At 31.9% G+C, this 70,583-nt stretch overlaps 1 protein-coding gene and 2 long non-coding RNA genes across 6 annotated transcripts; 1 reads left to right on the top strand and 2 right to left on the bottom strand.

The window, feature by feature from the left end:
• The first annotated feature begins 10,557 nt into the window (after nucleotides 1-10,557).
• LOC127706519 (tetraspanin-18-like) lies at nucleotides 10,558-43,020 on the top strand. Of its 4 annotated transcripts, XM_052211187.1 has the most exons (11): nucleotides 13,291-13,420; nucleotides 18,184-18,297; nucleotides 19,866-19,916; nucleotides 23,421-23,497; nucleotides 24,828-25,046; nucleotides 27,452-27,526; nucleotides 34,810-34,899; nucleotides 35,503-35,571; nucleotides 37,754-37,855; nucleotides 40,615-40,698; nucleotides 41,404-43,020. In XM_052211187.1, the coding sequence occupies exons 4-11, from the start codon at nucleotides 23,432-23,434 to the stop codon at nucleotides 41,467-41,469; spliced, it is 771 nt and encodes a 256-aa protein (XP_052067147.1). In that variant the 5' UTR covers nucleotides 13,291-13,420; nucleotides 18,184-18,297; nucleotides 19,866-19,916; nucleotides 23,421-23,431; the 3' UTR covers nucleotides 41,470-43,020. The 4 variants fall into 4 exon arrangements, with proteins under 4 accessions (XP_052067146.1, XP_052067145.1, XP_052067147.1 ...); XM_052211186.1 differs by lacking the exons at nucleotides 13,291-13,420; nucleotides 18,184-18,297 and adding an exon at nucleotides 10,558-10,734; XM_052211185.1 differs by lacking the exon at nucleotides 18,184-18,297 and having other exon boundaries at nucleotides 13,215-13,420.
• Nucleotides 33,228-34,272, bottom strand: LOC127706534 (uncharacterized). The gene is made up of 2 exons (XR_007984528.1): nucleotides 34,080-34,272; nucleotides 33,228-33,369 (listed from the first exon to the last, which is right to left on the bottom strand). It is a non-coding gene; the product is annotated as an uncharacterized LOC127706534 (long non-coding RNA).
• Nucleotides 43,021-58,242: 15,222 nt separating the features above from the next.
• On the bottom strand, nucleotides 58,243-61,749 carry LOC127706541 (uncharacterized). Its single transcript, XR_007984534.1, has 3 exons — nucleotides 61,653-61,749; nucleotides 59,604-59,783; nucleotides 58,243-58,381 (listed from the first exon to the last, which is right to left on the bottom strand). It is a non-coding gene; the product is annotated as an uncharacterized LOC127706541 (long non-coding RNA).
• Nucleotides 61,750-70,583: the final 8,834 nt, after the last annotated feature.

Raw genomic sequence — 70,583 nt, 5'->3', positions numbered from 1 at the left:
AATTAAATCACATAAATATTGTGGAGCAAGACCATTGTACATCTTATTAAATAATTGGAGTTTTCTTCTGTGCCTCCTACTGTGAAGGGGTTCCCAGCCAGTCTCTAAATATAAATATTCGGTTTTAGTAAAGATTGGCAGTCCTGTTACAATCCTCGTAGCTTGCAGTTGAAGTTTTTCTAATTTGTTTGAATAGCAAATACCACAATTGTCCCACACTTCGCAAGCATATTCATATACCAGATAAATTTTTTTCTAAGTTCTGTCTTTTCATCTTAAATTTTAATTTTCTTAAGACTCCTAAATGCTTTGTAATATTTTTGGAAATATTTTCTACGTGCTCATTCCACTTTGCGTCCTGGGAGAGGTTACACCTAAGTGTTTATGACTTGATGTGTTAGATATTGATCTTCCATTGAAAGAAAAACTTAAATTACTTGGAATCTGAGTATTTGAGCAAATCATAAGTGACTGTTAGTCCACAAGCAGTGGAAATAAGACCAGCGTACGACACCGATTTTAGTCCGATTGACAAGTGTTTCAGTAAACACGGTTTTGATATAAAACATCAACATCAAAGATGACTAGATGTACTATTTGCACAATTTGAACAAATAATTCTCATCAGTGGTGTTGAAACCTTTCATTTGAAATCCAATAATAAAACTTGAATCCAAAATAATACCAATACAGCCTATACAAGATAATCTAAGGAACACCTATGTTTATAAGAGGTTTATCATTTGGTTATCTTACAAACTGTAAACAAATTATCTTGCAGAAGATCTTGTCTAGGGGAGGCAATGAATAAGTAGTTTTCTGGTATCGATTGCTACAGGACTATAGTTATGAGACCATAACACCATTCCTACAATAGAAAAGATAAAACACAGCTAACGTGATTTTGTTTTGATTTGTAACAATCATGGTAGACATTTGTCTATGAACTATATAATATCTGATCCTTATAAGAATGAGAAAAATATTATCGACGGAAGCCATCGTTACAGATGCTAAAACTTCTGCAATGTTCGAAGAAATAGTGTGTTCATTCAAGTAGATAAACCGAATACAGATAAGAAATAGTGTGTTCATTCAAGTAGATAAACCGAATACAGATAAGAAATAGTGTGTTCATTCAAGTAGATAAACTGAATACAGATAAGAAATAGTGTGTTCATTCAAGTAGATAAACTGAATACAGATAAGAAATAGTGTGTTCATTCAAGTAGATAAACCGAATACAGATAAGAAATAGTGTGTTCATTCAAGTAGATAAACCGAATACAGATAAGAAATAGTGTGTTCATTCAAGTAGATAAACTGAATACAGATAAGAAATAGTGTGTTCATTCAAGTAGATAAACTGAATACAGATAAGAAATAGTGTGTTCATTCAAGTAGATAAACTGAATACAGATAAGAAATAGTGTGTTCATTCAGGTAGATAAACTGAATACAGATAGAAAGTTAAAATGATTGTAAACTACAGAAGAATGAAATAAAATCAAATCAAATAAACACCTGCAAATCTTTATTTCGTCATGAAACAGATGCAGAAGGAAATAAGAAAAAAAGTAGAGGGTGTAAACGTAAAATGCAGCAGATAGACGATTGACATATATTTCGAAATGTCAGAATTGCCGCAAAACTGAATTAATTCATCAGTTCCAAATTGCATTGTAAGTAAGTTTAATGTTGGAAGTCTTGAACCTATTTTAATTCGTTAGAGACAGTAGCTCGCATGAAACATTTCACAATAGAATGTATCTGTTTTGAAATATTGCCATAGAAATTGAATGAAGTAACGTCAAGCTACTTTAATAGAATAGTCAAGACCAGAGGATGAATGTCAATGTAAAACAGAGCAAGCAATCAAATTAAAAAAAATATCATTGGAATTTAAAATTGAAGGACCACCTTACTTCGATGTACAATTTGAACAGAATGTTGTAGTTCAAAATGATGGAAACTTGCATTTTCAGTCCTTTCCACCTACAATAACTCGACGTAGAACTTCTAAATGGATTTACGAGACTTGAACATCAGTACACTACTGTTGACTCTTATTTAGGTCATATTAGAGTTATTTAATCTGAACACCTTTAAATTCTATAAGAAAATAATAAAGCGTAAATAAAGATGACAAAAAAACGGAGTGAAATAGGTCACTCGGGGAGAGTGCATCGTTTCTTGTCTTAATATTGCTCATATTTAACAAGTCGCATTCGATGATTTGCCATAAATCAGAGGGGAAAGCGAAATTATGGCTTCGACCAATATAACATTTCCATGGTAATTGCATAAAACATATAATCCGTAACGATCAAATAATTCATGATGACACCATATCATTAAAATTCTGACAGGAAACACAAGATTTAAAATTAGATATATGCAGGTGCTTCTCTAGTATTGCTAATAAAAAATAGAAGTTTACTCTCGGACAAATTCAAGTGATCTATTTTGTTGTACATTTAACTCAACCGACCCTTAATGACTAATTAAGCAGACCGGAGTCACAAAAATATTGACTACTACGATTACATAAGAAGTATTATATATGCACATTGTAAGATTTCCAATAATTGCACCAGCTTATGTTTTATTCTTCTTCTAACATATGGCTAACAAAGTTTGTCTTCATAATACGAATGCCACTAAAAATGTTTTTATAAATTTTCTTGGTACCATTTGGAACATATTTGCTCAGCTTGTCGAATTCCTTTTTGATAGGTCAATTGTTTGGTTTGGCCGATTCCGTGAGTGAGTGTAGTATCTTTCTTCACGACATATTTCTCAACCTTCAGAAGTCTGGGGCACAGATCATTTTCACTAACGGAAGTTAAAACCACTATTAGCACGAAAATAGCACAGAGACAGACTAATTTATCTTCAAAAGCAGAAAATAAGAACAAAATCGAATCAGAACTTTTGGGGTCACACAGATTGGTAACCAAATAGCTTGAAAAAGGTGAAGATTATCTATTTTCGTAGTTACTTACAGCAGAGGACAATTCAGATGTAATAGTAGAAATCAATTATTGAATCACTGGGTTGGCGCCATTTAACTAGTTTAACCCCGCCACATTCTGTATGTGCCTGTCCCAAGTCAGGAGCCTGTAATTCAGTGGTTGTTGTTTGTTGCTGCGTATAATATTCGTTTTTAGTTCATTATTTTGTACAAAAATCAGGCCGTTAGTTTTCTCGTTTGAATTGTTCTACATTTGTCATAATGGAGCCTTTTATAGCTGACTATGCGGTATGGGTTTTACTCATTGTCGAAGGCCGTACGATGACCTATAGTTGTTAATGTCTGTGTCATTTGGGTTCTTGTGGAGAGTTGTCTCATTTGCAATCATACCACATCTTCTTATTTTTATATTTTTAGCTAAGCAATACAAATGTTTTCAGAAGAGTACATTATATGCTCCGAAGTCATCACATTTTGGATATGTTGTCAAAACATGATGATTGTATGCAATGTTTGCACCTATAAACTTCAAGAAAAAAAAAAAGGCCGCCACATAGGATGTGCTGTTTCCGAAAGGTGCCAATATTTATAACGATTCCATAGACACAATAATTTTCTTGATGTTGGGTTGCTGCCAAAGTTGTCTGTTCGAAAAACTGTTAAATTTTATAAATATTTTTACCAAAAACTGACGTTACAACACGAATAATGCATAATTTAGGGGGTAATAACTGTTAATTTATAATTTGCTCTGCCAAAAACACAAATAATGCATAATTAAGGGGTCATAACTGAGGAATTGGGGAAATTCAATGATGAAACATACAGATGCTAAATGTATTCATTGCATTTTCATTACCATTGTCATAATTTTTCATTGATGTTCTAATATGTTGATACTTTTATCTTGCATTAAGTTCATATTTCAAAGATTCGATCAAAACGAAACAAATTTGCAGAACCACATTAGTCAGGGTAATTTTCAAATGTTTTACCTCAGAGTTTTCCTTCATTGTTATCGTCTTGTGGCTTCCTCGGGTATCTCTATTATTATTATTTCAATGGTGTCCACATTTGCCCATCAGCCAACACAACAGAAATTTAAATTCAAGAATGGGATATGCGCCTGCTAGCATCCACCAGAATCCACCCCTGCACAAGCCATTATCAACATTCGCCCATCAGACAACACAAGTTTGTATCCACTCTTGTTATGAACAACACAATAAGTATTTAGCCTCAATAACTATCTAAAAGAATATATATATATATTTTATTTGTTTTGAACAGAGAATTATGTACGAGGCTACTACTGGATAAGCTACTGCTTATCTTTCCGGAAAACTTGAGTTCACCCCAAGTTTGTATGTGATTCGTGTTGGGACATGTACAATGCTGATAAAAAAACAGCAAAGCAGAATACATATAGTCGACAAGTGCATAATATATTAATTCGTTTTTTAGAGTTTGGATAACAAACAATATCACCAGTTGATATTATATGAATAAATATATATACAAGTCTAAATTGAAAACAACGTTCAAACCTATGATTGCGTTGGATAAAAACCGCAATTTTTATACGTGTGCATGCAAAACAAATTTCTTGGTAGAGGGGTCTAAATACAGCACACACAACATTTTCCAAAAGGTCAAAAAAGTGAAAAAGTATATTTTAACAAAACGCATTTGACTAGCAGGTCGAACAACGGATGTTCTTAAACCCTGCTGACTGCCATGGCGATTGCCAAATAAATGGATCACCAGATGTAACAAAATGGATCTTAATTATAAATTTAATACCAAACAGAAAACAATAAACTTGCGGAAAAGATGGTATACCGCAAACATGAGGTGCAAAAATTTGTACACCATATCCGGATTTCGACACTTAATGTCTCTTCAGTGATGTTAGGAATCGAAACGGTATTTGGAAGGCCATATATTTTACCTCAATTCAGGATTGACTCTTGAATTTTGAAGAGTCGAAATAGGATGAACGGATTATATAAACCCGAAGGCAAATATAATACAAGCCCAAACGAAAAAATATAAACAAGTCTAAATTGAAAACAACGTTCAAACCTATGATTGCGTTGGATAAAAACCGCAATTTTTATACGTGATCATGCAAAACAGATTTCTTGGCAGAGGGGTCAAAATACAACACAAGCAACATTTTCCAAAAGACCAAAAAACTTAAACAGTATGTTTTAACAGAACGCATTTGATTAGCAGGTCGAACAACGGATGTTCTTAAACCCTGCTGACTGCCATGGCGATTGCCAAATAATCGGATCACCAGATGTAACAAAATGGATCTTAATTATAAATTTAATACCAAACAAAAAACAATAAACTTGCGGAAAAGATAGTTTACCGCAAACATGAGGTGCAAAAATTTGTACACCATTTCAACAATTAATGTCTCTTCAGTGATGTTAGGAATCGAAACGGAATTTGGAAGCCCATATAATATATATATATCTTGAAAGGGTGTATGGATGGAAGTTATTCGCCATTTTTTTTTTGGAAATTCATTTTCTTTAAATTTTGATTAAAAAAAAAACAAAATGAAGTTTAAGAACTGAAGTACTTTTGGGAAAATGTGAGTTTTTATATTGAAAAAAGGTGAATTGTGATAACAGGTCTAGTTTACTAATTATCTTTATCGGATTTATTTCTTCTATGATCGATTTGAGTATAAGGATACCCCTTGTATTCATTGTTTGTTTCATCTATAAAAAATGCAATCCCAACTTAAAATCATATAACGCCAACAAACTCTTCTAATAAGACATTTCTGTAATCCACTAGCATCATGGATTTGAAATATATATTAAAAAACGTACATTTTATATCATTTTGATTTTATTTACATGCAAAAGACATTAACCCTTTCCCTTTCACACCGGTACAGCTTACCGGTGAAGCAAATTTTAAGATATTTTTTGGGCATTTAGTCTTGTTCCATCGTCATTTGCTGACGTACAGATATGGTTAAGGGCTCAAATCAATCCTCAGGATACCAGCAATATGATTGAATGTGCATCAAACTTCTATCATTATCAGTTCATAGTCAATTCGCCTCTTACTGACATGTATTTATTCTGTAAAAACCTTTTTTTTACTTCGAATTTTAAAGAATATTTTCAAAAAGAATAGCATAGAAAACTATCCTTTTTGGGGGAATTATGACTTTTTTCAATAACTGTGCAGTGAGTTTTTGAAGAATGGTATTAAAATAATAGTTCTAACTTGTACACTAGTTAAAAATGTAATTTTTAGTGTACCAGCGCAAACACAAACTTGAAATGCGCTAAAAATCCGTAGTCATTTCTTAAAGATTTTATCGTAAAAGAGATAAAAATCACTGAAATGTCCTGAATTTTTTTAGCAAAGTTGAAATAGATGTAACAAAACATGGTTTCGTAAGTGTTTGGGTATGATAAAGTTGAAAACACTTTTGTTTAAATGAAGGAAAATGTATATGTCAATGGAAACAAGACAGATTAAGAACTGGATTCCTGCTATATTTGCGCAAAAAACCATGCATTTGGCCATTTGGCATCAAAAATATATTATCTGAACACATAATTTCTAATAGAAAACAAGCTGGGTGAGGATCTTCATATGTTTTTTTTTCACGTCTTGAGTAGTAGACTTAAGTACTTAAATTTCAATATATTCCTAACGATGCCAGTGGTGCAGGGGTATGCTGAACAAACCCAAGGCGGAAAGATCGCGTGTTCGATTCTCACTGCCGGAGGTTGAAAAATTATTTCCTATATTAAATGTAACTTAACTTAACTTTACTTTCAATTTCAAAAAGAAAAACCAATGAAATACTTATGTTTGTTTTTAAAAGAATGTGTGTGCCAAATTGCCCCCCCCCCCCCCTTTTGCCCCCATTTACTTCCTCGGGTTCGGTCCAGGGTACGCCACATCAAGTTATCATTAGTAATTAAATGAATTTTCCCTTAAAAAACAAAATTTAGGTTACTGCTTGACTGAAATCGATTTAGACAAAAAACTAGTGTCCGAGTTTGAAATTGGACGAAAAGAGCGTCTGAAATCAGTTATTTTGAATGTTACGGACATCGAGATTTCAAGGCATATAGCACGCATTTCCTCTTTTAATACCAATATGATAACTTGTATGTCTTTAACAGACTTGGGGCATTGTGTTTCCACCAAAACCTTACCCTATTAGCGCAACAATATGTCTCTACACGACTTTTGTCCCAAGGATTTCGTATTTTTTCACATTTTCTCCAAAAGTCACGTGACATTTCGAAACATCCCACGTGACCAAAAAAGGACGAATTATCATTAAACGTAATTTGCTGAAATATTTGATCAATTATCTTTCATATGAGCCCAACATGGCATGTGCATGACCATTGGTGCGAATGCAGTATTCAATTGAACTTTGATAGTGTCTTTTCGATAAGTAAAGGTCTAAAATGCCTGAAAGGGAAAGGGTTAAGACCCAGAGTTAACAAAAGAAGCATAACAGCTGCCTCCATTCTTGTAGAGAGTTTGTTCTGGGCAAAATTCGTAATCAATTTTAAATCAAAATTATGCAGAATCAATCGTTTATATTCGTTCATCCTTGAAATTATTGGGAACACCATTACACTTAACAGAAATACCAATCAAACGATTTACACTTAGATTTTAAAATCAAGGATTCAGTTATATATCTACATGAGAAAATTATTCCTACCTCCGTAGTTTTACACACAAATACGCGCCGATAAGTGCAATAAAACAAACAAAATTTGCATTGCTATTATGCGTTTACATTCATATACTCATGTTAAATGGAGCTTAAATAACATAATCAACATATTTCAGGGAAACCTTCTGATACTTTCTGATATTAAACATTGTTTATTAATTGTTCCTCCATTCCACCATTCTTTGTAATTTGAAATAACAAAAAAATCGTCGTCTGGTAAACTGAATGCTGATTGATCTTTTGACTTTACCATAATGTCTTCCTCTTGTTTACGTTTTTCGACGCGACTAACACAACATCTGAAATACAAATATCGTTCCATATAAGAAAAAAAATAGACATATATTTCGTTATTTGTGTTAGTACTAATCGTATGAGTCAAACACTTTTCAATTTCTTCAAAAGTTTTGCTCTTACACCACTGTTCAAGTTAAGCAGGAGTGTTGAGCACTCAAAATAATGATTAACCCCGCCATATTATGTATGTGTCTGTCTAACACCAGGAACCACATACTTCAACCAGGTCGTTTGCTTCTCTTTTCAGTTGTTTCACATTTTGTTATCCTAGAGCCTAATAGCTTACTATAATGTATTGGTTTTACTGATTATGGAAATATGTCTGTCGGCCTTTGGTGGATATAAAGTTGTTGATTTTTAATCACACCACATCTCCTTATTTTTTTTTTCGCCTATATTCTGTGCATTTAATTAGATTTATTTTAATATTTAGGCTTAAGTTACAGTAACTGCAATGTTTTAATCTCAATGTTCTTTTCAGGCACTTTTAAAAATGTAAAGCTTTATATTTCAAAAGTTTTATAAGAAATAATCAGTTAAAAAAAAACTCAGTGATGTGCACTTCAACTGCGCCATTATTTGTACTGATATTGCTTAAACCCCTTACTGATTAGACAACTTTTGATTTAATGTGTTATTGAGTAAACTTCTCAAAGATCCTTGTCACAATTGCCTTTTTTAATCATTAACTAACACACTAACTAATTGTATATCCAAGAAGGATATTTGAACAAGTATACGACAAAACGAATAACAAAGGGGAATATGGACAGTTGCTATGTCCGTTAATATGACTGAAATTAATTGGTGTGATGTTGGTTGGCTAGCAGGGTCGTAAAAACAGCCGTTCAGAATTATGTCAATTGAGATGTGGATGCGGAAGATGTCCGCCATGTACTAATGATAAACAACTATAATTTGACACATGTTCAAAAGGCTATTTCGGAAAACTTCATCTACTTACCTAATTACGTTAAGTGGCCGATTGAAGTAGATAAGTAGGAAAACAGGAAGTGATTTTGAAAATTTAGGATTTTGGTAATGCATGTTATGGCGATTCATCATGGTATACAATAACGCCAATTTTTTTCAGTTCAACGTAAGACTTTCAGACCCATACAACAACATTAGGAATGCAGAGTATGTCTTACGTTAGACGGTAAACTGAATTGTTTCATTATTGTTGTACTATCGGAAGTGATTCTTCAGCTTGATGGACGGGGAACCGTGTCCTTCTGACAAATAAAAACAAATAGATATAAACAAAAGCTAAAAGCTAAAGATTCGTCAGTCCTATTTATACCCTGGCTCATACCAAAAATGTTTCTCTACTTTACACAAAGAAGAGTACGTGTCATAAGAGGAAAACTCCGGTCTGTATTGATTTAAACTGACTGGAAATGGTAATTATGTTTAAATTAGTAGTATCAAATTCGCTAAAATGGCAATATTGTAACACGTCAGAGGAGTATTTGTGTTTAGATTGTTAACACGTCTCAATTTAATATAAAATAGTTCTCCGCACATGCTCTAGCTCCTGCTTTTCGTTCTGTTGTTAACAAAACAAAAATAAGGAGCAAATGCGGAAAGCTAATCTTATTTTGATTTTACTTTTTTAGCGTTAAAGCTATCTTATATCGGGTTTTGATCAAACTGCGTATTGTCACATATAGCCACGTTGACAAAACTTTCAGAATTTCAACATGATATCGACAGTGAGGTTGCTCTATATCTATATTTTAGCTGCTCCTGCTAGAAATATGAAACTATCTTGAATTTGTTGATGTGGATTTGAATTGAGAAATTATAATTTAAATGTCTAGACATGGACATATTTACAATTTAAACTTTTGTTTAAATGTCAGTTTTGAATAAACGGAGATAAGGATATATCGGTAATAAATTATTTGTTTGCTTAAAAAAAATTGAAGAAATCAAATACATGATTTTATTATGGACAAAAAGAGGGAAAAACTTTAGAGGTATATTTTATCCATGCTTATCTAAGCAGTTCTATGGTCATTATTTAGGTTTATTTGTTTATACATTAAAACCTTTTATTCAACAGGGACTGGATTGCAATAAAACATGCACACAATTTTAGGAGCTTACGGCATTGTGTACCTCCTATTTTATTTTCCGGTTTTCCATTAACAAAGCATAGATATTTGTACTGATATTGTTTTTTTCTACAAAACTTGGAATCGAAAATATTACAATTTATATTTTGAATTTGTAAGTATGTTGATTTCGAGTTAAATAAAAAAAAAAAACCAAACCAAACAAACAAACATTTATACTTAATTATTTTAGAAATTATTCATACAATCAAAACAGGAAGATAACATAATTATTGTAGGAAACAGTCAATTGTATAATCATAGATGTATTTCTATAAAGTCTCATTTTGTATTGCCACGTGTTTTTCTTTTTAAATTCGGCTAAATTTCCAGCATCGCGCGAGGGTTTAAAAATCATAGTTGTAATATGCATTACTGGTGATATGTGTAATTCGTTAAGATGTTTAATTTATTGAAATTGCCATAAGAGGTGACGGCCCTCAGGTGACATACTTATCTCATTACCTGGACATTTTTATCGTCGTACATCATCAGTGACATACAACTAATTAAGATCTTGTAAGATATGTCCAGGTCTAACAAAGGTCCTTAGAGTACAGCATGTAGGATATAAGGGTGTTAGCTTGTTTAGTATAAAGGTAAGCAAATAAATAAATAAAATAGACAAATAAGTAAGGAAATTCAGAAAGAAAGAAATATTTGAGACTCTGGGGAGCGTCATAATGATCATGTAAACAGATATTTTTTCTATATGAGAAAACAAATTCATTAATCTTACGGAAGTATATTAACGAAAAGAACGAAGTACAATAACTTTCCATGGAAAGAATAACTTTAACATTAGATTAATGTTGTGTTCCCTTTGGTTGTAAAGCAGAACTTTAGTGTTTTGCTATTGCAAACACGAGTATGAAATAATCTATGTACATGTATCCATATATGAGAGAAATAACAAAATTGAAAGTCGATGAGAGACCGACAAAATCATGGCAAAAAACGAAAAACTACAAAAAAACACCAGTCTACAAAAAACTACATAAAAAAAAGACCGCGCGAAACGAATCTCAACAAAAACCGGGAGAGATATCAAATGACAGCTGCTAATGATGATGTGCTGAAGTAAGCCAAATATATGAAAACAATATTGCCTCAATTTGACGGAATTTCCTATTTAAAAGAAATACAATAATCCTGGCTAGCATTTATTCCTAAATTGTTGGACATTGTTGAAGTCGTATTGAGTAGTAATAATACTTTACTTTTACTATTTAAACACATAAAGCGAATGTTTTACCATCATTTCTAAGTAATAGTAATATTTATCCTTACTGTTAGGGGTTATGAGGCGATCCAATCACCCTCTTATTATGAAAAATATCAAATAACATTAATACAAGGACATCAAAAAATATATATTTTATACTTATATATATAATGAAATCGGGTCCCTTTAAAAAAAAAAAACTATAACTAGGTCCGCCACAACTTTATGTTACGGGTACCAAAAGAGAAATATATCACATTGTGACAACATGTCAAAATGATTCAGATTAAAATGTTGGAAAACCTACTAAATTGGCGTTTTATGGCATATTTTAACCATATACTCAAATTTGGAATCTTTGTAAACACCGTAGAGGATTGGAACAAACTGCATCCATATATCGCCACAGCAAAGTTTCTTGAGATATTCAAGTCTCAAGTGATCAACACCTCTAACTAAACAATTCAACAATTTGATTTTAACCATTTTTTAATCATGCGCAACTTGCCAGAATATTGATCATGTTGAATGTGGCCAGTATTTGAAAGAAGAAGAAGTTATACGTGTTTGTTTGTTTTAATATAAGCATTCTAAGACATCCGTACACAAATTGTTTGGTCTTTATAAGAAAAACATGTTAAAACATGTTTGGATTGGAAATATTAATTTTTTTCGAGAAAGACTTTAGAAATGGAAAGAAAAGTCCCACATTTTTTCTAAAATTTGCCAATACCTTGAATATAATAACACATCAAACCATGTGTAAAGATGAAAAAAATGGGAAGGCCCTATTAGTACTATCAACGTAAAGTGGTTGTCTACGTTTTCCTGTGGGTTTAATGTGCGTCCGCGTAATTTAAGGATGACACATTACACTATCCTTAATTCTGACCGCGGTTGAAGATGGTGATTATCGAATAAGAAATTACAACTAATTGAAAAAAAAACTTAACTTAACGAAAAACAATATTTGTTTCTAAATTGGTTTCAACTATAAGACTGCGAACTGTATCAGCTATAATTATATAATTCCCTGTGATTATAAGGCATCCCTAGGATATCATATGAATTATCTCCGAATTACAACTTTAGTGCTTTACAGATTAGACTTTATATAATGTAATAATCATATCTACACCGCTCTTATATATACATATTTATTCAGAACGCCTTTATTCACGCTTAGGTCTGATGTGATGTTTTCTGTCTTATTAAATTTATACCAAATGCATGTATACTTGAACATGCAGATTTAGAAAATGTTCTGTATTTGAATTGTTTAGTTTCGCATTGAAAACTGTGTCTATTAAGCTAAATATACTCTATGTTGTATACAACTGTATCATAACTGCCTCTTATGATTGGATAGACTATCTTTGAAGTGCTATTGATAAGCAATCTCAAGAATCCGATAGTAAGTGGGTAATCTATTGCATAACACAATTAAACCAGCTCTAATTCATTTCCTTCCTCCAATAATTAACTTTCCAATACATTCCACGTTTTATTTGTAAACATTCTCACTTCTTTCTTCTTAGAGAACGAAGAAAATCCTTAATGGTCCTCATGACATTTATAGGAGGATAAAATATCACCAATGAGTAATATTAAGAATATTTTTCGTGAGGCAACTTGAGGGCATTGACATTACTTTATAATTACAAACATCATTATAAGAACCATTAAATGATTAAATTTGCATCAGTCTACATCTTGCATGTGTTCGATATTTCGGCATTGCTCCATTTTTGAAAGATCGACTTTTTCAAATGCAACTGTTTTGAATATAAAATTTTTTGAACTTGTTTATTGTCTTTTTCACAAATAAGCTGTATTATTTGAAGAAAATATACATGTTACAGCTTTCCCCCTAAATTTCAAATTATCAGACGATCCAACTGATAACCCTCCTCAGCATGGCACCTCACCGCACTGATATGTATCATTTCTATCTATGTATTGTACATATAACAGTTGGCAGTGATCGTGTTCTACAGAGTTCTTCTTAACTGGAATATACTTCCTACATTATGTAGACAAACCATTTCCTAGGCTCTTAGGTAAGTTATAAAATTGCAATATATATCTTAATACTTGATTTTGCCTGGAATTAAATCTATAGATTATAACTTATCATAACGGATTAGTTATTGCAAACTGTTAAATGATGCATGTGTAGTATCTACAGCTATTAAACAGTACATAGAGTATCTTTGTGGGAAAAAAACCAAACTGTCTGTTTTGTGGAGTGATCTACAAAAAGTATGTCTTAACAAAGTGTGAAAAGTTACGTAACTTTTGATATGAAAGTAAACACTTGTATATATTTTTGACATGAAACAGATGACAAAATTCTAGATTCTACAAAAACTACGTGTTTGAACTGAAGGCTGTTTTATGTGTTATATCTCACATTAATCTCCGATATTTTTTCTTGGACATGGTATGGTCAGCTCCTGGACACAGTATTATTTGATTACTATATAGATAAATAAGTAAATATTAAGAAATGTATTATGTAACTCGCAACACAGTGCAATTATTAATGAAAATATTTGATAAACGTTGATTGCTTTTAATGTTTGCAATCAAGCAATAAATGCATTTGGTGGAGGTATTTTTGCTCAGACTATTAGTTTTTATTGTTGTAAGTGCCCTTGTAATTTTCCGCTTTTGATAATACACCTCTTATTGTCAGAGTAAATGCATTTTACAGTAAGAAAGTTTTTGTTTGGTAAATATCAAACGGAAAGCAATCTATTTCAGTAATTCTGGCAACTATCAAAAATTCGCAACAAATCTATTTGGAACATTTCTATTCCATCTCTTGTATATTTTGAATAGAAATGGAATAAAAGCATATCGACTGTTTGGTATACGCATTCCTCATCATATAGTGCTATCATACATTGAGCGTAGGAGAGCAACGTTACGATACTAGACAAGGCAGATGTTTACAGTTTGTTTGGATGACATTAATGATTTTAAAGAACTTAACCCCTAACAAAGCATACTTATGAAAAGGATTTATTAGTGATATAGGTTTTATACAGACTGACTTTGGACATAAAGAAACATTCTTATTGATAAAAAAAATCTTAAGGGTTAATTTTTTCCTTCAAACCCATTCAATATCAGTTATGCTAGAGATTATGTACAATAGTGACTTGGGCTGTTAAGTTTGTAAGGACCGTATCATAATTAATTCCATTAATATATCGACAAAAATGTCAAGGTCCATGATACTATATTAAGTATAAATGTCTAATTAATACAAATGTGTATTGTTTATTACATTGTCATATACAATATAGATACATAGAAATATTAGAGTCATGTCATTTGATGATATATGCTTGTCTTTACCATGCACCTCCTACCAACAAACAAGGTTATCCCAGTTCATAACAACTTACACCCCATGTTTATTGTTCATGGTACAAGATTAAGGCATATAAACATGTTTGAGACAAAAAGTCCCCTGAAAAAAAGGCGTCAAGATAGAGAAAAAATATACTTTTACTAACTTCTACGTCATTTGGTCCCTGGTGGAAATTTGTCTCATTTGCAATCATACCACATTTTCTTTTTCATATTCATGAAACTCCCGACCCATGCATGAAAACTCAAGCACCGCCAGAAGGAGTACCGACTGCACAGAATTAAATCGACTTTGTGTATTCGAAGATTTTATATAGCCAGAAAAAGTATGCATATGGGAAACAGCTTGTTTTATTTTTAGTATCAATTCAAATAGCTCGAAAAGAATTGCCTCGCATTATATTCTATTTTAAGCAGTTTAGTACATGAGAAAGTCTTAAACTATGATATAGCTAATATGCAATAATCTCGTTTTACGTTATAACCACCATTTTTCTGTTCGTATACACAGAAAGTACTTACCCCGTTTCTTTTATATCAACTATTAAACGTGAATCGTGATAATAAATACAATAAAGATATTTAAGCACTTTTAAGGAGTACTGCATACCATGTTCATATGTGAATGTGTATGTAATTTAAAAATATAGCAGTGTCTTCATCGTTTCTTATCAACTGTGTTAATTCCTATAAGCAAGGTATGAATGCTTAGTAAAATATAAAGTGTGATCCCTAAACAAGGTTTGAACGCTTAGTAAAATATAAAGTGTGATCCCTAAACAAGGTTTGGATGTTAGTAAAATATTAAGTGTGATCCCTAAACAAGGTTTGGATGCTTAGTAAAATATAAAGTGTGATCCCTAAACAAGGTTTGGATGCTTAGTAAAATATAAAGTGTGATCCCTAAACAAGGTTTGGATGCTTATTAAAATATAAAGTGTTATCCCTAAACAAGGTTTGGATGCTTAGTAAAATATAAAGTGTTATCCCTAAACAAGGTTTGGATGCTTAGTAAAATATAAAGTGTGATCCCTAAACAAGGTTTGAACGCTTAGTAAAATATAAGGTGTGATCCCTAAACAAGGTTTGAACGCTTAGTAGAATATAAGGTGTGATCCCTAAACAAGGTTTGGATGCTTAATAAAATATAAGGTGTGATCCCTAAACAAGGTTTGGATGCTTAGTAAAATATAAAGTGTGACCCCTAAACAAGGTTTGGATGCTTATTAAAATATAAAGTGTTATCCCTAAACAAGGTTTGGATGCTTAGTAAAATATAAAGTGTTATCCCTAAACAAGGTTTGGATGCTTAGTAAAATATAAAGTGTGATCCCTAAACAAGGTTTGAACGCTTAGTAAAATATAAGGTGTGATCCCTAAACAAGGTTTGAACGCTTAGTAAAATATAAGGTGTGATCCCTAAACAAGGTTTGGATGCTTAATAAAATATAAGGTGTGATCCCTAAACAAGGTTTGGATGCTTAGTAAAATATAAAGTGTGACCCCTAAACAAGGTTTGAATGCTGAGTAAAATATAAAGTTTGATCCCTAAACAAGGTTTGGATGCATAGTAAAATATAAAGTGTGATCCCTAAACAAGGTATGAACGATTAGTAAAATATCAAGTGTGATCCCTAAACAAGGTTTGAATTCTTAGTAAAATTTTAAATGTGATCCCTAAATAAGGTTTGAATGCATAGTAAAATATAAAGTGTGATCCATAAACAAGGTTTGAATGCTTAGTAAAATATAAAGTGTGATCCATAAACAAGGTTTGAATGCTTAATAAAATATAAAGTTTGATCCCTAAACAAGGTTTTGATGCATAGTAAAATATAAAGTGTGACCCCTAAACAAGGTTTGGATGCTTATTAAAATATAAAGTGTTATCCCTAAACAAGGTTTGGATGCTTAGTAAAATATAAAGTGTGATCCCTAAACAAGGTTTGAACGCTTAGTAAAATATAAAGTGTGATCCCTAAACAAGGTTTGGATGCTTAATAGAATATAAGGTGTGATCCCTAAACAAGGTTTGGATGCTTAGTAAAATATAAAGTGTGACCCCTAAACAAGGTTTGAATGCTTAGTAAAATATAAAGTTTGATCCCTAAACAAGGTTTGGATGCATAGTAAAATATAAAGTGTGATCCCTAAACAAGGTATGAACGATTAGTAAAATATTAAGTGTGATCCTTAAACAAGGTTTGAATGCTTAGTAAAATTTTAAGTGTGATCCCTAAATAAGGTTTGAATGCATAGTAAAATATAAAGTGTGATCCATAAACAAGGTTTGATTGATTGATTGTTGGTTGCTTAACGTCCAGTGGCAAATATTTCATGCATATTCAGGACGAGAACAAGTTCACAATAAATACAATAGGTAGGTTCTGTAATAGATTAAGGGATTAAGGTCGGAGAAATTTAGACTGCCACGGGAAATGAGGGTATATTGGATAGGGACAGAAATTTAGCCTTGCAACAGGTCACCTACGGACCCCTCAAAGAGTTGTTGCAAGGGTTCTTAACGTGCAAAGAACGTGGCACTTTCTTTACACGAGGCATCGGATTTAACGTCCCCATTCTGACCGGACGTGGCTGCAAATTTGTACATCCCGCACAGCCAAACGGACGCCCCACTTTAGCACGGGTTTTACTGCCGGTCGGAGGAAGACCAATGGTGACCATACTTCTATTCCCCAGTCACCCTTGGGGGCAACAAGGTTTGAATGCTTAGTAGAATATAAAGTGTGATCCATAAACAAGGTTTGGATGCTTAATAAAATATAAAGTTTGATCCCTAAACAAGGTTTTGATGCTGAGTAAAATGCAAAGTGTATGAAGACGCATTTTGGAGAAGATTTTATGGTAAAGATGTTTTTTTTCATTCCATATGGTCAGAATTACTTATTACGTACGTATGACTAAAAAGAGCAATCGAGTTACTGTCAATGATATAGCAATCCAAATTTAAACGACCTGCAAAACGTTTAATTATATAAAACACGATGCTTTCTTCAATATTTATTAACATTGTCAAATGAAATTAAGTAAATCAGCTCTGCATTAAAAGCACCAAAGCATCACTATTTATCTGTATTGGTCATTGTTGGTGTTAGCTTATTTAAAAAATAGGAATAAGATACCAATGGGACATTTAAACAAAACAAAGCTTTGAATTCTCTCTCATGATGTTCTAGTGTTCAACTTGTTAAAACCTTGTTGAGAACCACCTGCAATAAACGTTTGAAATGTTTGTTTGGTAAGACATTAAATTTGTTATCCTGTAATACTGTACTGCCTCAGGAATAACTTATTTTTAGACCTGTTTTTAGACTCTCTAATAATCTTGACCTTACAAAATAAAGGCGTTTTTTTTGTGTTTTGTATTTGCATGATAAATTTTTCATGCCATGTTTATGATAGACATTAAATTTGATTTTAGACCAATACTGACCTCTCGTGAACCTTCTCCTTTGTTTGTTGTGTACCTTACGTAATTTGGTAATTCTGAGAGTTAATGCTGTACGGGGATATACCTCTAAATGTTCTTTGTCTGGTAATTTAATTATTATATACATTATAAAACTTGCGGTTTTTATCCAACGCAATCATAGGTTTGAACGTTGTTTTCAATTTAGACTTGTGTATTATAAATATTGTATAGAAACCGGTGCTGTCTATCGTTGAATACTGCATATTGACCTCTAGATGTCTTTGGTTTTTATTGTGTTGTTGGGTTGCTCTCTCATTGGCTTACACCTCACCATTTAGATCATTTCTATTTATAACACATTTCGTCATTTTCATCTTGTACATTTAATATAGATCATAATAGACTTTCGATCAGTTTTAAATTTGCGAAAGCGTAAAATACCGTCTTTAATTGGTGGGTTATTATTTGTTTCACTTTAGACCGGGATGTGCAAATGTATCAACCATAAAGGACAAGGCGGTTGTAACAGAATGATAGAAAACACCTTAGCCATGTACAAGTAGTCAAAAGCAATCTATTCAGTCTTGTTCTAATCAAGATGATTGATAATTGACCGCGTGATTATATTGTAGGTGTGCATTGTTTTCATTATATTAATTAGATACACAATAATAAATTAATGTATACACACTTAGACATTGATAGATAAACATCTTGTCCTTATGTCCTTAAGCTTGATTGTTCTTCTTAAAAGATATATATAAAACTACGAGATGCAAAATTCTGTAGACTCAAATCATAATACCGGTAGAAGGCCTAGAACACTGGCAAGATTACCTTCATTTGAGGGGGGTCTTTTAAATTAACTTGTTCGGACTGGCTTTCGGTATGGCAGATGCAATAGCTACATGTAAAACAGATCAACATTTGCAGTACAATCGATTCAATTCGATATTTTATTTACGTCTCACCTTATGCATACAATTACACAATACGCATATAAAAGCTGCACTTTTTATAAATAAGCCAAATCTGTACAGATTTATGAGCGACGATAACAACTAAAACAACATGTATTATACATTAATAAATATTAAACATGAATGGTAAAAATATATACGATGGCAAAATCCATTGTAATTCAATGGCTTTTGGAAACGCATTAAAAAATCTGCCGTAAACGGTATTTAGCAAAAACAATTGTCTTTAAGGGCAATCAGGAAAATATATCTTATTGTATCTGTCGTAGTGATAGTCGTTCATATAGGGTGGCCGGGACACTCGAACCTTTGAAATATCCATACGAATATTACAATATTACTGTCAAGTCTGTAATGAAAAGTCTGCAACTTAATTCAGAATCATTTAGATGTCCAAAATTTCTCTTATACACGCAAGGAGGAACGTCCTTGTTTAACTAAACTGCTACGATTTTTTTTCATGACGTTGAAAGGTGTGAAAATTTACAGTTTTTCAAAAGACAATGACATTTTCTTATAAACAAAACGGGAAGTTTATATAGTAATTCATGTTGCTAATGTGTAGAATAAGAAAACTAGTTATCACTTAAGAAACTTAAAATACCCTGGCGTGACTGTTGTTTTGTTTGTCATGTACAATTATAAATCGAGGACAGCTGATAAAATAATATAAAACTATCATATTTGTAATTTTTGTTTTTTTTCCAACAGATATAAGTACATTTATGGAATCTTTAAATCTTCAATAGGAAAAAAGTGCATGTAAGTACAATCTTTACTAACATTATAGTAACTTCCAAATATTAATAGATATTTATATTAATATAAATACCAGGGACGCCGGATCCAAGAAAATAAGGAGGGGGGGGGGGGGGGGGGGGGGGGGGGGTAATTCCATAAAAGTGAAGATAAACCGGATCCGCCACCAAAATACCGATATCTTAACTAAACCGGTAATATTTTGTGGAAAAAAAGAACACCTGAAAAATGTAATTGGCGTGTTTTTCGATTTATTTTTTATTCTATAAGGAATGACTTCAACAAATGAACAATTATCTGGTAATTTGCCGATCTTTTTTTTCAAGCAATAAGAGTTATGACATTAATAATGGTATGATGATAATACCGTACCATTGCTGACGTCATGACAATTGCATATATGGGATCTTATAAATCTGGTTGGCTACTTATAATGCCAACTGTATTTATTTAGCGAAAAATGCAGTTCTTACATTTGTGAGTTGTATTCAAGAAGAATCAAACGTATATAATTATAGCAAAGGAAATAGTATGTTTATATGAAGTATGATAGATGAAATTAAGGTATGCAATTAAGCATTTTGTCTGTCATTTAGCATTATTAATTTGCTGGCTGGAGTGTAATTATTTCTTTTGATCACCACTGCGTGCGATTGTTTTCATCAGTCGTGTACCATGTATACACCTTACATATATGATACAAGTGGTAGATCAGACAGATAATCGGTAGGCAAACATACTTAAACGTTAAGTACCCAAACAATAATGTTAGAACTGTTGCATGTTCAGAATGTTCATAGACATGACTTTTTTCCCAACATCACCATTTTAATGGGAATACTACGTATATTTGTATCAAAAGGGAACAGTAATATTTACTTCTGTATATTATTTTCAAGTTGACATGCATGAACAGAGGTTTTACAAGTTGGAGAATGCCATCAGCTGTACTTTAGTATATATCCTGATTTTTTTTTTTTGTGTAAAATCTGTGATCACTATACATGACTTAAAGCCACAACAATTCTGATTTATAAAGAAACCGACTATTTTGCGAAAGAAAACGGTCATCATGTATTTTTTTCAGCTGTGAACCTGAATATTTCAACAAATCATAGTACTTCTGATGTCTTTAGTTCTATATAGGTCTTGTGATCTTGTTACATTATTTTGTATAACAAGATTTTTAGGCTAAGTAATCCCTTTCATTAAATCATCGGTTGGGGTTTCTGAATCAAGATTAATATCTGAATCATTGTGAAATTCTAACCATTTCTTCTAATGATCGATCAGGATAAATATTTAGGTCCGGATTGTGTAGTAGGGCTTTTTATATTCTATGACCTCGTTTACTGAAATGGAACCCTCTTACCATGCATTCATGGAAAATACCAATTTTACCTATGAAATGTATTTTTATCCAATCAGACCACCGTTGTTTATGTTGAATTTTAGATGAGAACGAAAACAATAAATTCTGGTGACGAACTCCCGCGAAAATCATTTTTTTGAATGGAGACAGTATCACACATTATAAAAAAGAAGTGAAAAAATGTAATAACACAAATACCGAACTCCAAGGTAAATTCGAAAAGGTGAAAAAATTAAACGCTCGATTAAATCAACCAATGGAACAACTGGAAAACAAATGTCTCATTGCTGACTTGGTGAAGACATTTTCCGGAAAATGATAAGAGGACAAAAATACGTCGGGTAATTAACTGGCAAAGGACCACGACAGCAAAGTGAATAAAATATAATAATGATGGACATGTGGAACGGATTTTGATTATCCTTTACCATTAATTCATATTTTACATTAAATCCCGACCTAAAATAACACCTGAGCCCAACTTAACTGAAGTTCTAAACCTATACTAGATCTCGCATTAACGTCTAGTTACTCACTCCTGCTCATATTAATTAGATTCTAAACTCCGACAAGCTTTTTGGAAAGATTGTAGTTGTTACATTACAATGAACCAAATATCAGCCCAATATTTACCTTTCTTATCAATTTGTTCTTTTTTCCACATCTGCAATTATGAAACTGTGAAATGTTTACAAATAACTGTCAGTATTCTGATTACCCTTGGTGTTGATTTCCGTTCCTCGGCAGCGATGAGAACAATGACAGTCACATGTAATAGCATGTTTGAGTAACCATGAGGTCTGCTACAACGAGCATTTTCTGAAATTATAAAATTTTAATGGCCTCGAGCTCGATTTTATCTAAAGTCTGGCACAACACTTATATGTTACATTACTTTATTCGAGAAATAAGCTTAACATTTAAAGGATTAGCTTTAAAAAATATTATTTCGTGGAGTTTATCGCTTTTTACTGCTCCAGTTCATCGGAAGCTGCTTAATTTTTAAGCATTTTAAGCTGCATAACCTTTAGATATTAAAAGTATTATTTCTAAATTTTAGCACGTTCTTATTTTTATATCTTAAACAAATTTTTAAGGCAGAAACAAGTCTAAAATGACTTTGAACGATGTTTGAATCATGCAATCATGAAGAATAAATAAAGATATACATTTGAATTTCATAGTTAGTATACATTGTACTTTCAAGAGAATGTAAAAGTTATTACTAATGATATCTGTTTACTTTTTACTGATTTTTTTCGCCTGAATACCAGGAACCAATAACAGGGTAATCGGACTATCGATCGCTATCACCCGAGTAAATAGCTAAATAGCAGATGCTAAACTCCGATTGAACTCAATGGAAAAAAAAATCATCTTTCTTATTTTGCCTTTCGTGCCGAAAAAAATATCATCTTATTACTCATAGTTGCATAGGTATATTACTGGTAGGAGAAAAAAAAATTTCCAGTGTTTCAACTAATAGTTTAAGAAAAAATGTATTTTATTGAAATTTCGTAATTACTACATATCGCAACTGTTGTTAAGTTTCGTAATTAAAAGTAATTGCAATACATCAATATTAGATGACGGTTATGATCAGGCCTTACACTCCTTTATATACTAGACAGAAGAGGTTTCTGGTTTTCTCATTTCATATACTCTTCGTAGCCATCTTGCTACAAAATACGTTATTGCGAAGATAAATAACCATCTTTTAATGAGTATTACATTAGCTTCCTGCAGACAAATGCATATAGTTATTTTTATTATAATTTCCATGATATTACCACCTACAGCTCCTGATAAATATAGACACTGCTATATTGCATGACAAAATAACACGTGGATCACATGTTTATATACAAGTATATATAGTTTAGTACGTTCATTCAATTTAAAATGTATGTTGTCTGAAATTAAATATGTAGAAGATTTCTCTCTTTTACAAATCAATAGTATTTTCTTTTTCCAGCTTCGTATATGTTGGACTTCACATCTGTACAATAAATCATTAAGAAATCATCACACAATTCGCATACATATAGGTATGAAATAGACTATTACTTAAAATCATTTTAAGTAAGTGAAACGCAATATTATGTTTCAACGTTTTTTTTTAATTAAAATTTCAGATACACATAACATGGCAGAGGGAAATTGTGCGAAATGTTCCAGATTACTCCTAATTGTTTTTAATTTCTTATTTTGGGTAAGTTAAATCAGAATACATCTATTACAACAACAAACAAAACACCAACATTTACGGTAAGAAATATGAAAAAGTCTTGAAGATGAGGTTGATTCTTAAGGTGGTACCTAACACTACAGGGAGATAACTCTGTAAAAATCAACTAAACGTTTTAATCACGTTGTATTGTTAAGGAAATATTAAGCTTCTCAATGATCAAATTAGTGTTTGTCAAACTGCTATATAGCCAGTGAAAATTTTCTGATAAAGTGGTTGGTTCAAATTATTTGAAATTTTTATATTTTTGTCAAAGGGTCAAAGTAAACATTTTGTCAAAATTTTATGAAAATTAAACGAGCCAAATTAATATTAGTCAAGGTGTTGGGTACCACCTTAATATTTGATTACTCCTCCAGTAGTTTTACTTTGAAATCATATGATTCGTTCCATTTTCGTCTCCATTTCGCAATTTTGAAATCCTCGGAGATATAAAAGTAGCTAAATTTATATGCAAAAATAGATATGCGAATTATGCCTTTGTTATGTAGAGTTCATAGAACAAATCTGACAAAGTGAAACATATAATTGTAAAACCTTTATTGCATTTCAATTTACCTTGTGACAACTGCAATATTTATTGTCTTAAGTTTGTTTTATATATATAATTCGACCTCACCACTCAATAAGCTATACAGAACCACTTTTTACGCCTATAATGCACGAACAAACAACAATCTTGCATCTAAATCTCATGAAATGTAACAATCAATCATAAAACCGTAAATTTGCGATATTTATTGATACCCGAAGGAAGTTCGAAAAAAGGGGTATATAAGGAATCACTCTGTCTGCTCGTTTGTTTATGCAAGTCATGTCATGTCCAGTTTAGAACTTTTTGTCCACAGAAGATCTCTTATATTGTTTATCTCGTTTCGATAGTTGTATATTTTTTCTAGTTGGCCAATTGTTTTGAATCTTTATAGTCAACTGAGAGGTTTAAAACAAATTGTTACACAAAAAAACATTGAATCTTTGTTACACTCTTGTCAATTGATTTGAACTTATCAATGCATCACGAAAATCCATTTCAAAACTGATTCCATTTATGGTCGATTGCATTTTTTCGGGGTCTTAGCTGGCAAGTTTGTCGAACCTTTAAATGTTGGTATGATAACCAGGACAATGTTTTACAATCAATTTATGCTTAGAGCAGACGTAGTCGCAAAAATGGTGGCCAGAAAAAAATGTCATTTGAATATCTAATTTTATCAATCAGAATGAAATTCTTTAATATTTTAAGTAAACACATTGATGTAAATATGAAGTAAAAGGAATACTTTATTACTTTTAGGTATGTGGTGGAGGACTGTTAGGAATAGGATTGTGGTTACGTTTTGACAATGACATATATAGTAAACTAGAAGATACAGTACAGTTAGAGCTAGATTTACCATCTGACGTTATTTTTCCTGCTGCGTATGTGTTAATAGCAGCTGGTGGATTTATATTTCTAACGGGTTTCTGTGGATGCTGTGGTGCCATAAGAGAGAGCTTTTGTATGCTTGGAGTGGTGCGTAGAATTTAATCATCATCATCATCATCATCATCATCGTCATCGTCATCGTCATCGTCGTCGTCGTCGTCGTCGTCTTTTTCGTCTGTCGTCGTCGTGGATAAACTAGATATGACGGACATATATTTTCTTGTTATTAATTTTTTGTCAACTATTCATTCATCAGTGACATGCTTTTTTAATTTTTCAAACCTTTGGTTTCCACTGTACCTAGTATCGATTATTTCTGAATTATTTCTCGACAACAGTAATACACATAAAACCAAACATTACAACCTGTATTGACCCCTTTTAAATGGACAATTATTATGACAACGAGGTGTATTAGAGGATTCTAAAGGCTCTTTGCGTTACAGAAATCTCCTCTTGAAAACATTTATATGTAGATGGAATAAACGAGAATCTATTGTGATGTACTCAGCTTCATATTTACCAGTTGTTTATTCAGATTTATTTTAAACATTTGTAGATAAATTAAAACTTCAACTTAAAAGTACATTTAATTTTACTGTAAACACTTAATCGACATTGATCTTATTTCTCCAGTCAATGTTATTTAGAATATACTGTCTATCTCATTAGATAAAAAGGTGTCTGATCGCCAACTGATTCAGTTAGTTACCACTAATGACGTCATAACCTGAAGGGTGTCAGCTGTTAACATATTTTTATATAAGTTTTTACGTGTTTGTGGGAAAGAATTTGTTTAAATTATTTTTTTCATTTTTTATGTGTGAAAAATATTATATCTTTCACTAATACATTATTTAAAATAAAAGCTTTCAGGACATACTGTCACATACAAAACACACTCTCGTGTGCACACGTTTTACCAAAAAAGACATTAAATCACGCCAATAAAGCAAAAAGGCATTTGAGAAATTCTGATATATTGGCTCTCAATAATGACAACTTCAGTATGTATACTAAAGAAATTTATCCTGTTGAACTTACATTAAATAAAGCTAATACTAACAATGACCATTGTCCTTTCCTCGATCTTGATATCTATATCATTAACGGGAAGCTTAATACAAAAATTTATGATAAAAGAGATGATTTTTCATTTCCTATCGTTAATTATCCATTTTTAGATGGTGACGTTCCCTTGTCACCTTCTTATGGTGTTTATATATCTCAACTTGTACGATTCGCTCGTGTATGTAACAACGTATTAGATTTTAGCGAGAGAAATTTATATATTACTGAAAAATTATTACACCAGGGTTTTCGATATCATAAACTAGTCAAAACATTTACTAAATTTTATCATCGGTATAAGGACATCATTCATAAATATAACTCAACATGCAGACATCTTATACGTTCGGTTATTTCACATCCAATCTTTTATGGTAATATTCTTTACAAAGCACAAAAATGCCAGTATTCACCTCAAAAGCTAACAAAACCTTTAAACAGACTTATTAAGAAGGGATATAGTTACGATACTGTTGTCAGGTCATTAAAGATTGCATATTTTGGCTTTAATATTGATTCACTTATAGGGTCTTTGCATCGGAATTAAACATATTTATTCTAAAACCAGTTGTTGGCATGACACGGGTTGTGTTCTTCTCATATATTTTATGACGGTATAATACTAAACCCCTAACAGGAGGGATTGTGCCTGATATTCATATGATGAAGACATAATCTTTCAATCAGTTTAATTGAGGTCTGGAGCTGGCATGTCAGTAACTGCTAGTAGTCTGTTGTTATTTATGTACTATTGTCATTTTGTTTATTTTCTTTTGTTTCCTATTCTGACATCGGACTCGGACTTCTCTTAAACTGAGTTTTACTGTGCGTACTGTTGTACGTTTGTTTTTACTACATTGGCTAGAGGTATAGGGGGAGGGTTGAGATCTCAAAAACATGTTTAACCCCGCCGCATTTTTGCGCCTGTCCCAAGTCAGGAGCCTCTGGCCTTTGTTAGTCTTGTATCATTTTTAATTTTAGTTTCTTGTGTATAATTTGGAGTTTAGTATGACGTCCATTATCACTGAACTAGTATACATATTTGTTTAGGGGCCAGCTGAAGGACGCCTCCGGGTGCGGGAGTTTCTCGCTGCATTGAAGACCCATTGGTGGCCTTCGGCTGTTGTCTGCTCTATGGTCGGGTTGTTGTCTCTTTGACACATTCCCCATTTCCATTCTCAATTTTATTATTTGTTTTAATATTTTTTCAATTATTGTAGAAGTCCCTTAGGAAAAGGAAATATATCAGAGAAAAATCTAAATTTATGTTTACGTTGTTTGTATTTTGTGTCAGTTGGTATCATTCCTGTATTGGAATATACACCAGTAAAATTATTTGATTTTAACTTTTTTCAGTTCTTCCGCTGATTACCATTCTAAGTCTGCATAACAGAAATAAACTCGTTTTTTTTCTGTTTCAGTATATTGCATGTTTGATTATTGTGATATTAGCAGAATTAGCAGCAGGGATTTATTTAGCTATTCAAAGAGCAGATGTAAGTAACTATATGATTTTTTTCCAATATACATTTGTTTTGTTTTGTTTATAAATGTTTTAGATAGACTAACGATTCAGTAAAACGTACAATAGAGTAAGGCACCAACATAACGAAATTCATATAAAAGAGGATCAATTTAGTCAAGATCAAGACATGTATTTCATTGATGCAAAACTCTTTTGTTTTATTTTCATAACCGTTACGGTCTGAACAGTTACTGTAATTTGTCCCACTTGCCATTTATGTTCACGTTATGGAAACATAAAAGTACATTATTGGACAGGAAACTTACTTTCCGGAACAAAGGAAGTGCGTTTTTGATAAGGATAACCTGATCGTGATTGATCCTTGCATATGAGTTAAAGAACATGAGAATACCTCAATAAGACAGCAACCCAAACCAACACAATAAACAAAACACTTAAAAATAGTACGAACTCAGCTTAAGACAAGTTTCTATAACTTTTACGTCATTTTGTCTCTGGTGGAGAGTTGTTTCATTGGCAATCATACTTTACAAAGCACAAAAATGTCGGCATTCACCTCAAAAGCTATCCAAACCTTTAAACAGACTTATTCGGAAAGGATATAGTTACGATACTGTTGTCAAGTCATTAAGGATTGCATATTTTGGTATTAATATTGATTCACTCATAGGGTCTTTGCATCGGGAATAAACACATTTATTCTAAAACCAGTTGTTGGCATGATACGGGTTATGTTGTTCTCATATATTTTATGGTGGTATGATACTAAACCCCTAACAGGAGGGATTGTACTTGATTTTCATATGATGAAGACATAATCTTTCAATCAGTTTAATTGAGGTCTGGAGCTGGCATGTCAGTAACTGCTAGTAGTCCTTTGTTCATTTATGTTTCATTGTCATTTTACTTGGTTTCTTTTGTTACCTATTCTGACATCGGACTCGGACTTCTTTTAAACTGAGTTTTACTGTGCGTATTACTATGTGTTTCTTTATTCAACATTGCTAAGAGGTATAGGGGGAGGGTTGAGATCTCACAAAACATGTTTAACCCCGCCGCATTTTTGCGCCTGTCCCAAGTCAGGAGCCTCAGGCCTTTGTTAGTCTTGTATGTTTTTTAATTTTAGTTCATTTATATGTTTTGGAGTTTGGTGTGACGTCCATTGTCACTGAACTAGTACACAATTTTATTTAGGGACCAGCTGAGGACCACCTCCGGGTGCGGGATTTTCTCGCTGCGTTGAAGACCCATTGGTGGCCTTCGGCTGTTGTCTGCTCTTTGGTCGGGTTGTTGTCTCTTTGTCATATTCCCCATTTTCATTCTCAATTTTATACTACATTTATTTTCTTATTTTTATAAATTATGTCAAGTTGTATATTGTTTTCCTAAACAATTTTGGAGTAGATTTACCATTCACATAAAAAGTACAAGACGCAACGACAACTAGCGAGGTTCACATCAGTATTGACAGACATATGACTGGGTTAAAGTCTTTAGTTTTCTATGTTGTGTTTTATTTTTTGTGTACTGTTGTTTGTCTGTTTGTCTCTTTCTTTTTTTAGCCATGGCGTTGTCAGTTTATTTTCTACTTATGAGTTTGAATGACCCTTTGGTATAGTTCGACTCTCTCTTTAAACTAAATTGCTTGAGCACCACCGCACCTCATTTGATCTCAATCAGAGTACTACTAAAAGGCATATATAAAATGGAACACTAAAAATCTATTAAGAAAATATCCTGAACTCTACAATATTTTTGTCACGACATTCAAGTCTATGGATATAATTTTTCTGTTAGATATAATGTTGGTTGAGTAAAGGTTCTGAGCACCTCTGTTCATTTGCTGTTTGCTCTTCTTTTACTAATTAATAATGCAGCTTAATACTACATAATCGTAAAGAGCCTTTTTATTGCCTGCAATCATAAGGTAAGACATCGCAATAAAGTTTGAGTAATTATCAGATTAGATCTTAGGGAAATATCGTTTCTCCTCTTCGACAAGCAATTTGAACCATAGTGACGTGTAATCTCAAGTCACTGACGTAATAAGTATATATCTTAAAACGAAAGAGCAACTTCTTTGGTTTATTTAATGTTATGGTTACATTTGATTGGTTAGCAGAACAAAGAGGTGTTTTTTTCACAACGGAAATGTACAGTTAAACACGTGTTGATCACTGACACTACCTAGGTGAAGGTAAACTTAAGCAAACTTTTGACCTTTAGCGAATAATTAAAAATCCGCATCACACACAATTGATTGAATATACGCTTTGCTATTTTAATGATATTTGAAATTGCAATACAATAGTCTCCTCCATTAGCCAGTATTAACACTTTTTTGGGATACAGGCTTCTTACATTAGCTGGCTTCCTGCAGTAGCGAACTCATTGACCCTGCTTTCCAAATTCTGCGCCGGTTTTATTTCTTTGTTCATGTTAGTTGGTAGCTGCGCTGTGCAAGGTTTTTTGTGTGTTTTATTTTTATTTTTACGACATGCGTACGGTCTAGGTAAGTAAAGGGAGAGGAGATCCGTTTGTTTGGCCAATATTTTTCAGTCCCAAAAAATAGGGACCCGTTGCATTTTAGAGGAAATGTTTAGTTAGCTCCATTACCTCATAATTCTTTTCAAATAATACTTCTTTGTTCTCCTAAGTTTAGGACAAATACAAATATATCATGTTGCTTTTGACCTATGGGAGAGTCAACGAAAAATTATTGTCAGTTGTACACAATGACCATTAGTACTAACTAGTCTTAGTTTTAAAGTTACATAAAATGACTGCGTCCATAATATTTATTTGTTAATTGTAATTTGAAACCTCTTCCATAGTAGTCATAGATTTAAGTGGTCTGTAAGGTAGATATTGAATAATACCATTTTGACATTGAGCATATGAACATGCTTTGTGTAAACCGGTTCATTGTACTACAACGAATGCAACTATATGTAATTTGTTCATAACAATTAAGCGATTATAAATATATAGTTGGCATTTGGCAATAAGGTACCCCTACGTATGACAGAACTGAAACTATGTCCAGTATTAAGCAGGAACATATATATTGACCGATAGTTTTTCAGTCGGACGCTACCAAAATCCACAAATCTCGAGAAGTCTCGTGAAGTCCGAGATTTTATCAATTTTATACTGAAAAGCCTATCAGATTCATTTCCCGTTAGATATACCGTTCCCAGTATTAAGTAAATAGCTTACTAAAAAGCAAAGTCGACGATGCAACACGAAAACGGAAAAAAGCACATTGAATAGAATGATTACTATATAGCTAGTGTTTCAAATCCGTCATTAAAAGACTGACATACAACTGAGACTACTATAACACAGAAATTGGTCACTATAGATTTATCGGATTATCTGAGTCTCCGGTAGTTAGCTACGTTATTTTAACGTAGTTTCGTATTCGACCGTAGCAGACGACATATATCACCTATCACTGAGAATACTATAACAGTATCGGATATTATTATTTTTCTTTTAAAAATAATTTAAAAACAAAATTGAATTAATCAAAAAAAAAAAGAATATAGTTTTTATCTTTCAAATGCAGTTATCTCTATTCATATTTAAATTTTTGTTTTAATCAATAATAATTTGTTAATAGTTTGTTATTATGCGGCCACTCTTGAAAATGTGAATGTGATTAATCTTATCAATCTTAATACAAATCCTTGATCTTACAGCTACATTGTTTTGCTACACGTCCGTTAATTGTATCTAATATACAAATATTTTACCTGTAAAGACAGGTAGTCTCAAAAGCATGGGAGATGAATTTTGTTTCACAGCTGGGTGCCCAAGGTACACGAGGCTCCGTTTATTGCAGTAAACTTTTATTCTATACTTGTAAGGTATTTCACTGCTGAGTGCCCAATATACATGTTTATTGTAGTAAACCTTGTCAAATATCGTCGGTGCACTTGTGGTAGGATTCAGGAGGGTGTGGATGGGGTTTTATAGAATGGAGAAATAGGGGCAAAAAGGTATAGAATGGAGAAAAATGGACCGACAAATAAAGAATAGAGAAGAGAAAATAATAAGTTATTAAGATTTAAAGAAAAGAGAAAAATGGCATAGAAATTATAGGAAATAAAGAACCCCCATCCAGACCCTCATTCAGATTATCCAACGTAATTTTTTTTTTCAAACAAGTTTCAACCCCCCCACCCACTTTTTTAAATTTTCGTCTGATAATTAGGTCAAGTTTTTGCAAACAATGTAATAAGCGGCGATCACAGAAGAGAGAAAAAATTTCATTAAAGGTAAATGAGTAATTTCCTTACGTAACAGATCAGCAAAGAGGTTATAACAATGCAATGGATACATAAAGCAAACATAAGCCCTACAAATTATATATATGTTCCCAAAATATCGCTGGCATTTTCATTTTTCAATTCACAATGTCCAGTAACATTGATTTTTTATCTTGGGATGATAGTGATCTCAATCTTGATCTTTTACGTGGTGAATATACTGCATCAGATTTTGAATCTGAGGATGACTATACGTCCCTGCTGCAAAGACTGCAAAAACTACAAAAACTCCAAAAGAAGCATCAACCGCAAGTACATGTAAATCAGAACGAAGAAGCTTCAAAATTATGTGACTGAATAATCAAATTATCTCTATGTTAACATAAATAGAAACACATTAGGGTAATTTACGATGACATTTTTTCAACACCAGAAATATGTGCCCTCTTTCAAAATCCCAGACAAGAAATTTTGTGCTTCAATACAGAGCCGTAAAGTTTTTGAAAATTTGAATATTGTCTATTGTTAAAGTGTCGTATGTTTTAGTTATATCGCTATGCTTTTTGTAACCCTAATAATTGAGCAACTCAGATGAAAAGAGTTGTGATTTGCTTTAGTTTTTTTAGCCACAGCAAATATAAATGTGCTTGTTCAATGTTTGGTGACATACCATGTTAATTGTTGTCTGCATGATGCTTTGTAAAAAGGTTTCCTATAACATTTTTTTGTTGGGTAACTGCTGACAGTTTACCATGTGAAAATTCTGAGAAGCCAAAAATAATGATATCACCTTTCTGTAAATTCAACTTCGATTCACAACTGCTTGTCAGTGGCAAATATTTCATGTACAGTCAGCCTGATTAAACCGAAATGAACTATTTTCAAATTATGTTTAAAGTTTGTTTTTATGTTATGTCGTTACACCAATGTCCCATGCTAGTGGTGGTGATGAGCGCCTAAAAATATTTAACATTGTCATTCTTTATGTGCCCGTCTCAAGTCAGGAGCCTGTAATTCAGTGGTTGCTGTTGGTTCATGTCCGTCATATTTGAATTTTCGTTAATTGCTTTGTTATTGTAGACACTTCGTTTTCTCTAGTGAATTGTTATATATTTTCCATGTCGGGGACTTTTGAAGCTGACTGCACGTTATAGGTTTTCTCATTGTTGAAGGTAATTACGGTGCATTCCAATAACTTACATCCACTTCATTGAACTTCATTTGGACTAAAGGAGTTGTCTGATGATCATTAGCAAAAATATATAAAAATCTCCTTAAAGTTTGCTTCAAGTGGCTATTCCTTTAATATATAAAGATGTGCGGTTACTTGTTTTTTTTCTTTCATTGAACTGTTATCCAAACTGAGCGTGTTACACAATGTAGTGAATTTCTGCATTCCTGTCTTAGTTTTAATGTATATAATAATAAACATGTATATTCAAAGACTTAAATATTTATTTCTCCATGTAAGACAAGCATGACAAATTCAATGAAATTAAAAAAAATACTAAAAAAAGTCATTTTCTCCTGTAGTACTTCTCCCTTCTTCTAATGCGTGATTTCTTTCTGGGGGGTATTCCTACAATAAAGAATATATTATAAATAAAAAGAAATAATGTTTGTCAAGTTTATAGCATAGGCAATTCATTAATTTTTAAGACAGTAATCTGAGACTTGAGACTCAGCAGTAATTGACCAATCATGTCAATATGGATCAACTGATAAAGGATGCAGACCAAAGGTGCATGTACTTTTTACATCATGTTTGGGTCAATTATTTAAAAAAAATACGTCTATTTAGGAACTCATGGTGTACTGGTATTTCACATGGTGACACATTTTCATTGCATAATATTATCATACTAGCATGTATAGACTGCATATATATTATCAAGGGAACCAAATATAAATCTAAATTTCTTTCACTAACAATACAAATTCACCTATCATACCTCATGTTGTGTGTGTGCAACTTGTCTCGTGTGTTTCTCAGTTCTGCAGCGGGAACTTACTGATACAGAAAAATTGGAATTTCATATAATTACAAATTTTACATCATTACATCGGTTAATTACTAAGGCTTGCACATACATTATCCGGAAAACAGATTGTTCATCTGAATGTAAGTTATGGGTGAGTTGCTCATTGACCCTGTCCCACGGACTGGTAATAACTCGAGGTTACTTTCCGGTTTGGTCGGTAAATTCAAGTCTATAACTGCACTAATTTTATTTAAAGTGCTTATAAACCAACATTTATGAACATGTCAAATCTTATATTCACACTTACCGGAACATAACACTCTTTATAAATCCACATTTGTTAATTATTATTTTCTCTTTCGCTGTCAAAAATGGCGGTCGAATCCTTCTTGTCAATCATTGCGAGTCACGTGCCAAGTCACGTGATCGAAGACTTACAATTAATTACTATTTGACTGGTCAGTACGGGAAGTGACCAATCTCTGTGTTATAGTAGTCTCAGCATACAAGTACAATATAAATGTGCTAAAGACGAATTTCAAATTGGTGTGTTTTCCTGTATATTTTCCCATGTTATTGCGTCACAGAAAGAACCGATTGTTCAACTACGTCATTCACACCGATTGAACTCGAGTCAACCGGTGTAACTGATTCATAAAAACCCTCGAGATTGTTTGATACGACAACCCTAAATATATCCAAAGGAACACAGGATCCTCGAAAGCGACATTCTGAATCTCACATTTACCAATTATCTTAAGAAAAGTAAGACAAAAGAATGTGAAAATACAAATAACATAGCGTACTTTGATGAAAGGCAGTTGATGATAACAATTAATTATACTTACATTTCTGTGTTAGTGTTTATTTATTGGTTGTTACTTTTCTGATAAAGATCTAATAAAACTAAACGTTATATCAATTATATATTATGATATATCCTATTTATTGCTTTATTTAATAACACGGAAATAACAAAATGATAAAGCAAGTTTATATATTAAAAAGAAATTATATAAAGATTTTTATTATTTCAGCTTGAAGATATGTTCCATACCCACTTACTGTCAGAAGTGAGAAATTATACAAAAGAAAATAATTCTTCTATGGATTACATTCAGAAACAGGTACTTTTGAATAAAAATCATATGCAATATGCCATGTACACCTGTACCATTAAAACAACCCTGTTTAAATTTGCTGCGTCCGAATCGCTTTCCTGGATTAACCTTCGTTAGGAACGCACAAACTGTAAAATAGGAAGACAAAGGGTGTATAAGTAAGTACTATATTCCCCAGTAGGAAGACAAAGGGTGTATAAGTAAGTACTATATTCCCCAAAAAGACCCAAAAGGAATATCAAAATCCAGCTAAATTTAACTTCAACATAAGATGAATAGAACGTTATTTCAGATTTTAAAAAAAGATCGTATTGATGCATGTTCCAAACATTTGTCTTTTTGAAAATCTTTTCCTGTCTTTTGTATATGATTGACACATGTATTACAATTGGTAAAACAGAATTCATGAACACGACTGCAATTAATGTAATTCTTTATCAATTTTAAAATAACATTTTATCTAACACATATACATAAACTAAATACACTTTTCCATTCAAGACGTTTTAGAGTTTATGCATCAAAATCGAGGAAGTTATTTCTTTTTTTTATTTTCTGCAAACACATCCATCCAGCTGCGCAAAATATTAAAAAAAAATTGTATTGCAGTTCCAGTGTTGTGGATCAAAGAATTATTCAGAATATGAGGAAAGTATTCAGTTCAGGATTGGACAAGAGGTAACTTTATTTACATCATTATTAAGTAAATGTGAATATTTAAATGTCAACCAGCGGAAGTTAACAACGTTAATATGACAGTATCAATGACATAGTCAAAATAATATTGACGTCTTGAGAGGAAGGAGGCGTCAAAGTAAAACATTAAAATAGTCTTTTAAGACGTCATAATTATTTGGACTTATCAATAACAATGGACTTGATTAACATTATTATCTGTTAATTGCAGAGCTGTTGTTTGCATAGCAAAACAAACACTGTTATCTCTTCGACTTTAACATTATTTAAGGTGGTACCAAACACTCTGACTAAAATTAATTTGGCTCGTTTAATTTTCATAAAATTTTGCCAAAATATTTACTTTGACCCTTTGACTAAAATATAAAAATTTCTAAAAACTTGAACCACATACTTTATCGGAAAAAAATCATTGGATATATAGCAGTTTGACAAACACTAATTTTGATCATTGAGAAGCTTAATATTTCCTTAACGATAGAACGTGATTAAAACGTCCAGCTGATTTTTACAGAGTTATCTCCCTGTAGTGTTATGTACCACATAAATTAAATAAGTCACACCAACAATTTCTGTATAATATTTGAATAAAAATGTGTACTATTCTGAAAGAAACATGAAATTACTTTTGAAATTGCTCTAATTACAATATGCAGTACTGAAGAAACCGAGGCCTGCCAAATAATGTAAAATTCTGATTTTGGAACATTATTATGTTTTTTCGTTGTATGATTTGACATTAAGGGTTCTCCATTAGTTTTTCAAGTGTATTAGCTTATCAGTTAACACACAGGAGTCAGTTTCACAAAAATAACTTGCGACTACGATTGATCGTAAGTCATGAACAATTCAGTATACTTACGATCAATTTTAGTCGTATGTTTTTTTTTGTGAATCTGACTCTTGGTTCTCTAGAAAAACGTAAGGAATAAGTTTTTTTTCTATATATTTATTATTTATCATTCTGCTGCATGATGGCATAATGATTCCTTTCGGGATATGCAATTTATAAGAATCTACCGTAAAACAGAGTTTTAAAGAGTCATGGACATACAAATTTCGTCTTTGTTGTAAAAACAATTCGTCCCATATTGTGATACAAAATAAAAGTGAAAACTGTACTATCGGCATTGATGATATGGCATATATGAATTGGAGGCAATATCAGTTTAGCGATGTTCATATGAGATGGAATTTTATAAAGAGAAAAAGCAATTGTGTAGAAATATTTTTTTTTAACAGTGAAACTATGATTTTCAAAATAAGAGAAAGAAATTGATACTTTTGAAATGTACAATCATGTAATAAATGTTTACAAATACATAGTATGGCAACAATAGGCTGAATAGTGATAATCAAGAAACCCTGAAAAATATCAAAATTGTTCTGTACTGAAAATCTATTAGTGGTATGTACAGGCATGACTCATTGTTGTAGAATGATCCTCGTCAATTGTGTTGCTTCAAAAATCATTATAATATAACACACAAAGAAAACTTGAACTAAGATGAAGAAAGCAAACGCAGTTGTCTTAATGAATATTTAATTACACGGAAAATGTGTATCTCTTCAATAATGTACTAGTTAAAACCTTTTACTATAGACAACACAATTGGTAAAAAGAAAAAAGTAAAATAACAAAAATACCGAACTCCAAGGAAAATTCAAAACGGAAAGTCCTTTATCAAATGGCAAAATCAAAAGCTCAAACACATCAAACGAATGGAAAACAACTGTCATATTCCTGACTTGGTACAGGCATTTCCTTATGTAGAAAATGGTGGATTAAACCTGGTTTTATAGCTAACTAAACCTCACACTTGTATGACAGTCGCATAGAATTCCGTTATGTTGACAACATTGTGTGAGCAAAACAAACAGACATAATAGGTAAATATGTCAAAAATTGGGGTATATCAGTCAACATTGTGTTATAATCTTAATCACTATAAAAGCAAATAACTATTTCAACAAAGAAAAACAAAATGGCATATAGACACTTTATAGACAAAAAAAGTCGACAAAACACTACACAGAAAACAAAAGATTGTGCAACACGACTCCTCTAAAAAATCGAGAATGAACTCAGGTCCTCCGGAAAGGTGAACAGTATTTTATTTAAATATCTTTGGATTCAATATTGTCACATTTTGTGTTTTTGTAGAGTTCGTGGGTAGTTCCAGAGAGCTGTTGTAAGTCCAATATCGCAAAATGTCAAAAGGAAGCCGAACTGCGGGTTGAATTTCCATCTCAACTATATAGTGAGGTATATAAAAGTATTAAATACACTCTTTAGCTAATAATGTCACGAAAAGTATCTTTGGTCAAGATAATTCAAAGTGTAAAGTAACAGTTCTGATGCATGCCACACGTGTTTGCGTATGAAGGCATACCTATTCTGATTGATCATTATCACGTGAAAAGTAAAAAAAAAGTACTAAGATGAATTTACAATTTACAACAAAATTTCGGTAAACTTTTTATTTTTTGTCAGAAAAAAGGGATAAACTCAGAATATTTCAGCATAGTGTCGTCGTGTCTATCTTGAATTAGACTGTCCAACACTATATTCAATAAGTATAGTATCCTTTTAGTGCAGCATAATGTTAGCTTGAGATTCACCATTGAACACAAAAAACAAAAACAAAACGTAAATAACGGTATTTGCAGAACTGCAAATTGGTTTCAGCTCACCTCACTTTAAGTTAGTAATTATCATCTACGCACAGTTTATCATATATTCATTTATGGTGCGTTTAGTTGACCAGATAAATGAAGTACTTGTATATTTAAAATAATTCTAAAATGTTTGAAGTATAAATTAGGCATTCCAACTAAATTTTAAAAGATTTGAAAAGGAATAGCAGCTGTCCCAAGTCAGGAGCCTGATATTCAGTGGTGGTCGTGTGTTGCTGTATATCATATTTGTATTTCGTTCATTATTTTGTACATAGATCAGGCCATTATATATATAATTAGTTTTCTAGTTTGAAATTTTTTACATATGTCATTTCGGGACCTTTTATAGCTGACTATGCGATATGGGTATTGCTCATTGTTGAAGGTCGTACGGGGAGCTATAGTTGTTAATTTCTATGTCATTTGTTCTCTTGTGGAGAGTTGTCTCATTTAGCAATCATACCACATCTTCTTATTTTTATATTCATAAAAAAATGCATCATTCTGTTACTTCACACAGATTTCGAATATAACAAAGGCATACGATTTTTCTATTTCGTTTCATTTTGTATTCGGTACCTTGAGCAAAGAGAACAACAAAAACACAAACAGTTTTTAACAATATTGAACTGAGTTATGCCGCTTTGTCAGACCAATATCAATTTAAACAACTGAAACTGAAACTGACGATATTAGAAAATCACACATTTTTTTTAATTTTCGTCGCCTCAACCCGCCTCATCATATCTTTACAAAACTTTAAATATTGTTAGAATATGCTACGAATATGTTACGATATTTATCGTGAACGTTGCTTCTCTTTGCGCTCTGCATAGTAACATTCAAACCCATCAGTTAAAAAGTTAAGATACAAACATTATTGGAATGTCTATATAAATACTACCTGATAATGTACGAACAGATTTTTATTTTTATGTTTTTTGGGGGGATTACGATGATAATGTGCAATAGACAATATCTAACTGAAATAGTTATGTACAGCAAATTACGACAACACAGGCGATGCTCAAATGTTCCATAAATTAAGGCGACAGTAGTTTACCGATGTTCAAATCTCATAAATCGATTAGGAACAGACAAATCAAGGTAACAAACAAAAACCATAACAACATAACCATATCTTTCAATTTACGATCAGGTAATCTGTGAGTCTCTTTTACCAACTCTTCAATGACGATAAGCGATCAGTTCGTTTTTGGATAGTAATGACAAACCTTAATAATCGTTTACTTAAGAGGAAGAAAAATACCAAAATCATAAGTGGAAGAAAAACAGACAATATTCTGGTCAAAAAGAAACACTACGAGCCACGACATGAAATATGACAGGATTGTGGCTACGACAATTAGATCATATGCGTTGTCATCTTTGTCACAGATATTCAATAACGGTCTTCCAAATCATGATGGTGTCAGTTAAGACTTCATATGGATGACTTCAACTTTACTATTAAAAACCTTTGATTCAATAACTTCCTTGTAAACAGCAACCCTATATCCAGGAAATCATAATAGGAAAAGCAAAATTTTAAATATCATATTACCTTGGAGGTATATATCCTTTTCTTGATTAAAGTCTTTATCTTGAATAAAAATATACCCTTATAATTCAATAAAGGCAACAGTAGTATACCGCTGTTCAATAATCATAAATCGATTTAACTGAAACAAATCCAGGTCACGATCCAAAACCGAGGGAAACACATCAACTATAAGAGGAAAACAACGGAACAACATATACACTGAACTGCTTCAAAAACAAACGCCAACATACATAGAAACGGACTATTTGATAACAACTGCCATATTCCTGACTTGGTACAGGACATTTTAAGAAAAAATGGTGGGTGCAACCTGGTTTTATGGCTAGCCAAAACTTCCGCTTATATGGCAATGTTAAAAATACCGCTAAAATGACATTACGTGACAGGAATACATTACAACTAAACACAAGAACACCAAGCCTTGTTCTATTTTGAAGCAGTTATTTGTGACATTTCATTTTGACCTGAATGCAATGCCATTATGATATATGGTTAAAGCTATTTATATTCAATATTTGTTTCGTCTTCATCTTTCCTCCAGATCCGGGATTTTCAGCGTATTTACAAACATTTGTGGGATATTTATAAGTAATTGCTGTTTCACTTCGTTTTTCTTATGTCTTCATGCACCATAAAACATGCCTGAAACAGAAAACGTCCACGTCTAAATATCATAAGTATGTTAATATTCAGCAATAATGAAATTACAGTCTTTTGAATCGGTTGATGCATATTTCCCTATACAAAATATACTTTCACAACTGTTGTAATTACTTCTTTAGGGTTGTCATACGGTGATACTGGATTGGTTTATTACAAATAGTGCTGTGTTGATAGGAGTAGCTGGTGGTATAGCATGTTTTGGGGTAAGTTTGATGTATTCTATTTTTTATGAAAAAAAATTCAAAAACGAAAACATTTATCCCTTTAAATATACATGTAGACTATAAAGATGAGAAGATATTATTAGAACAACAAAACATATATTATGGGTGATGAATTAAAAGTTTGCAGATAAAGAGGAAATCTTATTACACAAAAATGTGTACATTATTATAGTTTGAACCTTAAAGGAATACAAAAATACCTTTATAAGTGTTATAAAATACATGAACATTGATTATACCAAATATTTTAAAATTTTAACCCCATCTTTTTTCATTACTGAGTCTTTAAAACATCCATGTTAAATCTGCTACAGAAAGTCATAAACAACTCTTTACCGATACAGATTGACTCCATGGCATTAGTTAAAAGCGATTAACAAAATATTTCAAGTCAAATCCTATGACATGATATTCGGGATTGCCTTCCATTGATCATACATAATATGCTAGGCACTAATAATTTAAGCATAAAAACATACATATATTTTTGTTATGTTATTTTTAACATGAATGCACTGTCACTATGAATTATACATGTAATTGAAATATTTTATTTTGATTCTTATTATCAGATTTAACATAGAGGTTTTATAAGATAAGGTGTTGTATGTACTTTTCAATTGAAAATATCCAGCACCAACATATAGACATTTTAATTTTTTTTTATTTCCTTTCATTTTACAGATTCTTGGAATAATATTTGCTTCTATTTTGTGCCGGAACCGGACAGAATATTATGACTGGGAATGATAATGGTTTACTGTGTGTTCACTGTTAAGTGTATTTCTATTGTGAGAAATATTCTTTAAATTTTGCTGCTGCAATATACATTGGGCCGAAATTTAGTACAGCGATATCAATCATCAGCAGTAACAATTGTTGCTATATAAATGGTATTCTAAGAGACTATTTGTGAACACAAAAATATTTTGTGCAAGGCATTATAATTTAATCTTTTGATTATATATGGAACAAAATGTTAACATACTAATGGAATATTGATACTCAACAAGCATTATTCATCGAACTTCATGTAGTACATTAGATGCCTTTGTTATCAAAACTATACGTAATATTCCTATTTGTGTAATATCAATGGAAGGCAGATGTCTTGTGTTTAGTTCAGGATACTCTGTTAAAAAACCGATTGTCTATTGGAAAATGATTTTTTTATTGTTTTGCTTTACACTGTTTTTGGTTAGTTTCGCCATTACATGTAATCCTTCTAGTATGCTTGGATGGATTTTTTCAACATAAATATAACTATTCTATCGTGCACTTTTATTTAATGCTCTAAACATTTATGTTTTTAGTTTTGAACATTACTAACGAAGAACACGTGTTATTCGTTTTATTAGTATATATAAAATGATAATTTATTTCATAAAAATTCATAAGAGGTCTTATTATTAAAAAATTATATTAGGATACTTTTCTAATAAGGTTTTGATTAACAAAATATCTTAATAATGTTTTTGGTCAACCTATCTTCTTACGAATCAAATCCTACACATAAAATGCCCTTTTGATATCCTTATAGAGATTATATGTTATATAAACAGGTTATTAGTTGAGTTTGAATTTAATTTTCCTAATGATAAAAGAAGATGCAGGATATACGCCGATGAGACATCAACCCAGCACCGGAAAACAAAAAGTATGAGGTGGTCAACATATGGTGTTCAACAATAGGCAAGTGTGTCTATAATATAATAAGCTCAAAATCAGCAGACCTTAAAAATGTTTTATATTCAATCGAAGGAACATTGAAAGGTCTACTAGTTTAGGGAATCGAGAGATGTTTTTTTGTTAATTTGTTGTACATATATATTTCTTTTCCTATTCCGTAATTTGTTTGACTGCCAACGCCTATGACAGTTAGAAAACCAACGGTATGATGCATATAGCATCAATTCTCAAAATAGATACATCGACTTTGTTCGGAACAGATCGTAAAACGGTGACATTTTACGTTTGACACCATAACTGGTATTTATAATAACCTTTATTCCTTCACAAATTTGCATAAATGTGTTTTATTCAAGATACAGTTTGTAGAAAGAATTTTTGTACTGCTTTGTAGCAATTTATAGATTCTCAAGTAAATGCAGCACCCTTGGTTTCTAGAATGGCTTTGAATACTATTGTTTTTTGCAACATTTTTTATATACATGTACATATATCATTTTCGTCAGAAGATATATTCATATAGTTTTCAGGTTTGATATGCAAGTGAAGGCTCTGATTTATTTTCAATAAATGTTTGCAATACGGTGTTAAATAAATCTTAATTTATGCAAATTTGACGTTGTAATTTGAAAAAAATGTTATGATCTTATGTTAGACATACAATGTACTAAGGAACCAAGTTATTCTTTTTATCTGATGACTGACACGTCGTTCTTATATGGAGACCATATTTAAGAAAAATATGTACCTGAGCACGACTGTACCAATAAGTGGTAAACAGTTGACTCACCATGGTCTCAACATTATTTTGTGAATACCTGACACTGTTTTGCAATTTTTATTCACAAAAAGTCCCGAATTTAAAGATTTAAAACAAATTGGGCTTTCATCTTGCTTAAGATCTTTTTATGATGTTTAATACACAACAATCAATTTATCAATTAGTTCCTGCGTTATGTCTTTGATACTGCTATTTGCTTTGTATGTTTTTAACACGAGGTTCTTTTTCCATCTTCGACTCTCGGTTGCTGCTTTGGTGTATTCTTACTTTCTTTTAGAACATTCAAAATTACGTTTTATTTCATTCCGAATGGTTAAAATCGAGACACAGCTTCATACAAAACGCTATCGTAAAGTTCCCTTGCAAAATTTTGGAGACAATGCCCAGTAGACAAACAATAAAAGTAGAACAAAGACTGACAGCACCAATATTTCACAAAATATTACAATAAAATCGATGTTGAACTCGTTTGCTCCGGAAAAGTCAGCATATTCTACTCAATTAATGACACAGATAACACAGTAGATTGGCCACTTGATATAAACTCATCATAGATACCAGGGTATTACTGCTATAATGAACTTGATATCCTGACGAGTAAAAAGTAAAATAACAAAAAAACCGAACTCCAAGGAAAATTCAAAACGGAAAGTTCTTTTTCAATTGGCACAATCAAAACCTCAAACACATCAAACGAATGGAAAACAACTGTCATATTCCTGACTGGGTACAGGCATTTCCTTATGTAGAAAATGGTGTATTAAACCTGGTTTTATAGCTAGCTAAAGCTCTCACCTGTATGACAGTCGCAAAGAATTCCATTATATTGACAACAATGTTTGAGTAAAACAATGTTTAAGTAAAACAAACAGACATAATAGGTAAAAAATGTCAAAAATTGGGGTACAGCAGTCAACATTGTAATATAATCTAATCACTATAAAAACAAATAGCTATTTCAACAAAGAAAAAAAAAATTAGCATAAAGACACTCTATTAACAAAGTACATAAGCAAAAATAAAAGATAAGAATACAAAATTGGCCATAGCACAATAACACAATGGCGGGATGTATAAGTACTGAGCCACGCCAAAAGTATATTACCAAAAATGAACTTAAAAGTAAAGGTTAAAAATATACAATGACATACAAAAAGACCACTATAACACGTAAAAAGTTATCAAAGGTACCAGGATTATAATTTAATACGCCAGACGCGCGTTTCGTCTACATAAGACTCATCAGTGACGCTCAGATCAAAATAGTTATAAAGTCAAACAATTACAAAGTTGAAGAGCATTGAGGACCCAAAATTCCAAAAAGTTGTTGCCAAATACGGCTAAGGTAATCTATTCCTGGGATAAGAAAATCCTTAGTTTTCGAAAAAAATAATTAAGACGATAAACAACGTCAGTACCTAGAATCTATACTTTAAGACCATCATGTATTATTTCTGAACTTGATACGGAATATTTATCAACAAAGTCTTGGTATCTTCCAATGAACCTATTTAGAAAAAGGAAGAGATGTTCTTTGACATAACCTTGGCTCATCAACTTTCTGCTCAGACACTGGTGACGTTTCATAAAGTCAGTCTGAGTAGCAGTTGCAAGCTCTTGAATACTGAATGAGTTGGGAAATGTGTATCCCATATGCAGATAATAAGTGTAAGTGTTAAAAAATTGTGATCGAGATACGCCTATCTCTATCACAATTTTAAAAGACTTTTCAACAATGTTTTTACGTATTTTGTCTCTTTGTAATCTTAGAATATTTATGCATCAGTTATTATGCAAAGCAATTAATGAATGGCTATCATTTATTTTGAATTTATTGAACCATAAAATTAATTTTTGACTCTTCACATTGAATAATCCGCGAAATGTGAAGAGTCAAAAATTAATTTTATGGTTCAATAAATTCAAAATAAATAAAAGCCATTCATTATAAATAAATTTCTATCAAAAATTAGGCTCAAAGAGTTTTTTATATTATTTATATTAACAATAACAACGTACACACATGTTGGCGTATGAATACAGAACGTGAGAGTGGGCGTGTCGCCATAAAAATTGACAACATTGAAAATAAAGGTAATACTTTTAACCAATCAGAAGACAGTAAATACACCAAATTTATTTATATGTATATGATTAAAAGAATCTGTCCAAATTGGAAAGTGAGAAAATACCTTGTTATTGAACACAGGGGTCAAATTTATGTTGCGGAAAATGATGACAAAAAGTCGGCATTTAATTTCGAAGATGAGAATTAAGTACTCAAATATCTGCAAAGGCATTCAAAATTTTAAGCAGACCATTTTTAAGTTTAAAGTTTTAAGTTCTAATATCGATTTATTTAATTTTTAGGTGAAAATACGATTTTTGAAATAAACAAAAATTGCAAAAAAAAAAAAAAATCGCGTTTATGCCTTAAATCAATGTTTTGATAAGAAAATAACAATTTTAGACCAATTGGGCAATTATTTACCTATATACAGTGTGTACAATTTCATTATATATGGAAAATACATTGCCTTGTATCGTTTCTTTTGTTGACTAGTATACATTGAAGGTACACAACTAGAACCTTTAAAAGTAAAGTTGAGGTCATCTTTTTGAATGTTTTTTACGGATGCTTTCATGACTTGGTATGACACCGAATATGTATCTTTCACAAATACAATAATCCGACCCTCCTATCCTCCTTCAGGACGTATTAATGCACTTTAACTACCCAAAAGGGGGTAGTGTAATTAGAGAAGCTGGAACTGCTTACTATTCCGTTAAGATGAAGGAACATGTGGCGTTGTGGTTTACTACTTTCGATGGTCACTTCTCAATTAACCTTCACTAAAAAAATAATACTGTGTTTATGTTGCCCTAAGCGACAGTGAATCAATCTTTAAGTCTGCTGAAACAGTATAGATGTTCTTCAGTTTCTGGAACAAACAAATAAAAGTGCTGTTTGGTGTACATATTGAACTTTACATACAGTTTTAGTTCAGTTTACAAGATATATGAGGTTTTGGGGTTTTCAAGTGAAATAAAAAAATCTCCCGTTTTTCGATGACCGTCCTATTGATATGTAATCTGGAACAGTTTTGTCTTTTGTCGTTTCTTGCGCGGGAAATTTGCTGGATATCCATCTGCATTGTCAGCCATTCGTTCATTTAGAATTACAGGTAGAACAATGGGCAAGAATTATATATTCATGAATGTTTGAAATGTCGTTCTTTTCATCCCAGAAACGAAAGATGGAAAGTTCAGAATAAAATTCAATATAGAAATCGGTTTCATTTCAAATGGCATGCAATAAAAAAGAGGAATAAAACGAAACTATCATAATTAATTACCGTGAAATATTTTTTAATTACGTTCAAATTGCTATGATTTATTGTGACTATAAGCTATGCTGCAGTTAAAAAAACTGACTATACGGTATGGTTTTGCTCATTGTTGAAGGACGTACGATGACATATATTACATCCATGTCATTTACACTCTGATAGATAGTTGTCTAAGTGGCAATCATACCACGTCTCCTTATTTTTATATCGACAAAGCTGCACAAGTTTACAAATGTTCCTTTTAATATGGTCATATGCTTTGATTACGCAGAAAATAACACCAGTTTAAAAGTTTTATTTGAACAAAGCTCCGAACAAGTCGGTTCGTTTCCATTTTTGTGTTTGAGGCGTTTGTGGCCTTATTAATAAATAAATGCTTGAGGAAAAAGAAAGTAATATTCTTGAAATTTAAACACTGGTCGATTATTAAAAAAAAGAATGTCTTCTATGTATTTTAATACTATCATTAATCTAAAGATAATAGTATATTTTACAATATCTTGAAATATTCATATCAACATAACAAGCAATAAACTATTTAAGCTTTTCTGTTTGATATAATTTTCATTTGAAGTATGATATGTTTACTGGAAAGTTAACACAGTATGTTTGATCTGTGTTTAACAAAAATATTAGATGCGTTTACAAAATTGTTTTGCTGAAGCATGTCAACACTCTGATGTTATCATTTCAAGGCATTCAATGTTAACTTGAAAGTTTACATTATATGAATGTGTTTGATGTGCGATTTTAAAAAAAGGAATAAATATTTAAAGGGTATACCCAGGTTTTTGGTGAGGTGATGTACGACTATTAATCAAACCAAAATGGATCGTCAATGTTTGGTTTTCCATTCGTTTGATGTGTTTGAGCTTTTGATTTTGCCATTTGATAAACGACTTTCCGTTTTGAATTTTCCTTGGAGTTCGGTGTTTTTGTTATTTTACTATTTTCTTCCTTTGCTTTTTATGCCATTGTGCTGTCTGTTTTTATTAGACTAATGATTTTCGATGGCCTCCTTGGTGTTCTTTTCTCTTTTTTCCAATGGTTATTGTACAGTTTTTTTATCGATACGTTAACATGTGTTATCAACAAAATTTGATCATAATTTCAGTAAATTTAGGTAGTACTAGTTTACCGATGCTCAAATCTCATCAATCGATTAAGAAGACAAATCAAGGTATCACACACTAAAAATTTTTTTTTTTTAGAGAAACATAAAAATTTAGAATAATATATTAAACTATATCTGGAATGAAAAAATAGATAATATATGATGATGGTTATAAGTTATGTACACGGAGGTTTAAGTATGCTTTATATTGAAAGTCGTGTTGAAGCATTTAAGGTGTCATGGATATATCGAATATTAAATAAAGATATTGCCATTAAGACGCCAATACCTATTAATTTAGGCAAAAATAGTTTATTGATATCCAAATCTCATAATTCGATTTAGAAGATACAAATCAGAGTAACAAATAGAACCTGAGGGAATCGTATAAACTCTAAACGGAGCGGGAGCAGGTGCGTTGACAGGGTAACCCAGGCGGATACCCTGTTGAAATTGAACAAAAGAAATGGAACTCTTTATTAGAGAAAGTGAAAAAGACCAAGTTCGTATATCTGTTTATATGGCCTTTAAAAGTTTAATGAAGGTGCATTATTTAGGATTTTTATGCGTCTTATATATGTTTTTGAACTTAAATTATAGTATGGAGCTTCGACATATTTGTTATCTTTTAAATTAGAGACAAATTTTCACAAAACAGTCGATTGTGGTAGGTGCAAATACATGTGGATCTTTTTTGTGCATAAGCATAAATTCCGCCAAAAAAAAATTCCGCAGAAAGATAAAAAATTGATCTTTTTAAAGAATAATTTGCATCGCTGCCACCTGCGACAGTTTTTTTTTGGGAAAAAATCCTAAAAATGGGCAATAATTTCATCGAAAAGAGAAAGTCAAGTACAACTTTTAATATTCAGGCGTTCAGGCGATTTTGAGTTGACTATTCTGTCTTGAAAACGTATAAAACAAAAATATTTGATACATCATCTCGCTTCAGATTCCATTATTTTTTTTATATATATTTAGGGTACAGGTTGATATAATAATATTAATATCCACAGTTCTAAAAAAGGAGATATATGGGTCAAGCAAACTACCTTTCTAATGAGTCATAACAAGTCATAACAGAAGGTGGGTTTGAATAACAAATTTTTGTTAAAAGTACTTGACGACAGACTTTACAAGTGGAGTGAATTTTGAAAATGCATAACTTCAAAAAAAATTGTGTATGTTATCTAGGGTTATTAGTCTTTGACCTCTAAAATTGTAAGTCTGCCCTTCCACGAGATATTTAATTAGAATTTTTCAAAATGTTTTGAACTTTTCGAAAATTCCCCCTGACAACCGATCAGACAATAGTTTTAAGTTGCCTAAAGGCATAACAGTACATTAAATGATGTCCGATAGCTAGTAGATACCTTTGTCTTTTAAAATACAACCTGCATAAAAGGATCGTAATGATGCTATGTGGATAAATTTATCGTTTTTCTAGAGCTAAACTGACAGCACATCGTTCCTACAATGGCTTCCATTTTTACGATTGTAGAAACTAGATGGCGTAATGGGGAGATAATTTTGACGAAAAAAAATCATGATTGAACCGTATCTCCTGTTATGCCAATCCATACTCAGGCAAAATATCACAAGCCATAGAATTACAGATAAGACGACTGGTCTGGTATTTGAAGACGTAATACTGTGAAAATTATAAATCACTAAAACTTTTTTGTTGGCGCCTTTGTCAAATTTACTACTAACTACAAAAATTTATTTTTGCCGTCTTTGTCAAATTTACTATCGACTACAGCTAATATTTTTTGCGTCTTTGTTAGATTTATTTGTATGTTTGTTTGAATGTTTTAGTCAGTTGAGATGTATGTCTGTGATGTATGTTTACACAGTTTTGGCTCCTGGATCCCAATTTACCTATTATGTCTTTTTGATAATCTCACCAAATTTTGTCAATAATACTCGAGTGACATAAACCATAAAACTTCATTTTTGATGCACACACCTAACATACGGCTAAATCATATACCATTCGAAAGAGTATCTTTTTTTGCCCGGTCGTCAAATATTCGTACGGTGCAATTTCTGTCAAATCACATTAAAAGGTCAAGGACGGACAATTTCTTATTTTACAAGACGTCAGCATTTTTTAATATTCTATCTTCTAAATAATAAAATTCTGTATTGAAATATGAAAAACTTTTAGAACAGAGACTATAAGTCAATTATCAAACGCACTTTATAATAATATAAATATATATTAAAGATATAAATGACGTATTTTTAATGAATAGCGCCTTTTCCCATAAATTCCAGCTAAAATGATAAAAATGAGGGAAAACCAAATATTTGTATGTGATTCAATTGTTAATCACCATAAAACCAAATAACATATTTCATTTAGTGCTTAGGAAGTTTTTGACATCATAGAATTACGCTTCTTGTTGATTACACAGCCAATCATAACAACCGATTCAGTTGCCCAAAAAAAACAACAAAAACCACCATCTGCAAAAAGCTGTTCTACGTTAAAAAAAATTGTATGTAGTCAATTTTAGGTTGAAGAAACACATTAAAAAATGCAAAAATGTTTGAAGGAACTAATGCATACGGGATGCATGCTTTTAATGACGCTAAAGTTTGATATTTCAATGTGTAGTTTATTTGCCAGCCTATCAGAAACTCTTCTGTCTTTTCTTGTTATTTTGTTTTTAATTTCAGTATTATCATTCTTGGCTGATTCAGCTGCATCTTACATTGGCGAAAAAACTAAACACAATTATATTCTAGGCACTGAAAATGTTCTGTGTGCTTGTCCGAAGTAGGAAACCCTATCAAACTACGTATTTTTCTTTTAAAACATTGAAATGTTGCAGTTACATGCAGTTGCATGTTGTATTTTGCAAAACCTTTTGGAATTTTAGGTCTTCAATGCTCTTCAACTTCTCACTTTATTTAGCCTTTTAAACTTTTTTGATTGTACACTTAAGTGTCTTTTGTAGACAAAACGCGCGCCTGTCGTACACAAGTTAAGCCTGGTATCTAGGATGAGTTTATTTACAATCACTGGGTCGATGCCACTGCTGGTTGGGGTTTCCTCCCCGAGAGAATCAGCACTTCTGCGTTGACATTAATTATCACTGATATGGTCATAATTATAAATTTACTGTTTACAAAACATTGCATATTTTGAAATACTACAGATTTTCTACCCCAAAATAGATTTGTCACACTTACATTTCAACCAATCATCACCAATATAGGAATAAGAAGATGTGGTATGATTGCTTATGAGACAACTCTCCACTAGAGACCAAATGACAACTATATGTCACCGTACGGCCTTCAACAATGAGCAAAACACATACCACATAGTCAGTATCACTAAGAACTTTTTTTTAAAAGTAGGCATTTTCTGACAAAACATAGCATTTTTCATGTTGATGCGTTAAGCCCTCGGCTGATGACCTGGGAGCGATTTTTTTTACGATTTTCACACTTTATTTTCATACTACGGGAAAACGAGACTAATTGTATTCGCGTTATTTCTCTAATCACATTGGTTGTCAAAATTTGTTGGTTAGAAGTGATGTCCTTTCTCTTTTTCCAAAACTAAATTATAAAGGAAACCCATTCAACTTTATCCGTACAATCACATAAATAAGAACCATCGTTTTTTTTCTTCATTCCAATGCTGTGCATGCTATAATCTGTTCGTTTGGTTTTCTAATGGTGCGAAGATCTCATAACTGCAATAACTGTCTGATATTAGTTGACAAAAACAACCATACAAAATAGTATGTTTAAATGTTAGAAAAACAAGCGTAAACAATGAGATAACTTAAAAGCAGGACTGTTATGGTGAATTTGAATTCCTTGCTATTTAACTCTATTTGAATGTGTTAATCATGAATAAAATTACTTCATGTACAATCTACATATGTGCACGTCAAAACTTTTAACTTACTAAAATTTATCAAGCGATGTAGGAGGAGTATTGCTCATCACAAAGTGTTTTTAGTCTAATGGATGGACATATGAATGGAAAAATACCCAAACAAATGGGCGTAGGGACAAGATGATTCCTACATTTCCGATAAATACACATATAACACCTTGACCAAAGCGTTAAATGAAGGACAGAGAAACAACAGTCCTCATGACACTACACCGAAATGTACGAACACTAACTTAAACCGGGGGTAATTGAAGTTGCTCAGGAAGGGTTTTCTTCCACAATATCAATTTTCAGTCATATTTGATAAAACAACTAATATAGTATGTAATAATGAGCTAACATAAAGAAATAGCCGGATTTGTGATTGTAAAGCGCGTGGTGCAAACAGTATTCATTCGAATATTGAACGAGAATAAGCTTCTCAACATGTCTTCCACTTTCGACAATCGAAGAAGCATATTTTTACTGTATATACTTTGTATATTCCTTAAGCACCTTTATTACCTCTTTTTTAAATATGGTAAATTATTATCTCCTAATATTGACAACAATCGATGTGTTATCTAAACAATGAAAAGCAAAATAATCCCTATTTGCTGATGGTGGTATTTAGGGCAACTGCAAAAGCTTCATTAAAAGGCTGATTCCTGACCATTATTTTATTAATTGAAGATTGAAATGACGAAAACAAATCCCTTCACCTATAAACGATAAATTTATTTAATTTTTGACCTACTAATGTTGATACTTAAAGAAATACATATCATTCGAAATTTGCATTAGCTGATTAATGAATACAAGCATAAGATGCATACTGTCGAGCAAAGCTTTCTTTATTGGTTTGATGTGTTATTGTCATTGTCACTACATAAGTTTAATTTTTTTTTTATATAATAGATAAATTTTTAATAGTATAATATCATAATGATGTTATTTTTCCATTAACCAGCATACAATATTTGATGCTGAGGTAATATCTCATGTTAGTCATACTCATAAAAAAAGGGGCAGCAAAAACAAAGAGAACAATTACAAAAATTATATAAGTCGAAAAACCCGATAATTTCATTGCAAAAAGAAAAAATGACAAAAAGAAAAACTATAGTCTTCAGAACACTACCCGGAAAACTTATGACTGAGCATTACTAATCTAAAAAAAATCTGGAATGAAATCAGGTACATGTGAGGAACATACACATGTAGTTAGTTCAAATAGGAAAGACGGTTGTCTACTGAAGATGCTTCCTTCAAACGAAGCACCTATGTTCCCAATCTCAAAGCTTTGAATTTCGAATATAGTTTCATTTTTGTTTAACAAAACAGTTTTATCTTGCAATTTAATAAATTTTGTAGGAACATCAGTTTTAAGTCATACGGCCATGGTTGATTTCATTACTTGGTGTCCATTGTCGTCATTTTTTTCACACTTTCTCAAATATCGTCACGTCTGAAAACAGGGGACCAATCTCTACCAAACTTTAACTGAATAATTCTTAGGATGTATTATATTAAGTCTGTTGTTTTCTCAAGTCATTTTATCAATATGACCACTCTGTCTAGAAATAAAACATACGGATGAAAGGCATTAATTGTTTTCTATCTTGAAAACCATAATATATTTAAAATCAGTCGCCAAAAAGCTGTAAAAATGATCAGCACTACAGATATATGTTCTGCACAGGCGAAAGATCCAGGCTATTAGGATCCGCTTGTTTAATTTCGAGTGCAATTTTAGTTTAATGAAAAAAAAACTCTTATCTTTAAATGGAGCAAAACATTTTCTCTCGAAAATACGATACAGATGATGTAGCTACTTCTGAATATTTGTTACATTTTTACTGTCAAAACTCTTATCCCGAAAAAAAAAGAGTGCGTACAGAAATTCGACCAGCAGCTGTTTAAAAAAATATACGTACAATTACTACGCCACTGCCAGCTCTCGGTCCTTAAGAAACGGCTCTCTATACAGAGATAAACTACAACTTATCAACACTCAATTAGTTTAACGCTACATGTTGATAAATGTCTTGCAAATTAGGGCTCCATTCAAAAATCTTAGTTTCTTAATTTCTGTTGTCACTACTCAACAAACATCTTACGTTTTGAACTCGTAGTAGTTTTTAATTATGTTAACACAAAGCTTAAATTATTTCCTTATGCAAAATGCAATTTCTGATCTCTAAATCTATCGCAATGCAAAATCTTAAGGTTATACTTATATGTACCAATCATTTAATTGATAACTTTGAAGGCTCTAATATAACACTTTTCTGGGCTGCATTTACTTTCCATACTGGCGCCCATAACTTGTGTCAGTCAACATATCTAAAATATGAGTTCTTCAACTTGGTAGCTACTTGTTTCATTGTTGGTTAATTTTATCAGATAATCATCTTTTCCTGCATTGTTATTAACAGGTTTTAGCTTTAACCTTGTTAATGAACCAGCACGACTTTCTCACAAGTGACAAAAGTAATGATAAGATTTGTAACTGCGATCACAGTAATAACCATAACACCTAATGCACAACAAAATGCAAAATCCAGCTGTGTGTAATAATATAATATAAAAATATGGAGATGTGGTATGATTGCCAACTAGACAACTATTAACCAAAGTTCAACTAAGTTTTTTTTTCAAATAAATATTGCCGGATCCGATTGATATATATTTTTCTAAGTCAGAAAAAAATACTTTTCTTTTTAGCTTAAGTTTGTTGTATATTTTAGCAATACAAGCCATCGACAAAATGTAAAAGTACATTTAACAATTTGCACAATATATAAAATATTGAAAACAACACGTTTAATAATTTCATGCGCCGAAGCGCTTTTCTGGATTTACCTTCACCAGGAACGCTAAAAGCCAAACATTTGAAATCCGAGGGAAGTATAAGTACCGAAACAGTTGAAGAGCTATATGACAAAAAAACCTAAAACAAATAGCCAAATTCATCTAAGGTCAACTTTGCCTGAGGAAGTTGAAACCTTAGTTTCTTTATAATTTCAAAATTTAACAACGGACAATTTTAGAAAGGTTTGTAATAAATCATGTCAGTACCGATGTACTGACTACTGAGCTGATGATACCCTCGGGGACTGTTAGTCCACCAGCAGAGGTATCGACCCAGTGATGTAAAAAATTGAAAACAACACGTTTAATAATTTCATGCGTCCGAACATGTTAAGGTACGACAAATGAATTGTAAATATCAGCTGTAACTGGGATATAAAGCTTTCATATGGAGATAATTAAATAAGCCAACAATACAGCTTTAAAAGAAATTTGAAACACCCAAGGTATATGTTTATGACTCAGAAATTTTTTACTGCAATGAAAGGTAGGATTAATTTAAAAGCTATAAATCTGATAGCTATTTGCATGTTTTCATTATCTTTTATTACATTGATCATCTTTATTAGTTACACATACATCTGTATCTTAACCTCTCCTACCTTTCATTGCAGTAAAAAATTTCTGAGTCATAAACATATACCTTGGGTGTTTCAAAGCACCATTCTTTTTTTATTTGGTGTTTCTATAGAATATTTTGGAAACTTGAGGTTTCATGTTTACTAAAGCTTGTACACAGGAAAAAAAAGGGGTGAAAATTTGATTGGTTAACTTCTAGTGATGGTTATTATCTTATATGCAACGAAATGTTATGTGAAATTTTGTCTGTAGTACTGGACAGGATAAAACTTTACTCATACCAAGTATTTCATTATTTGAAACAAAGATAAATTCTGCACAATTTTTTGAAAAGTACAAATTTAACAAAGACTAATAGGGGAAAAAATAGTGGTATTACACCTACTATGAGATGCACATGTACCTTTGACCTTGTATGTACTCTCATTTGTTAAAATTTCATGCTATTTAAGTGAAATATTACAAAAATGAAATATTCTGAGTGGATTGAGTTTCAAAAACATATTTTAAGAGAAAATTGCCTTAAAATAGGACTCTACCATGAATATTAGTAGACAGAGCAAGCCATACTTAGTGTTTTGGGGAGCTTTTTCTGACTTTTTCTCCTTATTTCTTACATTTTGCTATAATAGAAAACTTTTCCTAATTAATACTTTAATATATATACAGTTATAAGTAAATAAAATTATTTTGAAGCAGTAACAACACATTATTCACTAAAGGGTAAGCTTTTTATGTCCCTCTCTGGAGCGCGGCGTAAATTTACATTTTACGTAAAGACATATTGAAACCTCTATGAAGTCAGTTAAATTTTATATGTATAGTTCAATCAGCTTGAATACTTCAATTACTCATTTATTATCACATTTCGTTCATAAATGTGTGAAATTAACCCCGCATTTTGATTTATTGGCCTAAAAAGTTGAAATTTTGAGGAAATGAGAGGTATAAATGGACAAAAAGGGACCTTATAATGAAAACAATGAGATCCATTAGTGGTATTTATCATCCTAGAATCATCTTTTGTATCATATTCAACTGTTTGTGGGCAGATGAGATAAATATGTAATCATTTATTGGTCCACACTATATTCTATCATGATGCGGCTTGATTTGTGTTTTTCGAAGAAATTTTGCTCGAATCGCTGTAGATGTCGTTTTACATTATACTAGATTTTTCTCAAACTATTGAACTGATTATGACAAAACTTGACAGTAATGCTTGAAATAACCAGTATTACAAAGGAAAAAAAAATCACATTCAGTTTATTCAACAAAAAAAACCTTCTTCAGGTGTAATACCACCAAATTCTAGTACGTCACATCCCGTTGCATACGAAAAAGGTTCGAAAGAAAATATTCCCTTTAATTTGACAGTTGTAGGAAATTAATCCTACCTTTCATTGCAGTAAAAAATTTCTGAGTCATAAACATATACCTTGGGTGTTTCAAAGCACCATTCTTTTTTATTTGGTGTTTCTATAGAATATTTTGGAATCTTGAGGTTACATGGTTACACAGGAAAAAAAGGTGTGAAAATTTGGTTGGTTAACTTCCAGTGATGGTTAATATATTGTATGCAATGAAATGTTATGTGAAATTTTGTCTGTAGTTCTGGTAGTACTGTAGACAAGATAAAACTCTACTCATGCCAAGTATTTCTTTATTTGAATAAAGAAAAATTCTGCACATTTTTTTTAACAAAGACTAATAGAGGAAAAACAATGGTGGTATCACACCTAGAGAAGAAATTAAGTGTTTAATTTGTCACATTTAGAATTATATAAGTAATAGCTTTCTAAATAAGTAACCTTTTATATATAAAGTTTGATTTTGATTAAGTTATAACAAATGTAACATCTATAGGGGTAATTTCTTCTAGCATTATTTGCTAATTTCTTGTACTTTTCTGTTTTAAATGCTCTTCAACTACGTAATTGATTCGGCCTTCCAGCTGTTATGATTTTAACGTCATTGATGAGTCTCGTGTAGACAAAACGCGCAGCTGGCGAACCAAATTATAAACCTTGTATCTTCGATGGGTCTTATGTAGACGAAACACGAAGCAGTATGTATTACACCACATGCTTATCCTGACTTTGATTAGGCATTGTATTGTCATGCTAAAATGGGCACATAGTCGTCAAAAGCCATTTACAACTCTAGTGCCATTCTACTTTATAATACATGTACGGGTATAGTTTATACAAAAAAAAAAGTGTTCTTTGGTAAATTGCAATTGATGAATTCAGCTCTAGATACGTTTTGGGTAGTTGGGTTGCTGCTTCATTGGCGTATACCGAAAAATCTCAGTTTGTTAATACTGATGAAAGACTGTAATAATAATTTAGACAAGAATTGAGCAATTACAATTAGTAGTGAATATTTTCAGAACGTTTCATATGCACCTAGTCACTTATGAATGGTTGTCGAACTAACGACCAGTTATATTGATCTATGCACACCCCTGTGTAATAGCAACATTAAAGTGAAAGTTTTACATTTAAGCTGATTTAATCTAACAAAAGCTACATTTGCATCTCTGTATTATTTTTAATTAAACATCAGGTTAAATAACATGGACATCCACTAAAAAGATGATTTCTTATGAACAATTGATATACAACGTATTTTGTAATATATATATTTTTGATTTGTTAGTTTATTTTGATATGACGATGTCCACGCTAATAGCTTATTCGCTCTTCTTTCTGGTTTTATTTTAACGCATCCATGTTCTAATCCCAACAAAGTATAAGGTAAACTTGCGTGACTGCACAAACGTTGTATTTTGAGCGAATCTGGGATTTAAAATCATTTGTAGGAGTTCTTCGGTATGCAAATAAATCTTCTGTAAAGTTATTCGATGTGTATGTTTGAATTGTGAACGTTTTCACTTGTTTAAATCAAAATTGTAGCCTTTCGAACGTGTCTGATATGTCATCTATTGTTTTAAGAATATAAATAGTTCTTTCATGGTACATATATATCGATGGATGGAAAACTATTAAAACTTGTATTCCATGTTGACACAACCAAAGAGCATGAAATGAAGGAATTCTGTCTTCATGGAATATGACAACACAGTGGAACTTGTCTACATATAGTCCTGTTTGAATACAAAAATCATCAATATTCCAAGATTCTTCTTTCACACAAGAATGCTCCTTTAAAGTATAACCATATATCATGCCATTTATAGCCATCATATCTTTTCATACCAATGGTTTCTTCAACGCGATATAAAGTATTTTCAGGCTGAGTGGGGTGCCAATTAAAATAAGACATAATTGACCCATCGTTATAGTACCAATGTAACTCTGCTGTTCGATGATATCCTTGGAACATAATCCATGTAGTAATTTCGAACTGATCTAGAAAATTAAAACAACGACATCAGTAATTTACAAATTTTATTTGTTTTGTGTTTTGTTTTGTTCTTGATTTATTGTTCTTATTATATTGAATGATGCATTCATATCAGGAGACACATTCTTTGTCGATGTATCCTGTCTCGCTCCATTTTGCAATTAACGCATCTGTTTCCCTTAAGGTTAATTTACAGCAAATTTATCTTTGACGAAAAACTACAGTCATCTCTTATGTTCCACACTTTAATGGGATCTTATGTACATAAGTCTATTTATATACATCAAACAGAATATTGACTATTTATTTGTCATTCGGACGTCAAAACTGATTTAATATTTAAGAAGGAAATGTTTAGTATTACATTCGTTTTTTTTTCTTTTTTCAAAACAGTAGAAGTAGACAAGGAACTATGTATAAAATGACTTATATTTGAAAATATTAATGTTAATATTAAGTAGTGAAATTGATTCCGTTAATGCTATTTCTGTTTGATAATTATTTTTGTTCAGTCAGTTTTAATCGTGTGTCAGATTGCCAATAGTTGTTACAATAGTTAACTCGTTTATTAGAAACAAAATAAAAACAACACACATTTTTTTAAATACTGGAGTTATGAGAGGGATAGTGGTTAAACTTCAGACAATATTATATTTTAGGATCATTTTTACATTCCTCAGTTGTATTTGCGGTAAAATTCATATGTATAAATAGTTATTTAATATTGTGGATACAGACCAAGACAAAACGTAATAGAGAAGATAAAAATATTTCGAATCATTATTTATGAAAAAAAACCTGATTTTAATCCGATTAATAATAATCTAAAGCTAGTTATAGATATTATGAAATAAAATGTTAGGATTGATAAGAATTAAACTATTAGTTTTATAAATAATAAAATTGAGAATTGAGAAAGTCTACGTATATCAAAGCATAAATATGAAACTTATAGAAAAGATACATAACATGAGTTTTAAAAAATATACTTTTGGGTTTTATAACCAATAACTAGAAAAAGTCTAAGATTTTGAAATTTCAACACTATAAATCTTTTTTTTTTATGTCGAACTGATAAGAGACGGTGTGATAGATTTGAGGGAAGTCGATTCAATTACTGCATGGTCTCGAAGGTGGGAATCGATGTATGGTTTGAAGACAAAATATTTTCAAACGGGTGGAAAAAAAACGAGATTGAAACAAGTTTTCTTTTTAAGAAATACAAACCAAGAAAATCTGCAATATGTTGTTGTTTCTTCTCTGAATCAATTTTCATAAGTTCACCCCCTTCATTTTCACAGATAGGACTATAATCAGCATATGATAAGGAAGCGTTTTCCGGGTGGAGCTTGTAGCAACTGTTAAATATTTTGCTGTACACATAGCCAGATTCTCTGGAACAGCGTTCTAAAAAAGGAAAATACACAATATGTTTTACACATTTACGTGTTTATACGGTCTCCTTAATTTAAACACTAGTTTTATAAAACAAATAAAAAGTTCAGGTTACTGTAAATTCAGAAATAATGCGTGCATTTATAATTGCGAATCATTGACTACTGGTAAATATGCGCAATTTAATTATTGCGATTGCAAACATTTTATGAAGGAAAATTACTACTGAAATTATGAATGCGAACCTGATACTGTCTCATTGTTTTCATCAATATAAACATTACAATGGTTTTTCAATTTACAGTATCCAAATTTAATCAGGAAAATACTGCAATGAGACGAAAAATTATAATGTTTTCCATAAAAGAGACATGTTTACTAGCAAAATTAATACAATTGTTGTTTGCAAATATTTTTCCCTCAAAAACTTTATTGTAGACTACTGATCCATCGCTGATTATAGTCAAAGTTAGGACAACAATAAAACTGTTTATCCTTCCGGAGTACATAAGGTCAATCCAGATGTAAGGTTGGGTCCATGTTTGTAGCGTTTTAGTTGTCTGTGTATTTTGATAGTTACTGTCTGTCCATACAAATGTACACAAATAAAGGATATTTAGTTGGGATCAGTGTTACCTTCTCATTAAAACTGAAAGTATGTCTCTGGTGATGACATAGAACAGTTGTAGATGTTGAGGAAGCCAGGAGCGGTTATTTGTATTCCCCCTTTAGGAAATATTTTACATGCTAGGTTTGAATATAGCAGTCTTGGATTTATGAAAGTTATATCTCCATGTTTAAATCATAGTTAATCAAAAGCATATTGATTTTATTTAATCTTGTTAAGTAGTATATGAATTTTATTTTCAATAATTAAATAATTGATACTGAGAAGAAAATAATTATAAGTTCGATGAGCAGTTTTAGGTGTGTATAGAAGGTAAATATTTGGAATACAAAACGACTAAATCAATTTCTTAGATAAGTGTTATTACCGGAGTTTCACCTTATTATACAATTGTATCTTTTCATACAAATGGGTTTTAGTTTTGTAATGTTAAATTTTATATACGCTAAGGCCGTATAATATGAATATGCACGAGCGTAACGTTTAGCTGAGATATGTTAACGCAATACGATCGATAAATGGGTATATTATTGCAGAGAAATGGGAATTTTTGTCGCTTATATTTATATCCACGTCATTCAGACTCTTAAAGATAGTTATCTCTTGGGAAATTATATGACATCCACTTATTTCTATATTGTTGTGCGAGTACAACCACATTTGGTAGTGTTAGTTAGTTCTGCAGTTCTGTATGCGAATCCACGCTCAGTCAAAATGTTACAATCGGGAATAGAACACAATAGATAATAGGACAGATTAAACCACTATTTGGTATCTGAAGATCAAAGGCAGGGACATCATGGCTCTAGTAAGTGAATACATAGACATGGTGTATCGGTCAAGCAATTCGTAATGGTGTCGATTTCAGTCGTTTTTCCACATTATTCTATTTGAGCAGCTATGAGCAACTATAGGTCATCGTACAACCTTCAACAATGCTGACAGCTTATTACGTATAGTCAGTTATATAAATTTGTCTGAACATTTGTATTAAGTCTTCAATATATCACGTTTGAAGCAGCATAACAAAAGGACTTTATCTGAATAATAAATTCCATTTATGCTTTGCCTTCCTTTCTACTATCGTCTTTTTTGGCAACTTTTCTTATGTCAATTCCATTGTAATAGCTATATTTTTGTCTTATTTAAATGATTGTATACAGTACAGCCGAGTATAAGTATGTCGACAAGTAACACTAACACTTATTCAGATACTTAATGCTTATATACCTTATTTAACAAACGTTTCTTACCGTCTAAAATTAGATAATAGTTCCACCCAGCAGCACTTTGTCCTAATGCTGAAGGTCTCTTTATGTATCCAGTGTTAATGCAAATGCACTTTTGCGCAGCTCCATTGTAAAACATAGACATTGACTCATCTATCATAACACAATGCGATGTGCATGCAGTAAGACTTCCATGACCTAGTTGAAAAATAGGTTCATCGATGAACCAATCTTTCAAATGTACTTGATTTTCTCCTTTCAGGACAGGTGTACCCACCAACCAAGGAAAGAAAATCAAACTGAAGCAACATAATAGCATTAATGCGCCTTTTTCTAACATCCCCTTTTAAATCAAACAGCTTAATCAATGTAAATGTTATATTTTGTATCAATCGGTTTCCGAATAAACTTTCAGATCACATTAAATTGATATATAAGAAAGTGGTCGTAGTACGCTTCGTTTTTTATTTGAAAATAGTTCATGTGCAATCTAATTCGACATTAGACACATCCCCGCGAAATGTTATTCTTTCGCTGATTGGATATTTATGTCTTTGAAATTGTCATTGAGAAACTCTTCGTTTTTTTAAAGAATTTATATGAAAGCAATCATTTACCTTAAAAAAGAGTAAATGAAATGTGAGAAGGGATTACAAAGGCTTATACTGTTACCAAATGATTTTCATTTTAATCTAATTTTTTTGAATAATTATTGTTAAAACTAAATGTAATTTGATATAGATGTGTTACTTACTTTTCAATTTCCTGTGCTTTAAAACATAGAAATACTTTTAGTTAAAGTCATTACTAGAGTGTATTAAATACTAGTGAAATATTACAATGATTTAAACCGAAAATCTTATTTTTTTGTTTATAGATATTTCGATGATTCAATTCCGTTTACAATGAACCTTTTATTTCTTACCTTTCCATCAAAGGTTTATTTTTCTGTTCATGTGCCCAGAGTGTTTTGCTCTAAAGGAGTTTGAATTTTTATTTTTATTTGTACCGAAAATACCAATTTCGTTCTTCATTTAGACCTTATATCTATGACATTTTTGACCTTATGAAGGTTATTTCAGAAATACGTATTGAACGCACCAAAACCAATTGTATCAAATGTTTAAAAAAAAAAAAATAAATATCACGAAAAAACTGATGCTATTTGATTATCTGTCTCAGAGGATATCATCTGCACAGTAGCCGGTGCTTCTATATTGAAACCATACTCTAGATTTGAACTTTCACGTAATATTTTTCAATCGGTGCGCAAGTGGGATTTTGACTGCATTACAAATAAAAAAAATCTCAAAATCACCTTAATCCCTTATCATTTTTATATTATAAGAATGAAATCCCAAAGCAGTCTGATATAGTGAGTGAGCAAACAAGAATAACAAAAGTACCGAACTACAAAAAGCACACATTCGTTCAGAAACAATAACATAAATCTTCATTTGTTTTTTCATTTCATTCTTCTTTTCTGCGATTACCCTCTGTTTGTAGTGGGGTTGTATTTACTTAATCTTTAGTTTTCTATGTTGTGTTTTCTTAACTTGTTCGTTTTTTCTTTGTATTTTGATTTATAGCATGGTGTTGTCAGTTTATATCGACTTATGAGTTTGAATTGCCCACGTAGTTACTTTTTCCTCTTTTTTCGTTACGACTATGGATATAGTGTTTGGGAAGTTTGCAATTCAGGTAAAATACTTATGTACGATATGTCAAACGAACACTTCATTACTCCGTACAACGATAAATCTATATCAATTGAAAAAAATTAAGTTAAGAGGATGGCATCTTCCCTGGGATGTACACACAGCTGAATTTACGATTTTCACAACGGGTACTGATTCGGATGTAATCTTGATTAAAAATGTCAGACACAGTCGTCACCAAGAACAATTTGTCGTCTGAAATATCTGGTGTCTCATTATATCAAGATGCCACAAACAAAGGCTATGCTCAATTCAGCTATAAGACATATTTTACTTTAGAAACACTGTGTCAAAATCTGCAAAACCTGTTAAATTTTGATGCCTTATTCACCAGTCATTTGACTTACACAGCTGAATATAGGTGGCACGGTAGTATTTACATTCCTGCAGAGTTCATGTTGCTCTTTTGTGTACTTAAGACAATGTATCTGATCACTGTGATTTGACAAAAAAAATACAGTATCTACTGAACATACTTTTCCAAGCTGAGGGATGAATCAAGTGTAGAAAAGTATGAAATAGTTTTACATACAGGTGAAAATGAATTTTTGATAATATTTTTAAATATTGTATTTACTGCATGATAAAAGACCTAAAAGCACTAGTGGCCTAAGTTTTATAAAGATAGCAAAAAAAGTAAACGGTCATGATACATATTTAAATTTCATTTCTGAATATTATAATGAAAGTGCTTCAGTTAACTGTGTATATAGGTTTTTGGGCAGTGTTAGAAAGTGGTGAAAATTATAAAAAGGCTATCATTATCCATATGGGTCAGGAAATACTACCGGGAGTTACAATGATCTGAATTAGAAATCGACTAATCTTGTTTCCGAATTAGAATGTTAATTTTTCGGGTTGGTGTATGTCAGTGAAACGAAAGGCAAAACTAAACTAAACAAACGGTCGCAGATAAGACATTAACAACAATGTTCGTTGAATGTGATGAATATTTTCAACTTTTCTCATTGGCGTAGACACAGTCATATCATCGTAATTATAAATCTCTTACTTATCATTTTGTCTATATCAATGACCCACTACCATATATGCAGAAGCTGTTTGATGTTCATCAAATTTTTCTAATTTCGAGCCCTCATTCTGTGTTTTGAAACCCATGTTACAAATCCCCTTTCGAAATATTATAAATTTTACATATATATTATCTTGGATATTGCCCACTTCAGATCTTTCAGACCAGCTAACATTGCAAAATATATATGCAAGCTTCGGGAAATACCTTAGACGAATTAACTCAGAGACAAAAATAAAGTATTAAGAAAATTATGGAATTTGTTAAACAAAAAATGCAATTGGGGTATTATGAAATGGAAATACAATATTTTTTTAGTGTTCAGAATTTTACTACAGTTTACAAAATAGATCTACTGAAAACTGATACCACAAAATCCCATGACAAATACGATCAAACAAATGAAATAGTTATACATATTTCATTCTTATACACACCCAATGAAATAAGCTTGAGTGTTTATTTAATTTTTCATCTTTATATGTTGTGCTCAAAATAGTATACCCTGTAGCCATCATAGCTTAAAGAATTAGAGCTATGCAGAGGAAGGCAAACGTGGAAGTTTTGTGGCAGAGTCAAATTTGATTGATATATATTAAATATGATATTTTTGATTATTAATTTTATTGCAATGTTTGATAGTTTAGTTACTCATTGTTTCTATTTCTAGTACTATTGTTCTAGTATTATTCTCTTTATCCTTTGGTGAACCTCTTTTCTGTCATATCATTTTGGAGGGAAAATTCTAACCTTTTGATTGGTCAATCTTTAGGCCTTAGGCCTTACTATAGGTTTTCTTTGTTTCTGGAGATTAATACTGCAGACATATTGAAATGCAGTGGTGAAAAATAACCTGTTTGATAAATTGATTTCTTATATATATTATACTCCATATTCTTGGATTTTCAATATCCTTATATTCAGGATATGGATTAATACCTTTTCATATGACATGTATGAGTAGTGCTCAGATTTATACACACAGCACTGTGATGTTTCCAATTACTACACTTACCTATGTACCATATACATGGTAAGCATTGTGTTCTATGTTGTTTACTTGTAATGTCTGTGCTGTCTAGTTGTATTGACCTAGAAAATACCCCGTTACATTTGGCGCCCACAAAGGTTTATCGTTTAGAGCCTCACAGAAGCTGACCTGGAATGAACCGTGAACCGGAAGTGATTGTTTCACATGGACAAATAAGAAAATCAACACAGTTTTGCAGTGATGTTGTGAACTTTTATGCTTTTGCATTGTGTATTTATTATTTGTGATTGAAAGACATACCTATTTGGTGAAAATATATGTCCCCCTACATATTTGTGTTGACATAGTATATATTGTGTGAAAGTACATGTAGTAATAACTTGAAACATAATCCAAAATTGAAAACTGCATTTGTAGACATAGCATTTGCTTTTTTACTGTATTATACCTGTATATTTGGTTGACTTGACATTGCATTGAGCAATATATAGTAATATAATTTGATTTATACAGTAAGCTCACAGAATTTCATTTGTTTGTTTGCATGTTTAGTGTTCTTTGACTTGTTGATATTCAACATAGTATTAGGCAGTGAAATAGAAAGCTGATACATACTTTGTTGTCGTTTACAGTCAAGAAACACATTTCATAGTATATTGTGTGTGTGTCTTGTATTTGTATTACATGTGTTAGTAAATATTTGTGTTTAACATTGTGTTGTCTTTGTGTTGTGTAAATTAATTTTGTGTATCATATTATTCTACTTGTATATATTTGTGTGACCTTGACATAAGTGTACTTTGTGTCTCAGTACATGTGTACTTGTATATAGGTTTATTGTTTACATAGTAGTAAACATTTTTAAAAATTTTTTTTCTTTTATTTATTAAACTTAAACTTTGTTTGATAAATAGGGATTTGATTAGGTTAGGCACTTTGTATAATTGTGTGTGTGTGTCTGTGAATGATTGTTTGTATTTTGAGATTGTGATACCTACCTATTCAGTTACAGTTTAGTTTACTAATCCGTTTTCCTACTTTACTGTTTGGTACTACCTGACACTTAGTTGATCTATTGTGGTTGGACAGTTGTACTTTTCATACTTGAGTTGATAGTTAACTTGGAACTTTAGTCTTTACTGACTTGTGCTTTTGCAAGCTATTTTAGTAGTTACTTGTTACACTTTACTTGGAGTTGCTATAATTCAGTGTGATTAATTTGAATTCATAGTATTATATGTGTTGAGTGTTTAATAAATAAAAGTACCCAATCCCTTTTCAGGTGCAGCAGTATTAGTATAGTATTTATTTTATGTGTGTGAACAGGTATTAGCGAGACATACGGTATTGTGAGTCACACATTAGGTTTTTGCGAAACATAGGTTGTATGTGATATATAACATTGAGCGATACATATATGGTATATTGAGAGACAAAGGTTAAATATATAGCACTTAAGTTTACATACTTTAGTTATATATATTATTTACTGCACTACATTACCTATACATTTGTTGATACTTACTAGGTATATATATATTTTTTTTTTCTCTTATTCTTATTGGTTATTATAAAGGGAGATAATTAATATATTATATTTATATCTTTTGTAGATTGGTTTGATTTGGTATCAAGGGAGATAATCCTAATACAATTTTTTTTGGTAGATTGTTGTAGTTAGTTCCATATTCAGGGGAGGTAATTCATTGTATACATTCATTTACTCAGGTATTAGTTTAGTATTTCTCCTTGGTAAAGGGAAATAACTCTTATTTTTTTGCTATTTTACATTACATTATTGATTTATAGTAAGTTTACTTGATAGTTGGTGACTTCACTTGAGTTTTTCATTTCACATTTCTTATTTATACATTATATTTCATTAGTAAATTTTCTGATTTAGTTGATACTTAATATATATTATTAGTACTTTATTATTTTCTTTTCAGACATTTGATTTTGATTCAGTTTTGACTGATATTTATTTTGTTCTTTATTTTACACCTTTCGGTGTTTGTCTATTCAGTACTTAGTACAATTTTTTTTTCTTTTCTTTCTTCTTTCTATTTCCTTATTTACACCTGTTGGTGTTCTCATATTTATACTTAGTGGTAGTTTACTTGAATTGTAGGTATTTGTAGTCTCATCTTACATTTTCTTGTACGACATTAGGAATTATTTATAGAACAGGATATATATACATACAACGTCATCATGAGTGGATTCGAGGACCTTGCTAAGGCACTGCAAACCTTAGGAGAAAAACCGTCAGAAATACCACAGAACATAAAGGATTTAATGTCATCATTAGTAAAGGAGGATAAATCTGACGTAAAAGCAGGAATAAAACCAACATCTACCTACATCAATCCATTAAGATTACCATACTTTTCAGGAAAGGATAAGTTAGGAAGTAGAGAAGTAACATATGATTTGTGGAGATACGAACTAGTATGTCTTATCAACAAACAAACCCACAGCAAGGAGTTAATAATTCAGTCAGTACGGAGATCATTGAAGGATCCAGCAGGGAAAGAAGTGATGCGTATTGGTCCACATGCAGAATTATCAGCAATATTACAGAAGATGGACAGCGTATTTGGTGTAGTAGAGGAGAAGGAATCTGTCATGCGATAATTCTACAATGCCACCCAACATGAAGATGAAGATGTATCTGCATGGAGTTTTAGATTGGAAGATATATTAGAGAAGGCATTGCAGACAGACAAAGTAAAAAGATCGGAAGCGGATGAAATGTTGCACGATATGCTATGGAAAGGACTACGCCAGAATTTGAAAGCTATTAGCCATTACGAGAAAGAGAAATATACAACATTTGATTCTTTGCGCGTTGCTTTACGTAGGATAGAATAGGATAACATCATAGATATGCCTACCTTGAAAACACAACAAAGGGAACATCAAAGAAGGCTGTCAGCAAGAATACTGATGATGATGATAATGATGATGACAATGAACAAGAGAAAAGTTTTACAGAATTCATGAATGTAATAACATCTAGATTAGACAGAATTGAAACTGGTATGCAGCAACATCAAAACCAAAACCAGTACCAAGGACAAAGTAGAGGTAGAGGTTATAGAGGAAACTATAGAGGTAATAATTATAGAGGAAATTATAGAGGTAATAATTATAGAGGAAGTCAAAGAGGTAATTATACAACAGGTAGATGGAATGGTCAAGGATATGAGAAACAGCAACCCGCATATGAAAAACAGCAACCTGCATTTGAAGGACAGCAACCCACATATGAGAGGTAGAGACCTATATACTGTAGGAAATGTGGTCAAGAGGGACATTTTGCAAGAGGATGTGCCAATAAGCCAGCTCAGTTTCAGCATTTAAACGCCAGGGAGTCTACACCAAGGGGCGGGATGTAGACAGTTCTGATAGCAGCCCCAAACAACAGATTTGTAAAAGTACAGCAGCTAACAAGATACCATCTGGACTTTGTGGTTCACCGACTGAAACAAAAGTTACTTTGGAAGGAATAGAATCAGCTTCTTTATTAGACACTGGATCAACCGTTTCTACAGTTAGTAAGTCATTCTACAACCAGCATCTTCAACATATACCTATACAGACCTTCAGTCAACTACTAAAGATTGAGTGTGCAGATGGTGAATCTTTACCTTATATTGGATATATAGAAGTGGATTTATATATTAAACAGCTGGATCAACACCACACTTGTAAATTTTTTGTTTTTTGTTTTTGTTGTTCCTGACAGTGAATACAACTCAACTTTACCACTATTACTGGGTACCAACCTACTTACAAATATCATGGATAGTTGCCGTCAACGACATGGAAATAATTTTTTACAGTCTGCTAAGTTAACCACACCATGGTATACATCATTCCGCTGTATTACTTTGAGAGAGAAGGAGCTACAAAGGAACAAGAATCAATTGGCAGTCATTAAGAATGCAGAACAGAGACCGATTACCATACCACCAAATTCCAACATATGTATAACTGGTTACATTGATAAAGCGTTACCGTATCATCCAACATCAGCCATGGTACAACAAACATTACAGTCAGTCATACCACATGACTTAGATATTGCACCATCTTTAATTAGTTACAAGTATGGAATCAGCCAAAGAATAGATGTGAACATCAGCAACATAACAACTAGAACTGTTACTATTCCACCTAAGTCAGTGATTGCTGAATTACAACCAGTAGATATTCAAGACCAACCTGATTTATCTGATACAGATTTCACCACACCACTTTTGGAACAAGTAAAGATTGATGTAAAGACCTTGTCATCTGATGAACTTGAGAGAGGAAAGAACTTCATAACATCATACAGCGACATCTTTTCTAAGTGCGATATTGATGTTGGACATACACATCTGGTACAACATGAGATTGAACTTGACGATAACCATCCTTTTAAACAGAGATATAGACGCATACCGCCATCCATGTATGAGGAAGTAAAGGCTCACATTCACCAGTTGTTGAGAGCAGGGATTATGAGGAAGTCGCACAGCCCATATTCATCAAACGTAGTACTCGTCAAGAAGAAAGATGGCTCTCTACGAATGTGTGTGGATTTTAGTCAACTTAATAACCATACTAAAAAAGATGCATATGCTTTGCCACGTATAGAGGACATTCTAGATCATTTAGCAGGGAATATATACTTTACGGTCATCGATATGAAAGGGGTTACCATCAAGTCGAGATATTGGAAGCGCATAAGGAAAGAACAGCATTTACTGTAGGTCCGCTTGAATTGTATGAGTACAACCGCATGCCATTCGGTTTGACAAACTCACCAGCTACTTACCAACGCCTCATGCAAGAATGCCTCAGCGATTACCATATGAACATCTGTTGTCTCTTTATTGATGATGTCATTATTTTTGCCAACTCCTATGAAGAACATCTTAAGCGACTGAAGCTAGTATTTGATAAAATCCGGGAAGCCAACCTGAAGTTATCACCTGGGAAATGCTCATTCTTCATGCCACGAGTAAAGTATGTTGGCCACATAGTATCCAAAGATGGTGTAGAAACAGACCCGGAGATAATAGATAAAGTGATGTCTTGGCCTACTCCAACTACACCGGAGGAAGTTCGACGGTTTATAGGATTTGCTGGTTATTACCGTAGATTTATTAGGAACTTCAGCCAGATAGCAAGACCTCTGACTGATCTTATACCAGCACCAA

Source organism: Mytilus californianus, unplaced genomic scaffold (assembly GCF_021869535.1).
Source record: "Mytilus californianus isolate M0D057914Y unplaced genomic scaffold, xbMytCali1.0.p SCAF_6, whole genome shotgun sequence".
In the NCBI taxonomy this organism is placed as follows: domain Eukaryota; kingdom Metazoa; phylum Mollusca; class Bivalvia; order Mytilida; family Mytilidae; genus Mytilus; species Mytilus californianus.
Note: the sequence above shows the minus strand (reverse complement) of the source record. Positions and strands in the feature narration are given on the sequence as shown.

What these genes read in the sequence shown, in the direction of transcription:
- LOC127706519 (XM_052211186.1), top strand. Translation starts at nt 23,432, where the DNA reads ATGGCAGAGGGAAATTGTGCGAAATGTTCCAGATTACTCCTAATTGTT. An exon ending in GCTTTTGTATGCTTGGAGTG is followed by an intron (nt 25,047 to 27,451) that starts GTGCGTAGAATT and finishes TTTCTGTTTCAG; the next exon opens with TATATTGCATGTTTGATTAT. An exon ending in CATCTCAACTATATAGTGAG is followed by an intron (nt 37,856 to 40,614) that starts GTATATAAAAGT and finishes TTACTTCTTTAG; the next exon opens with GGTTGTCATACGGTGATACT.